At 44.0% G+C, this 72,089-nt stretch overlaps 2 long non-coding RNA genes across 2 annotated transcripts; both read right to left on the bottom strand.

Moving 5' to 3' along the window:
- Positions 1 to 20,571: 20,571 nt before the first annotated feature.
- LOC109439963 (patr class I histocompatibility antigen, A-126 alpha chain) lies at positions 20,572 to 24,199 on the bottom strand. Its single transcript, XR_012496567.1, has 8 exons — positions 23,951 to 24,199; positions 23,392 to 23,680; positions 22,900 to 23,174; positions 22,031 to 22,306; positions 21,800 to 21,913; positions 21,333 to 21,365; positions 21,145 to 21,192; positions 20,572 to 20,988 (listed from the first exon to the last, which is right to left on the bottom strand). It is a non-coding gene; the product is annotated as a patr class I histocompatibility antigen, A-126 alpha chain (long non-coding RNA).
- Positions 24,200 to 33,508: 9,309 nt separating this feature from the next.
- Positions 33,509 to 48,929, bottom strand: LOC141571639 (uncharacterized). The gene is made up of 2 exons (XR_012496568.1): positions 48,703 to 48,929; positions 33,509 to 34,137 (listed from the first exon to the last, which is right to left on the bottom strand). It is a non-coding gene; the product is annotated as an uncharacterized LOC141571639 (long non-coding RNA).
- Between the last annotated feature and the right edge of the window lie 23,160 nt (positions 48,930 to 72,089).

Here is a 72,089-nt window from a genome sequence, read left to right as displayed (position 1 = left end):
AGCCCAGAGGAGACATGACGGTGATTGGATTATGGCGGTGACAGTGGAGATGGGAAAAACATGACTGATTCAAGGGACATGTGGGAGGAAGAGTAGATGAAACTGAGTAGTTTGGGATGTAAAGGATGAGAGAGAGGGAGGTTCATGGGGAAATGGTGGAGATGGATACTGATATCATTTACTGAAATGAACACTGAAGTAGCAGCAGATTGAAGTGATTGGAGAAGTGTAAGCTCAGTTTGTGACATGCTGAGTTTGAGCAGCCTGAAAAGTTCCCAGAGGGAGGCAGAATATGTGAATATGCAGGTTTAAATCTCTACATAGACTGGACTGGATTGGGAGCCATCATTGTGATGGCAACTGAACATGGCGATGAGTGACAATATCTGAGGAGAAAGGAGAAAGTGAGAGGAGTGTCTTGCTTTGTGTACAGAGGAAGACTAACATTTAAGAATAAGCAGAAGGAAGCCAGTAAGGGATTTCGAGAAGGAGTTGCCAGAGACATGGAAGGAAAATAAGGTGAGTTTGCTGTCAGAAGCCAAAAGAAGATCCTTGAAGAGACACAGAGGGGTCCAATTAAGTAATAAATGGAAAGTTCCAGAGAGGGCAGGAGCAAGGGGCTCTGGAACACAGACAATGGTAGAAGGAGAAAGATAGTCAGTGTAACAGAGGAAGAGGTTTTGTATGTGGAAATGGGATTTGTGCATCTCAAAGCAGAAGGTTTAAAATAGTTGTTGCAAATAATAGGAGAGGAAGTCACCAGAGATGTGTAGTAGGAGTTCCTAGCGTTGCTGAGGCCCAGTTGAAACTGGTGACTATGAATACTGGTACAAAGATATCTTGTAGGACCCTTGGTATATATTACCCTTGGAGGTTCGGAAAAAATGTTATATAGAGAAAATTCATTATGGGCAGGAGCCTTTTGGTGGAGAGTTTTGCTATGTCAATGTTTTGTTTGTGATCCCTAATTCTATTGGCATCAATTTGGGGACATTCTATTTTTTGGAACAAGACATCTTTTTGTACCTGGTAACAAAATATATTAGCCCAGAGTCAAGAATAAAATTTTTTTTATACCTCCCCAAAAGACTAACACAAGAAAAAAAGAAATACCTTGCAGGGTAACTTTTCCTTCAGCTTTATTCTGTCCCCCAGTTTCAGGCACAAAGAAGACAAGTAGCAAGGTTGGGAGTTTTCTCTGGGTCCACACCTTCAGCAGGTCTGGTCTAGGGACTGAGATTCTTTTTTATTTTATTTCATTTATTTTATTATTATTTTTATTTTTAGCTACAACATCAGGTAGACCTAAGAAGCAGGGTTTTGAAGTGGAAGTGGTAAGAAAATCAGGAACACAGCAGCTCCACCTCCTAAAAACATTTCCCCAGAGAAAATGAGTTTTTTCTTGACTTCTTAATATTAAATGGAGTTTACTGACAATGATTTACTAGGTTCTTGAATGATTTGGTTTAATCCCACAGCCTCAGTTAAAAAACAACCTTGTGTTGTTATATTGTTTTCGTCTAAAAGAAAACTGATTGTTAAAATACATTTTCCAAAAGAATTAATTTTTGTAAGAAAGCATCCCAGTTGTAGACAGGCAATGTACCCAGATCCAAAGAAGAATTGGAGGACAATTCATGGCTGTGGTTGGCAGAATTGTGGCCCCTGTATTAGTTTGCTGAGACGGCCGTGACAGAGCACAACAGACTGGGTGGCTTCAACTACAGAAATTTATTTTCTCACAATTCTGACGGCTAGAAGTGCTAGGTCAAGGGGTTGGCAGGGTTGGTTTCCCCTGAGCCCTCTCTTCTTAGTTGTAGATGACGCTCTTTTCCCTGTCGTCACATGGTCTTCCCTCTCTCCACGTGTGTCTATGTCCCAATCTCCTCTGCTAATAAGGAGACCAGGCATATTGGGTTAGGCCCACACTAATGATCTAATTTTAATTTAATTACCTCTTTAAAGGCCCTATCTCCAAAAGTAGCCAGAAGGAACTGGGGTTTAGGACTTCAACATAAATTTGGAGGAACACAAAGGGTCCCTTTGACCTTGCCCCTTGAATCACATCTATGAATATGGCAAAGGAACTCTGTAATTAAGGTAAGATGTAATTAGGGTAAGAGATCTAAAGATAAAGAGATTATCCTGGATTACCCAAGTGTACCCAATCTAATCCCATGAGCTGGTAAAAGGAGAACTTTCTCCAGCCAGAGGCAGAAGAAGTCAGGGAGGTCCTAAGCATGAGAAGGTTTGTTGAACCCTGCCGGCTCTGAGAGCCCACAGGCAAGGACAGAGGGGGCCTCCAGGAGGACAGGGTGGCCCTCAGCTGACATCCAGCAAGGAAATGGGAACCTCAGTCCTACAGCTGCGAGGAACCGAGTTCAGGCAACAACCTAAAAGAACTTGGAAGCAGATTCTTCCCCAGAGCCTCCCACCAAGAACCCACCCAGCCAATGACACCTTGATTTCTGCCGTGTGAACCCTGAAGCAGAGAAACCATTTGAGTCTTGAGGCAGCCAAGACTTCTGACCTACAGAACTGTGAGATAGTAAGTTTGTGTTGTCTTAAGCTACTAAATTTGTGGTGATTTATTACAGTTAGCAATAGAAAACAAATGAACAACAAACTGAAGAGTCAGCAACTTAAGGAAAAGTACGTGCTAGAAATTAAATCTACAGGTGACTTTAACTTATAATGAGCCAAATAATAAAATAAATCGAATAAAGTTACAGTACAATTGAAGGTACCTTGGGAAATGAACCAGGATTTCTTTAAAGTCCCGTTGAAGAATCAGAAAATTAGCAGAACGACCTCCTGAGTTGGAGCTCAATTCTGAATGGTTGTCAGTAACTGTGAATGATTCCTCTCCTGACAAGTAAAAATCAATGTCTGGGAGTCTGAATGCATAAATAATTCAAATACACATCTCCTCTCTCACCTTCAACAAGAAAATAAATTGTACAATTACAGCTACACTCAAAAGAATGTTGTGAAACTCTCACACAATGTCTGGCACAAAGTAAGATTTTAGTAAATGTTTATTATTATCATTATTATTACCTCATTTCATTTGATTGGCATATTCCTGAGAAGTAAATATTTTAATTTGCAAAAGTAAAGGATAATTTTCTATTGACTTAGCATATAACTTAAGAGAGATTTTTCGGACTGAATCCGAATTGTTTTAAGATTTGCGCCTAAGAAGCCGCAAGCCCAAGGAACACGCCAGCTGGCTGAGTGCGGGATGTAGTTTGATTGAGACTTACTGACCGGGGAGAGTCTCCGGTGGTGGCAGGAGTGGCAGCGATAGGCCCCAAAGTGGAGGAGAAGCGAGGTTATATAGGTCCCGCAAAACAAAGAGCGTTCCGTGGGAGAAACGATCTGGCGGGCCCTGCAGGCCTGCTCTCGTGCACACTGCGTCCCAAGAAGCCGGGAGACCTTGACGGCTAGGCAGCGTACAGAACTGGGGGTCTGCTAAGCAGCGTTCCCATGGAGCCAGGAGACCCTGACTGCCTTGCCTGGTAGCTTGTCTGCCTGTGGGCCAGGTCCTTACAGAGATAATCCTATAGGGGGGGGAAAGCCAATACTAAGATTTAAAAAGTCACAAATAAAAATACAGGAAAATATTAATAATAATATTTTAATTATTATTCATAAAATGTTATTAATATTGTGATTAATATTTTCATGTTACATAGAATGTCACATATACTCTATCAAATGAGGTAAAGAGACTTCTGAAGCAAGAGTCTCAAACTCCAAGGCCTTCCGGGGCCAGGCAAGTAAAATAAATGCATGAGGTGAAGGGGTGTAAAGATAATAGGGAGTGATGGAAAATTAACAACAGGACAGTATCCACCTTGCCTGAAAGCATTTTAATTCAACTGCCTTTAAAAGACTGCTGTTCAAACAAAACATGTTTGAGGACCATCGTGCAATTTTTTGCTCCCTGCATTTCCTAGTCCTTTCTACTTTCCCAGGTTAAAGACCATCACCTTCTCTTAGAGCGATCAAGAGTACATACTTAGAAGTTTTACTGTGTAGGAGGGAAGAAGACAGGGAGGGAGGGAAGGGAAGAAAGGAGAAAGCCCAGGAGAGAGGAAGGAAAAGGAGAGAAGAGCATAAGGGCCCTCAGAGTTACAGAGAACAGATGACTAAGATGAGAGGCAAAGGGGGAAGAATTGTCTGTATTTGTCAGGGGCCTGCTCTAACAGAGACCCTACTCTAGTCAAGACCATCTGTTAGGAACTGTGGGATGGATGGAGTCTCTGGGCTCACCGAGCTCACAAATCTCTGAGGAAGATAAGGCACAAGAGGATTGAGTGTTGAAATTGGTTTTGGAGCCAGACAGGTATAGGTTAAAATCCGGATTTTGCCACTGACCAGATGTACAGCCTTAGGCAAAATTAATTACCTTCTCTAACTCTAAGGTCCCCATTGGTAGCCATTGGGATGATTCTTATAAATACAGAGTATTTAAATAGCAATTTAAAACAATACAAAAGATGTCACAATACATGATTTATTATCAAGTTAATTGTAAACACAATAGTGACCCTGAGATTAAAGGGAGACATCTCTTTCAGGGAGATAAACATAGATGGAGAGAACCTGCTGGTTTCTTCAAAAGGGCAAAGTCAAGGGAGGAGCTAGATCCCCGTGGATTGCTAGTCCTCACTGGGTTTAGCACCAAAAAGTGAAGTTTAGATATATTATGGCACAGGCTAAGTTATTGTAACAAAGAAACCCCCAAACAGTGGCTTATTTATGACAGGGGTTTATTTCTCTCTCAAGAACAGTGATCCATGGCTAATAGGGTGTTCACCATATTCGACAAGGGCTTCCAAGTCTGGGTCAAAGATCAGTTCTGATCATGGCCAAGAATCAGGAAGGAGGAAAAGGAGAAGGTGAGACATTCCTCAACCTTTTATGAATAAGACTGGAAAGTAGCACATGTAACTTACACTCACATGCCATTGGTCACATAGCCACACAAATTGGTAATCACAAAATAGTCACAGGGATATGAAATACAGTATGGGGAATATAATCAATAATCTTGTAAAGATCATGTAGGGTGCCAGATGGGCACTGGACTTATCAGGCGGATCACTTCATGGGCTGTGTAGATGCCTGACCACTGTGCTATACACCTGAAGCTGAAGTAGAATAATATTGAATGTCAACTATAATTAAATATATATATATATATATATATATATATATATACATTCACAGGATGTAAAGTACAGCATAGGGAATATAGTCAATGGTATTGTAACAGCGATATACGGTCAGAGGGGTAGTAGATTGGGGGAATATCGCTTTATGAGGGGTATAAATGTCTAATTATTACATTGTTTTGTAAACCTGAAACTAAAAAAAAAGAAAAAAAAAGGTGTGTCCTCATCCACCTTATTCCCTGGATCTGGCACCGTGTGACTTCTGGCTCTTCCTCAAAGTCAAAATGACCATAAAAGGAAAACATTTTAAATCGATTCAGGACATCGAGACAGCCATGACAGCGTAACTAAAGACACTCACAAAACAGGACTTCCAGAACTGCTTCAGAAAGTGGCAAGAACGATAGGATAAGTGTGTTTGAAGCAAGGGAGAGTATTTTGAGGGACTTAGTGGCAGTGTGTTTTTTACTGTAATACTTTTTTTAATTAAAAAGAAAAGCTTCAAGGGCGGCTGGGAAATGTAGTCATTAACCCAGTGGCCGTGTGTTTAGCTACAACAAACAGGAAGAAGAGGAAAATGGATGTTGGGAGACACTGAACAATCTTTGCCATAGAGAGACCAATGGGAACCCCAAAAATTTAATGAGCATTTTAAGGAATAGAAAGAGGAAGTCTCCCATCTGTTTCAGGCAGCTGAGAGTCAGTAAACATAGCAGGGTCAATTACACCACGGACATTTGTTGTGAGACTAGTATTTATTTATCTTATAACTGACAGTTTGGTTTGTCTTTTTCCATCCTTGTTTCTCCTTAGGGAACTCAGATATACCTAATTGGATTACTCATAATCCCATGTCATAAAAAACAGACATCATTAATACAATGCATGGCCCACTTTTATTAAGTAATTTATTTGTTGGTTTAAATAATTTTTTATTAAAACCAACATTGATGTACATCATACACCCCATATTTGTGAATAAATGCATGAAAGAATGCTAAATGAATATTTTATGTGGAAAAACACACTGCAAGAAAGTCAACCAAAATGAATAGTGATTTTTTATTACTTAGTCACTAGAGATTAAATGATGAGCAAGAAAATCTATTTGCATAATGGAAAATATATTTAATACTAGTTATCCAATTTGTAGCATGCCACATAGGTAAACTAGGGCTAAGCACCCTTTATATTTAAACAGATAATCTATTCAGATACATAGCAGCAGATACTGGCATGGCAGCCAGCCTTCTTCTTCTTTCTTTTTTTTAATAGAATTTATTGTGGAAGGGGAACAGGACTTTATTGGGGAACAGTGTGTACTTCCAGGACTTTTTTCCAAGTCAAATTGTTGTCCTTTCAATCTTAGTTGTGGAGGATGCCATTCAGCTTCAAGTTGTCCTTTCAGTCTTAGTTTTGGAGGGCGCAGCTCAGCTCCAGGTCCAGTTGCCATTGCTAGTTGCAGGGGGCACAGCCCACCATCCCTGGGGGGAGTCGAACCCGCAACCTTGTGGTTGAGAGGACGTACTCCAACCAACTGAGCCATCCGGGAGCTCAGCGGCAGCTCAGCTCAAGGTGCCATGTTCAATCTTAGTTGCAGGGGGCGGAGCCCAACATCCCTTGCGGGAGTCGAGGAATCTAACTGGCAGCCAGCCTTCTTGCTGCACCTTCCCTTCAGAGTGTTTTAGTTCTCATTTTTGGGGTGATATTCATACGACCATCAAAGTTCCCATGGAACTTTGCTTTCTGGCTGTAAGATAATCTATTTATCATTTATATTTCATCCTTATTGCTAAATCTTTCAACCTTATCACCTTAGTTTTGGTGGTAAATTCCTAATTATTTAGGCTTATTAACTTAGATTTGATTCTCCACAGTGTTTTTTCCAGTTTTATTGAGAAATAATTGACATAGATCACTGTATAAATTTAAGGTGTACAGCAGGATGGTTTGAGTCACTTATATTGCAAAATGATTACTACAGTAGTTTCAGCTAACATCCATCTTCTTACCGTGTTTCACCGAAAATAAGACCTAACTGAAAAATAAGCTGCAGCATGATTTTTCAGGATGACATCCCCTGAACATAAGTCCTAATACATCTTTTGGAGCAAAAATTAATATAAAACCCGGTCTTATTTTCAGGGAAACACTGTATATAGATACAATAAAAAGAAAAGAAAGAAAAAAGAAACGAGGCAAAAATTTTTCTCCTTGTGATGAGAACTCTTAGGATTTATTCTCTTAACAACTTTCCTATATATCATACAGCATTGTCAGCTATAGTCATTATGTTGTACATTACATCCCTTGTACTTACTTATCTTACAACTGGAAATTTGTACCTTTTGACCACTTTCATCCAATTCCCTCTCCCCTCACCCTTCACCTCTGGTAACCACAAGTCTGATCTCTTTTTCGATGAGTCTGGTTGGTTTCTCTTTTCTTTTCTTTCTTTTGTCTTTTTCTTCCTTTTTCCTTTCTTTTTTAAAGATTCCACATATAAGTGAGATCACACAGTATTTGTCTTTGTCTATCTGACTTATTTCACTTAGCATAATGCCTTCAAAGTCATAATGCCTGTTGGTATGTCTTTTTTGGAGAAATGTCTATTCAAGTCCTTTGCCCATTTTTTAAATTGGTTATTTGTTTTTTGCTATTGAGTTGTATGATTTCTTTACGTATTTTAAATATTAACTCCTTATCAGATTTATGTTTTGTGAACATATATTTCCATTCCAAACCTTGTCTTTTCACTTTGTTAATGGTTTCTTTTGTTTGCAGAAACTTCTTAGTTTGATGTAGTCCCACTTGTTTATTTTTTACTTTGTTGCTTGTGCTTTAGGTGTCATATCCAAAAAGTCATTACCAAGACCTATGTCAAGGAGCTTTATTCCTATGCTTTTTTTTCTAGGAGTTTCATGATTTGAGGTCTTACATTTAAGTCTTTAATCTATTTTGAGTTGATCTTTGTGAGTGGTGTAAAGGGTTCAGTTTTATTCTTTTGTGTTTGAATATCCAATTATCCAGCACCATTTATTGAAGTGACTGTCTTTTCTATTCTTGGGTCCCTTGTCAAATATTAGTTAGCCATACATGTTGGGTTTATTTCCGGGCTCTTGATTCTTTTCCTTTGGTCTATTTGTCTGTTTTTATGTCAGTACTGTTTTGATAAATATAAGCTTTATAATATAGCCTGAAATCAGATGTGTAATGCCTCTACTTTGTTCTTCCTTCTCAGGATTTCTTTGGGTATTTGGATTTTTTTGTGGTTCCATATAAATTTTAGGGGTGTTTTTTTCTACTACTATAAAAAATGCCAGTGGAATTTTGATAGGGATTGCACAATGGAAAATATATTTAATAGTAGCTATCCAATTTGTAGCATGCCTAGTAGGTAAACCAGGTCAATAGATAGCTTTTGGTAGTATTAACATTTTAACAATATTAATTCTTCCAATCTATGAACACGGGATTTCCATGGCCCACACTTATTTACCAATTTATTCCTGTTTATCTTTCTAGGAGTTTCATGATTTGAGGTCTTACATTTAAGTCTTTAATCCATTTTGAGTTGATCTTTGTGAGTGGTGTAAGGGGTTCAGTTTTATTCTTTTGCATTTGAATATCCAATTATCCAGCACCATTTATTGAAGTGACTGTCTTTTCTATTCTTGGGTTCCTTGTCAAATATTAGTTGGCCATACATGTCGGGTTTATTTCTGGGCTCTTGATTCATTTCCATTGGTCTATGTGTCTGTTTTTATGTTAGTATTGTTTTGATAAATATAAGCTTTATAATATAGTCTGAAATCAGGATGTGTAATGTCTCCGCTTTGTTCTTCTTTCTCAGGATTTCTTTGGGTATTTGGATTTTTTTGTGGTTCCATATAAATTTTAGGGGTGTTTTTTCTACTACTATAATAAATGCCATTGGAATTTTGACAGGGATTGCACAATGGAAAATATATTTAACAGTAGCTATCCAATTTGTAGCATGCCTAGTAGGTAAACCAGGTCAATAGATGGCTTTTGGTAGTATTAACATTTTAACAATATTAATTCTTCCATTCTATGAACACGGGATTTCCATGGCCCACACTTATTTACCAATTTATTTGGGGTTTTTTCCATATTATATTGAGCACATCTAACTGCCCTCATTCAACCCAAGGAATAGAAAGATTAACTATAATTCACATTTCTCTATATGCCCCTTCCCTATCCCATATCCTGCACTTCAAAGGTAGCCACTATCCCATTTTATTTTTATCATTTACTTATTTTTAAATAAAATGTAATCCACATATACATATAGGCCAAACAATATATTAAATTTTAGTTGTTTTGAATTTTACAAAAATTTTAATACACAACATTCTTTCAATTTTTACAAATAATTTATCTGAGTGTAGGGTCCTAGGTTGGCATTTATTTTCTTTTAGCACGTTGTATCGATATTGTTATCAATTGCTTTGCACAGGCTTAATTTCAAGGCTTGATATGCAAGACACACCAGCACAAGCCAGAGTGAGGAATTAAAGAGTTCTGTTACAAAGCGAAAGTAAAGAGAGTACAAGGAAAAGCAGGGGAATATATTATCATACCACCAGGGCCCAGTCAATTAGAGTCGCAGAAGCAGCACCGGCTCGTCATCAGCACGGGCAGAGTGTCTTGCAGCAGCAGAGGCAGCTCGGGGAACAACCGTACCTGCCCTGTTTTGGGGGATTTTAAGGACTTTACTAACAACTGTGGCAAGGAGCCAATAAGCATACGTGTCAGCAACACAAGGAACTGGTCCCGGATCTTAGTGGAGCCAGGGCCAGTCTTTGGTACAAGATTAGATGTGCCAGAGCTTGGCCTAGTTATGAAGGCCAGGCTCCCCATCCTGTACTTTTCTTGGTCCTTGGGAGGGTAGACAACTCCCACAAGGCCAAGCGCGTATCCAAGTCACTGTGAAAGTTTACACCCCTAAATGTTCCCAGGCAGACTTTCATATATTCTATCCCTTACAATTTGGCCCTAGGGCTGTGTGGGGACATAAGCATAGTTCACATATAGATTTTGAAGTATGAATGCAGTGTACACTTTCTGTATGCGATAGTACATCCAACAGTTACATATACATAAGAACAATAAAATGTTTACGATGACTAATAGGGGAGTGAATATTGCATTGAAATACTTATATGCAGTGGTGCTGGTGAATAGGAAATCATACCAATGGTGATTGGAGTCTTGGGTTATAACATGTGAGAGGCCCTTTAATTGATTACTGACACTGGTAGTCATAATCCATGTTCAGCGAGGGACTGGGCATTATGATCTAGGTGAGTTTGCAAGAGCTGAGAGTTCTGTAATATCCGAGCCAAGGACAAGTGTATATAGGTAGTAGGAGGCTGTAGCCGCCGGGGGATCCAAGTAAGGGATACATCATCCTCTAGATCGGGAGTTAAGTAGAATACATCACCGTTCCAATGGAGCAACTCGAGGTGCTGCAGACATCCCGAGAAAGGGGAGGGTAATCCCATAGCGGCTAGTTCAGTAGCATTAGAGCTAGCGAGGCATATATGCTGTGGTTCTATTTCATATAGGACAGAGAAATTGGTTATGGGAAAAATCGTTAGAGTACATAGATTGACAGAGTGAGAAAGCAAACAGGGTTTCATTATTTGAAATAAACCATTACATGCAAAGCCTTTATCTGTAGGCATCCAGTCTGTAAGCTTATAAGTATTATTATTATTAGGACCTATATGTATCTGAATGCATATGGGTGCTTTCAATGTGTGGTTGTAAAAAATAATTACCCTTGACAATGGGTGGAACACGAAAAGAGCATAGCAAGTTAGTTATTATGGGTATACAACAGGTTACAGTGTCGCTACACCATCTAGAGGTGCATGTGACATTGGATTTGGTGTTTGCTACCCAAATATACTTTGGAATGGGGAACATAGATCTCCACGTGTGGGAGTCTCCTTGTGTTAATATACGCTGTGCTCTTTCCTTTTGGATTAAGATATATAATATTTGTAAGGAACATTTAGTCCAATCAAATAACTTACTGATGTTAAGTTCCACCATATAAGTATCTGTATTAGTGGTATTAAAAATTTGTAGTATTTGGTTTTGGTACTTCAGGGTATTGGAATGGGGTGTAATAGTAGTGGGTAACCATTGTGCGTTTAGGGTGACTGCCTCAGCTGTATCTGAGCCGGTCTGCCGAAGGCGGCTAGCCAAGGCTTTTAGGTCAATGGAGTTGGCTATACCAAATCCAGAACTGAGGCCACCCAGCAGGGTGTCATACCAGGCTCGGCGGTGACAGTTACAATCAGGTAACTCAGGAAATGATATGTTTACATGGGCAGTAATAGTCATATTAATGGGAGGGGGTCCTGAGAACACAAAGCGATATGGATTATTGTCACCTATCCATCCGGTGAGATTTGTGGCAGCTACAGTCTCATTGAAGATAACACACCGTTTGCTGGCTTTACAGGTGTAATTGTCTTGTTTGCATGGTACGGTTTTGTTTTGCCATGTCCAAATGAACCGAATAGGGCTTGTCTCATTGGAGAGTTGTACAGGAATACCAGGGGTCCAAGCTTCAACCGGGAAACAGGTCCAAATTAGGCCGCCAGAAATCAGGAACTAATTTCGTAAAAACAATTGGTTAGTAGGATACATTTCAGGTTGATCTTGCCCAGGGAACATGACAACTACTACATTGTTGTCTCCTTGGGCTATGACCTCTCCGGCCCTTGGAGAGACTGTGGTGTGTCTTCTGACCCAAACTTTAGTGCCTTCAACATAATGTGTTGAGCCAAAACCACCACACTGTGTGGTGATTTTGGGAGGAGTGTCTAATTTCTCCCAAAAGTCAGTCGAGGCACATGGGATGATTAATATTTGGGCAATGCTTGTGCCAGGAAGAAAATGTAAAGTTTCCTTAGAAGCATTATGTAGTAGGATTTTTATTTCCCCCACATAATCTGTATCAATGACTCCAGCCTTAATCTGTATCCCGTTTTGTGCCAGACCTAGATCTGGGAGCTATTTGGCCATAATAGCCTTTGGGAATCTGGATTCCAATTCCAGTGGGGACAGTCTGACTGGTATTAGGATCTAATCATATCTCTTCAACGTTATGGAGATCGTGTCCAGCAGAGGCAGTAGTGCCTGTGTATGGAGCCTGAGCATTTGGGTGGACTGCCCACCACCGCAGTGTTGGGAAGGTGTTGACTTTACGGATATGCAAATTTTGAGTCACCATTCGAGATAAAGGAGTACCTCCTGTACTGAGAGCGTGATTATTGAGTTGTTGTAGGGCTGTAAAAAAATGATCTTTCCACTTGTAATATAAATGGAGTCCAGCATAGCAGCCCATTTTGCATAATTTTTCATTTAACAGCCCTTTCATGCGCTCTATTAGACCAGCTGCTTGTGGATAATAAGGTATATGATAGATCCACTCAATGTTGTTTTTCTCACAATAGTTAGTAATCTCTTTCCCTTTAAAATGGGACCCATTGTCACTTTGAATTTGTAGAGGTGTTCCATAATATAAGGTAAGAATATCAAGAGTCATAATTGTATTAAGCTGCATGGCACGCTTGTATGCACAGGCGATCAGAACTCCCGAATAAGTGTCTACACAGGTGCAAATATAACGACACCCTTTGGAGAGGAGCAAGGGCCCAATATCATCAATTTGCCAAATTTGAGCTGGAGCCTGCCTCCGCAATAATTTTCCATTGACTATTTTTGGTAAAGGGCGTCTTTCATCTGATTGACAGGTAGTACATTGTTTTTTAGTGCTCTTTAAATCTGACAGAGGAATACTCATTTCTCTGTCCTGTGCCCACCTGTGTATAGCAGCGGGACCAGCATGTCTTTTTTGTTGGATCCATCGGGCAAGTGCCAGTGTTTTGTCACTTAAAGGGGTGGAACACTCTACTTCAGCAATTGCTGTGAGGCGATCCACATCAGCGTTAGACTCACGTTCCACCGAGGTTTTCTTAGTATGTGTATCTACATGAAACACAGAAAGGTTAGTGATCTTTGCAATTTCCCAAAATTTTTTTTACATGTCAGCACCCCATAGATCTTTATCATAGATCTTTCATTGATTTTTTTTCCCACCAGGGCATCCATGTGCCCAAACCTTTGGCTAAAGCCCAAGAGTCAGTAAAAATGTGACACTGTCCATCCTTTTCAAAGTTCATGGCCTGATAAGCGGCCTGCAATTCAACAAATTGGCTGTTTTTACCTTCTCCACTAGTTTCTAACACCATTTTGGTGACAGGGTTATAGGCTACAGCCTTCCAATACCAAGTATTGCCGATATATTTGGCAGAGCCATCAGTAACCAGGCATGTCTCTTTTGTTCAGCAGAAAGGGAATTATATCCATGATTATATACTACGGGAGATTCAGTTCTTTCGATGGCCATCGGTTGGAAATCATCATTGATCATTGAGGCCTCAATAACTAACTCATGTAGAGATAATATTCCAGATGGGTCTGTTTTGGGTCTATTTTGTATATACAATTGCCATTTGATGATACTTGCGTCTTGGGCATGCCCAATCTTATGGGATACCAGGTCACACATAATCCATTGCATAACAGGAATTCAGGGCCGTAAGGCCACTTCGTGTCCTACCATTAATTGTTCAGTTTCAGTTAATGCCCAGTAGGCTGCAAGTAGCTGTTGTTCAAAGGGAGTATCACTGTCCATCCTCTGGTAATTTTCAGGCCTAAAATCCCAGAGGGACTCGCCTGGCATCCTGCTTTTGCCATAAGCTCCAGTTAACATACCCGGCATCTACAGTAACCATCAATTCCAAGGGTCCCTCTCTTATTGGCCAGAAATCTAAGGCTGCCTGGATTGCAGCCTTTGCTGCTTCAAATGCCTTATCCTGCTCAGTTCCCCAGTCAAATTCATATTTCTTCCTAGTAACTCTGTATAGAGGTTGTAAAATCTGACCTAAATGAGGAATATGATTTCTCCAATATCCAAACAGGCCTATACATTTTTGAGCCTCTTATTTATTTTGGGGTGTTGCAAACTCTAAAATTGTCTGCCGGGCTAGTAGAAGGATGGCCCTATGCCCAAAATTCTAATGTATTCCTAAAAACTTAGCTTCCTGGGCTGGCCCTTGGATTTTGCCGGGGTTGATTTCCCAAGCTTTCTTTTTTAAATGATCTAAAATCTGCTCTAAACAATACCTCACAGAATCGTCAGTGGAAGCTTTGATCAGGATATCATCTATATAATGAGTGATCAAGACCGAGGGGTGGAGAATTGCACATTCATTCAAATGTTTGGCAACTAACCGGTGGCAAATTGTGGGGCTGTGTTTGTAGCCCTGGGGCAATCTAGTAAAACTATACTAGTGTCCCTGCTAAGTAGAGGTAAACTGCTCCCATTGGGATGGATCAATGGGGATAGTAAAGAAGGCATTAGCCAAATCAATAACAGCATACCAAGTACCAGGATGAGACCGAATATGTTCAATTAAAGTAATAGTATCCGGCACGGCAGCAGTCAGTGGGGGAGTGACCTTGTTCAGCTCCCTATAATCTACTGTCATTCTCCAAGACCCATCTGACTTCTTTACTGGCCAGATTGGATTGTTCCACGCTGAAGTAGTAGGAATCATTACACCAGCATTAACATAGTCTTTAATAGTTTGTGTTATTTCATTATGCCCACCAGGGATACGATATTGTTTGCACGTAATAGTCTTTGTGGGCTCAGGGAGATGAATGGGGTCAATGAGCAATTTGCCTACCATAACAGAATGTATTTGCAGAGCTCTGATTGCAAAATGATAAGTCCCATCTTGTAGTTTAAGGGACATTTCCCTTAAAATATCAATGTCAATTACATACTCGGGGATGGGGACTACTACTACCGAATATTCTCGGCGAGGCAAATTACCTATGCTCATTATCACCTTAATTTGTTTGCCTGGAATTTCATGGCCACCAAGACCTGAGATAGTAATTGGGGTTCCTTTAAATTTGGCTGGGTTCCCATAAATCAAAGAGGCCTCCATTCCAGTATCCACAAGTGCATTAGCCGCTGTGGTGGACCCATTTTTCCAATGTAGTGTTATTTGTACATGAGGGTGGTAGCCCCGTCGGTGTATTGCCTTAATTTGTGGGATACCTGAAGCTTGGCCTCCATCTTATTCAAATTTGCAAAGGTCCTCAAAAGGATAAAGCCCAGCGGGTGGAGCAGAGGGCGAAGGAGCCAAATGTGTGGTAGGTCCTGTTTCAGTTTTTTGTACTTCCGCTGGATTGGCTCGCTTTACTTTGTCCCTATATAACTGCCACATGTCTTTGGTGGGAAAGCCATCCAATTTGTCTGGGCTCATCCCGGCCTTTAATAAGGCTTGAAACATTTCTTTTTGGGAGATCCGATTGTTGTTAATGGATCCATGGGAATTATTGGACTTTTCCTTATTGTCCGCAGCATCCTGCTTTTTGTTATTCCATTCTCCCATATCTCCTACCTCTGACATTTTCTCCAAGACTTGCTCGACTGGCTGCCCAGTCTCTGCTAATAGCAGAGTCATCATTAAATGTTTGTAAGCAGGAAGGGCAGTTAGCACAATTAGATTGCGATGGGAGGCAGTCATGGGGCCAGCCAGGTATTGATCAACCACCCCTGATATATAGCATAATTGCCATTTTCATTGCTTCCCCTTCAAACGGTGCATGCCACCCCTTAGAGTATACCAGGGCCACATTTCTGCCAGCCAAGCAGCATCAGTGGCTTATTGTGTCGTACACCCATGGGCTGCTAACGTTAATACGGTAGTCATTGCACCTCCTGGGTGTTGATGATCACCCCGTCTGAACAAAGGCATTGGTAGAAATGGTGATGAAGCGGGAGCATCTACATCATCTATATTAATGCCGCCTGCCCCAGTATCAGCGATTCTGATCATCCAGTCAAGCAATTTCTCTCCCGATTTTGGGGAAAATTTAGATGAGATGTCATTAATTTCTTGTTGGGAGAAGTCTTCATTAATTAATAAAAATTCCTTTTGTCCATTGAAGATCTGCTCCTGCCTACGCCGTAGAGGCTTAGCCTGCAAAGCAGGGTGCTGTTTTTCCTCATCATATTTCCTTGCTTCCTCTTCCAAATCTCCCCATTCTACATCATCATCAGTATCATCCCAAATATCTCCGTCCCATTTATCAGGGTCCCAATCAGCGTTGGCCTTGGGATCACCGCATGCACCTTACGGGGATTCACTCTACCTTTGCTTTTCTTGTATTTGTATTGAGCACACCATACAGCGGCTTTCTCAGCTACTGTTTGATAGCCACGGGCCTGATCACCTAGAATATAATTTTGCCATTGTAGCATTGCCATCCTGCTTTGCAAATCAGTATTTTCTTTTTCCAGACTACATTTTTCTTCAATTAAGGTATTAACACGTTGACACATGCAGCGATAAGCAGTAAGCAGAATCCACCCTCTCCTTGCCACGGCAACTGATTCTCCCCCTTTTTCTACAGGGACCGTCCTCAATAGCTTGAGCAACCAAGGGGGGTCAGCAGTTTGTAATTTGCTGTCCCAGTTTTCACTTAAACCAGTCCCTATTGCCCATTCCTTCGCCAACGAAGCAAATTGAGGATCTTCCCATCCGGGAATATCACAAGTCACGCAAAGAAGCTCACTTTTCTTTTTAAACAGGGGCATTGTTTCGGTGGTCGTGTGTATCCTGCCGACTATGCCAATTTTTATCGATATTGTTATCGATTGCTGTGCACAGGTGTAATTTCAAGGCTCGATAGGCAAGACACACCACCACAAACCAGAGTGAGGAATTAAAGAGATTTATTACTAAGCGAAAGTAAAGAAAGTACAAGGAAAAGTAGGGGAATATAATATCATACCACCAGGGCCCAGTCAATTAGAGTCGCAGAAGCAGCCCTGGCTAGTCATCAGCACGGGCAAAATGTCTTGCAGCAGCAAAGGCAGCTGGGGGAAGAACCGTGCCTGCCCCTGTTTTTTGGGGAATTTTAAGGACTTTACTAACAACTGTGGCAAGGAGCCAATAAGCATACGTGTCAGCAACACAAGGAACTGGTCCTGGATCTGGGTGGAGCCAGGGCCAGTCCTTGGTAGGAGATTAGATGTGCTGGAGCCTGCGAAGGCCAGGCTCCCCATCCTGTACTTTTCTTGGTCCTTGAGAGGGTAGCCAATCCTCCCAAGGCCAAGCATGTATCCAAGTCACTGTGAAAGTTTACACCCCGAAATGCTCCCAGGCAGACCTTCATATATTCTATCCCTTACACATGTTTATAATTCCATTGGATTTTGGTTTCATTTAGAAGCCTATATGTTGTTCTTCTGAATAAAAAGACCCTCAACTGCATTTTGAGAATCTATTTTAGTATTTGATGTTCAACAGAATGAGTACCATATGTCTAGGAGTAGATTTCCTCTTATTCATCCTACTAGCAATCAGTCAGGATTCTTGAATCTGCGTAGACATTTTTCTTCAGTTGTGCAAATCCTTAGCTATGATCTCTTCAAATATGCTACCCAACTCTCTTTCCTCCCTCCTTTTTCCTCTCTTACTCTCTCTGAATCAAAACATCTTATTATATCATTTATGTCTCTTAATTTCTCATCCATATTTTTATTATTTTTATTTCTCTGTGCTACATTCTGGATAATTTCTTCTAATTTATCCTCTGGTTAAGTGATTATCTCTTCATCTGTGTCCAATCTGTTACCCAATGCCTACTGTATTTTTAATTTCAGACATTGAGTTTTCTATTTCTGGAAATTCTATTTGGCTCTCTTTGAAACATACTAGGTTATTTTCTATGGTTTCCTGTTCCTACATAGTTATCAATATTATCTTTTATATTTGTTTAAATGTACTAATCAAAGGAAAGTATGACACATGCTGCAATGTAGATGAACCTGAGGACGTTATGCTAGGGGAAACAAACCAGTCTCAAAAAGACAAATACTGTATTATTCCACTTTACTACTCTGAATATATCCTACCCAGATCTATCATATATCATATCCAGAGTAGTAAAATTCATAGAATCAGAAAGTAGAATGGTGGTTGCCAGAGGCTGGAGGGAAGGGGAAATAGGGAATTGTTGTTTAATGGGTATAGAAATTCAGTTTTGCAAGAAGAAAAGGTTCTGGAGATTGGCTGCATGACAATGTGAATGTAATTAACTCTGTTGAACTGTACACTTAAAAATGGTTAAGATGGGAAATTTTATGCTATGTGTATTTTACCACAATTAAAAATAAAATTAAAGAGTAATGCAAAAATGTAGCAATCATAATTGTTTCATAATCTGGTATTCTTGCAGTTCTGTTTCTGTTGTCTGTTATTTCTTTTGGTTCTCACTCACAGTGTCTTCTTCCTTGTTTGCTTTGTTATTTTTTACTGTTTACTAGTCACTGTCTCAGTCCAACTGTCCAACTGCCAGTCCGATGACCTCACTTGTATTTCTAACAGACATCTCAGCTCCAGCATCTTTAAAATGAGTATCTGTGAGGCCCTCCTCCCCTCAGATATGTTGCTTCCAGAGCCTTGCCCTTCTCTGCTAACAGCAACTCCATCTTTCTACTTGTATCCTCTGAGATTTGGGGATACTTGACTCTCATGCCCAACTCACCCATTAGGAAATGCTGTAATGTCCACCTTCAGGACGTACCCAGAACCCCACTCCCACTATTCCCTCCGTTCACCCCAGTGGCAGCAGGTCCAGCCCAGAACCCTGCGGATTCTTCCAGCTTCCGTCCCCCAAGTCTGTTCTCAGCACCGCAGCCCCAGCCATCCTCTGAAAGGGGGTCACACCATGTCCCCTTCTGCTCCTAACTGTCCTGTACCTCCCCCCTCACTCAGCGCACAGCTCACTGCCCTCTACCATCCTCCCAGCCACGTGGTCTGGCCGCACCTATCTCTTCTCCATCACTCTCTGCTGCAGCCACACCGGCCTCCCTGCTCTTCCCAGAAACCAGACAACTCCTGCCCCAGGGCATTCCCACTGCAGGTTCCCTGCCTGGAAAGAACGCACCCAGACATCCTCGTGGGGTATTCCTCATGTCCTTCAAGACTTCCCTCAAGGTCACCTTCCCAGCGAGGCCCCCTGAGCACCCCAATCAACACAGCCGTCTTCCCTGGCCCCACACCCCACATTCTGGATCCCCTTCCCCACTACATTTTCCCCAGAACACTTATCTCCTTCTAACATAAACACCTTCCTAGTTTACTGTGCTTATAGGATATAGTCTGTCTCTTCCCACTGGAACAGACGCTCCTCAAGTTCAGCCATTTCTCTGACGTTAGTTCAGTGATGTTTCTCAGAGGCAGAAACTGTCACACATCTGGCACACGGCCAATATCAGTGAATGGTCAATGACAGCGCCTCCCTGTTCTAAGGACAGCATCTTTATTAATGTAGCCTCGGGTCAAATGCTGTTTTGTGGCAGCTACAGCACCAAGTCCCCTCACACTGGCATCAGGGCCACCTCCACTTTTCTCACAGGTGCTGCTCTGCCCCTCCCCCCTTCTTTCTCCCACACCTGCCCTCCTGCTCCCCACAGCAGTTATATTTCCCTCTTCAGGAAACAGTGAGCCCCCACTTATGGGTCCTATTCTCCAACCAAATATAAATATAAAGTAGACTCTGCTTCATCAACCCCTGAGTTTGGACTGGAGCCAGCACTAGAGCTCAGGGCAGGGAGAGAGGGCGGCGAGCAGAGCAGAATTCCAGCAGGAACTTATCTAAGATGGGAAATTACGGGATCCCTCCTCTGCTCATTCCAGAATCTGGTTCCTCTGATAGTTTGTGAAAAGATGGAAAGAACCATCAGGCCCTGGAAGGAGGCGAGAGTTGGACAAGTCTGAAAATGCAGCTCTCAATCCACAGACTCCTGTGTGCAGGGTCCCCCTGGCGTTGTGGGGACAATGACTGGTAAAACACCTCCTACTGCTGACAGACAGGGGACACCCAGAGGAGCACGAGACCAGGACTCATAACAAGAACACAGTCACATTCCTCTATAGAAACAACAATGAACACCCAGAAGATGGGGGCCAAGGGCCGGGCCAGGCCTGAGCCTTGGTGACCCGGCCACACAAAGCCATCACTGACAAGACCAGACCTGGGTGATGCTCGGTTCCTGTGACCACAGGTCCTGGTGGGACAAGGTTCTACTGAAGGGACAAGGACAAAGGGACAGAGAGGTGACCCCGCCGAGGAGCGACCATGTAAGAGCCCACGATGCACTGAGCCCCGGCTGGGCTCAGGCCGCGTCCACGCTCGGTCCTCAAAGCCTCTCCTGTCTCCACCCGCAACAGACTCAGCACAGCAAACACAAAGATTCTGGAAGTTTCTCAGTGCTTCCATTTATTTCCTCTCCAACTTACGGATTTTTCTCCTTCAATTAACCCATCAACCGTTCATAGCAAGAATTGAAAAAACAAATTCATATCCAGATTCTTATTTCAACAGGAAGTAAGAAGTTGCTGCTCAGAGTAACATGAAGTAAAGGTGGGGATGGAAACAGCCTCTGCTGGAACAGGACAGTGGGTCAGGGAAGAGACTCAGGTCAGTGTGCAGAGGGGGCATGGAGGGCAGGGGGCGGGCAGTCTCCAAGCTCCTCACATGATGCAAGAGGAACGCAGACACATTCAGATGCCCTTTGCAGAAAGAGAGATCAGAGCTTCCTGAAGTCACAAAGTGGGGACAGGAACAATCTCGCATCACTCAGTCCCTACCAGGCAGCTGTCTCACGCTGTGAAAGAAAATAATCATAACAAATTCAGGTTAGTGGCTGTAAGTGGTAACATTCTCAACAGTCCACCGCGGCTCAAACTGTCCCTGAGAATTCCCAGTACCCAGTCCTGTCCCCTCTGTCCCCTCCCCTCACTTCAGGCCCCCCAGGTCTCACCTTTAGAAGCTGTGAGGGACACATCAGAGCCCTGGGCACTGTCACCACCTGGGGGAGAACAAAACAGGATGTGGTCAGAGCCCACAGCAGATGTGGCTAAAGGAGGAATTACGGGGGTGGGTGAGCTCCCCCCCAAAGGCTTCCATCTATTCCAAGGGTCTCAGGGATCACCCCCCCTCCACACTCACCTGCAGTCTGAGTGTAGCTCCCTCCTTTTCTATCTGCAAGAAGAAAACATCACATGAGAAGCCAGGAAGGAGGCAGGACCATGAGGTCATAAAGGAACCCCTGGTCCTGGACCCCAGAGAAGTTTCCAGAACTGTGACTGCAGACCTACTGTAGGATCAGGAAACCTGAGGAAAGTACATGTGTGGGGACTGAACCAACCGCCCTCCTGGAGGTCTGTCCTCAGCGGGACCTTCCGCTCTGACTTGTGACTATTGAGAATCAGGTCCCCATCACCAGAATCATCAAGGTGTTAAATCCGTCTCTCATTTTCACATGTGCATTAATAAACTGTTAGCAAATAGGGCCCTAGACTGGGAAAGCACACGTGTGTGGATAGTCTTCCCACTAACGAGGCAGGACACACGTCCACCTGGGGCCTGAAACCCCCCAGTGGGACAAGATACTTCAGTCCCCGCCCCTTGCGTACCTGAGCCCTTCCTCCTCCACAGCACAGCTCCAGTGACCACAGCTCCAAGCAGGACCAGCCCAGCAATGATGCCCACCACCATGCCAGCGGGGATGGCGGCCTGAGGAGGAGGCTCTGGAAGGGAAGGGAAGGAGAGGGTCCTGACCCCCAGGCCTCAGCCCCGACATGACGTCCTCCAGAGGCCCCTGCTTTCCCTGAGAAGAGGCTCTATGCCCACGGCCCCCTCCGTACCCCATCTCAGGGTCAGGGGCTCAGGCAGCCCCTCGTGCTGCACATGGCACGTGTATCTCTGCTCCTCTCCAGAAGGCACCCCCACAGCTGCCCACTTCTGGAAGGTCCCGTCCCCCGCGGGCCTGGTCTCCACGAGCTCCGTGTCCTGGGTCAGGTCCTGCCCATCACGCTGCCAGGTCAGGGTGATCTCCGCAGGGTAGAAGCCCAGCGCCCAGCACTTCAAGGTGACATCACGGTCAGAGGTGCGGTGGTGGGTCACGTGTGCCTTTGGAGGGTCTGAGGGGAAGGGTCAGAAAATTCAGGACCTTTGCATCCCTCAGGGGACAGGCCAGCAGTGGTCACGTGACCATCCTGAGAATGGTCAGGATAACTGGGGTGGGGGAAGGAAGCACAAAACCCACACACCACACTGGACACAGGCATCTGGGATAATGTCTAGTGTTTAGAAAGTTCTAGAATCAGGGTGAGACAGCCCAGGGCAGAGACAGGTCTCTGATGGAGAGAAAAGGGATTCCTGGTCCTGAGCTGGGTGGAGGCCACATGACTCAGAAAAGCTGGGGTCACAGCTCAGTCACACTGTGTGCGGGGCAGCGAACAAGGCCTGAGAGAGAAAGTCCCCCCGGGTTCCCAGAGCAGCTGCCAGAGTCACAGGGAACCGCTGATCAGTTATTTCTGAGATGGTCCCCCCTCCATCCCCTGAGAGACTGCACCCCTAACTGTCCCTGAGAGAAGGGGGGCCCTTGGGGTCGCTCTCTGGTACCGGATCTGAAAACCCAGGCGGACTCCATCTCCCGGGGTCGGGGAGGGGGTGTCCGGGTGTTGATCCCATTTCCTCCTCTCCTCGTAGGAGGCTTCGCTGCCCCTCTCACCTGCGCGCTGCAGCGTCTCCTTCCCCCTCTCCAGGTATTTGCCGAGCGACTCCCTGCACCTGCCCGCAAAGTAGCCCCTCCAATGCTCCGCGTAATGGGCCGCCTCCCACTTGCGCCGGGTGATCAGAGCCGCGGTATCCGCCGCGGTCCAGGAGCGCAGGTCCTCGTTCAGGGCGATGTAGTCGGCGCCGTCGTAGGCGAGCTGCTCGTACCCGCGGAGGAGGCGCCCGTCCGACCCCACGTCGCAGCCGTACAACCTCTGGTAAGTGTGAGACCTTGACCCCGACCCGCCGTCAGCTCCGACCTTTAACCCCTCCCGCCCCGCAGTGGTGGCGCCTGAAGTGACAATGAAAGCGGATCAAAGTCTCCGCGGGCTCTTCTCGGATGGACGGGCCGGGCGGGTCCCCAGCCTCGGGGTGAAGCTCGGACCGGAGACTCGGGGAGACCCCGGCCCGTCCGTGGGGGTCGTGACAGGGACCCGGGCCGCGTCGCTCACCGGCCTCGCTCTGGTTGTAGTAGCCGCGGATGATGTTCAGGCACATTCGGTGATTCTGTGCGTCTGTCTTGGCTCTCTGCGTGTTCCGGTCCCAGTGCCCAGGCTCCTCCTGCTCCACCCACGGCCCCTCCATCCACGCCGCCCGCGGCTCCTCTCTCGGACTCGCCGCGTCGCTGTCGAACCGCACGAACTGCGTGTCGTCCACGTAGCCGACGGAGATGAACCGGGGCTCCCCGCTGCCGGGCCGGGACCAGGTGGTGTCGAAATACGTCATAGAGTGGGAGCCTGGGGACGGGGAGGGGCTGAGACCCAGGCGACCCTCCTCCCGGCGCGGGTCCCGGGTCCGCGGGCGATGGGCCGAGAGGGGCGGGGGCCCGGGAGACAGAAAAGGGGGGGACGGAGAGTGGAGGCGGCGGGAGACCCGAGTGGGCGGGGCACGGGGCGGGGTCAGGGCGGGGCGGTGGGGACACATCCTCCCCGGGGTCTTGCGTCCCCACCGGGCGGTCCCCTCGCTTTCCCCCCAGCGGAGACCGTCCCCCCCGACCCCGCACTCACCCGCCCGGGTCCCCGTCAGGCCCAGGGGCCCCAAGAGCAGCAGGAGGAGGGTTCCGGGGCCCATGATGCGCTTTTTTGGGATCTTGGGACAATCTGCGTGCGGGCGGGTCCGTGGAGACTTTATAACCGGAAAGCGGTAACACTGATTGGCTTCTCTAGAAACCGGACACGCAATAGGAGTGAGAATTGGGGCCGCGTCACGAGTTTCTAGACAGGAGGCCCCGACACGAGTTGTGAGAAGTGAAACCGCGGGGAGGTGGGGACTCCCCAACACTGAGCTTCCCCGCCCTGACTCCGCCCTCAGGGGACCTGGGACTCTGCCCTGATCCCTCCTCCTGCACTGAGTGCTCTGTGTCACACTGTCACCCTGAGTCCTGACCCAGGGGTTGTCTGAGGAACCAGGGCTCAGCCCCTTTTCCTCCTCTTCTCTTCCCTGAATCCCTCTCCCTGAAATGGACTCCCTGCCTCCCACCTTTTACTTCTCCCCCCGGACTATTCTGGAAGAAGACACCCCCAGGGAACCTGATGCCACAGAGTGAGCTCGACCTGGGAATAGAGGAAGGACAGGGCTTTTCTCTTTCACCCTGGAGAAGTTGTGCCTGAAAACACCAGCTAGAGATTCTCACAGAGACCAGTCTCCTTGTTGTTTATTAACCACAGTGGGGAACAAGCTTGGAAACCCCTGATCACCAGGAAGCTAATCTGTAAAATCGTGATTTGTCCCCCTTGGTGCAGAAATGTGTGTAAACAGCGCTGCAGCCAGACTCTCAAAGCTCCTAAGTCTCACTTTCCCAGACGGTACACCTGTGACTCCGGATGTTTCTACTGTAAAATGATCTTCATTCCACAGCCCTGAGTTTGTTTCTTGAGTCCCCGCCTACTCAGTCCAAAGAAGGACTGGAAGCAGTTTGGTACTGTATGTTTCAAGGAGGAGCATGGACAACCTCAAAGCTGCAAGTGTTCAAAGCAGTTAAAATGCTAGTTTTTAGGCAGCTGCACAGAACACACCTCTAGGTCCTAGATAATTTACAAAAGATCTATAAAACAACTTATTTCAACCTGAGAGTTCCACTGCTTTAGAATTCTTTACCACTGCTTCTTTCCCTCCCCCTGCTTCTCCAGCCCTTCTCTGTCTCTCTCACCCCTCAGGCCCTTTTCCCCCCTTAGTCCCCACCACCCTCTCACTCCTGATTGTGGCACTAGTGCCACCCCCTCACCTGCCAGCCGAGGACTATTCTCCCACAAGGATCAGTCATCCTGCTAACGTCAGTGAGGCTGTGTCATTTCTTCACTAAAAACATTCCAGTGGCTCCGAATCACTCTGGGAAGTTTCTAGAATGTAAGGCACATGAGCACAGAAGCTTTGGGCTGTTTAGGTCAAGGTTGAATCCCAAGCATATGAAGCCATTCCTGATAGATAGTGGGCATTAAATTATTTGTTGAATGAATGAATGATTGTATTAAAATTTATATCACGTAAAATCATAACTTGAAAAATACAAAAAAAAGGAAATATTTCATTTCAAACTAGTGGGTATATCAGTTCATAAATTCATTCCAGTGGGAAAAATGCTGTGTGCTTATTTGTTGCACACTTGAGCCTGTGTATTAGTTTTCTATTGCTGTGTAACAAATCATCACAACTTAGTGGCTCAAAACAATACCCACTTATTTGCTCACAGTTCCTTAGAAATCCAGGCCCAGTATGGATGGGATCTCTGGTCAGGGTGTCACAAAGCTGTGAGCTCATCCTGAGCTCAGGATCTTCCTCCAAGCTTAAAGAGAGCTGTGAGCAGAATTCAGTTTTTTCCAGTTGTAGGTCTAAGGTCCCTGTTTCCTTGACAAGTGTCAGCGAGGGGGGTGCTGCCCCAGCCCCCAGTGTCCACCAGCAGTCTTTGCCATGTGGCCCTCCATTTTCAAAGCTGCCGGTAGAGAAAAGGCCTCACACTGAATCCCTCTTACTTGGAATGTTTCCTCAGGAGAAACCCCAGTCAGTACTCACCTGATTAGGACATTCCCCATGGATAGTCCCCGTGTCTTAAGGTCAGCTGATTTGAGACCTTAGTTACATCTGTAGAATCCCTTCCCAGCACCTATATTAATGTTTCATTGCATAACTGGGAGAAGGTGAATAACCAGGGTTGTTATTAGGGACCATCACAGAATCAGCCTAGGATGGCCTGCTCTTCCCTTTGTGTTTATTTGGGTCACAGTTGGAAATGAAGTTCAAGTAAATAGATTGTTGTGAGTGGTAATAAAATGCAAACCAAATGACATGTCTAATATAATTAGAGCAAATAAAAATGCAATAATTCATTCTCTCTTTGGACACTGTATTAGTCATGTATGGCAGCGTAAAAAATTACCCAAAATGTAGCAGCTCAAAACAATAAATGTGTATTTTATCCCTGTTTCTCAGGGTTAGGAATGTAGAAGAGGTTTACCTGAGCACTTCTGGTTCAGGGCCTCTCTCAAGGTTGCAGTCAAGTTGTCAGCCAGGGCTGCATCATCTGAAGGCTTGACTGGGGCTGGAGGACTCGCATGAAACACGGCTCAGTCATAGGGCTGTTGGAAGGGGCCTCATTTCCTTCCTGGATGGTCCCAGGAGGCCTCAGTTCCTAGCCGTGGGGACTTTTCCATAAGGTGGCTAATGACTAGGTAGCTTCTTCCCTAAGAGCAAGTGATAGGAGAGAAAGACCAAGACGGAAGCTGCAGTTTTATGTCCTAGACTCAGAATCACACACCATTACATCAGCCTGATGAGAAGTGAGTCATTATGTCCAGCCCACACTCAAGAGAGAAGGAATTACTCCACCTCGGGAAGGGAGGAGTGTCAAAGATTTTACATACATATAAAATTTACAATTAAAATCCTGAATATTGTTTCAGGATTTTATAAAGCATAATCATTTATCTGATCATTTTCTTTAATGCTTTAAATTTCACTTTACAATGTAATGATTAAAAGTTTGAGACAGAGAAAGGAGATACAACAGTATTTGTAAGTTTTTATTGCAGATGCCTTTAATAACAATGTTCCCTACAATAAGTTGCAACAAAGTTGAGAACATATAGTAGCTGATCATACAGTTTAAAGACTGAGCGCCATAACATTAATGTCTTTACAATAACTATCTTTGCTTTTTTCAGAATTTTCAAATTTGTTTCATTAAAAATGTCAGAAATATTTGCTACAATGCCAATTTTCTTACTGAACAGCATCTTCAGAAATATTTGCCTAATGAAATCGCTTTTCAAAATGTTAGAAAAATGTGAATCTCATGCCTCAGTCTATACAGCTTGGTGTCCTGACAACAATTTTGTTGTGATACAGTGGGCAGCGATGGTTAATGCCAATCTAGGAACAAAGTGTTCCAAAACTGGCTGTCCGGTTGGCATCCTAGAATAAAGGTCAATCTTTCACTGTGTTTTTGAATGAGATTTGGTAGAAGTGATTTGGACACCAATGTGATTCTAAAAAGCACTGTTGATATGTGACGCTGAAGTTTGTTTTGTTTTTAATTTTTATTCTGGAATATTGGGGAACAGCGTGCTTCTCCAGGGCCCATCAGCTCCAAGTCGTTGTCCTTCAATCTAGTTGTGGAGGGCGCAGCTCAGCTCCAAGTCCAGTCGCTGTTTTCTATCTTAGTTGCAGGGGGCGCAGCCCACCATCCCATGGTAAAGAGCTCGAGCTCTAACCAGCTGAGCCATCCGGCCACCCCTGAAGTTTTCTCAGAGCAGCTCTGTTGTATCCATTCACACTCTTTATTCTATCAATGGTTTCCCCTTTATAGCGTTTTCTAGTTTAACATACATTGATCAAACTATGTATGATCAATACATAGTTTTCTGGAAACTATAATACATAAATTCTGGAAATTACACAATTTCCATTTTGTAAAAGTAATTAATTCAGTTGTATATGAAGTTAAATATAACACACCAAATCCTTCGCAGATAGAATCACCTTGCAGGTCACACTGAACATTGTGTCCCAGAAAATCTATTGAGATGCCAGTGATCACATGACCCATTTCTAGCCAAAGCTATTTCCTGTGACACCGGCCGTCTGTCTGACATGGCTCATAACAATTGGCTGTGGCTTTGTTCCAAGGTGGGTACTTTTTTCTAAGGATCATTGCAATAAACTTTGGTATTTCTTTTTCTATTTCCTTATTAAAAAATTAATCAGGAATGGCTCACAAGTCACAGTTGGAGAAATGTCAGTTTAGAAATTATGATCAAGTAAATACCTGGGCACACACCACTGGTGTCAGAAACGGAACCTATGAAAAAGCCACCATGGCTGCGTGCCCCATCCTGTCCTTCAGATGGAACCTCTATCTTGAGTCTTGTGTTTACTATTCCCTTGAGATTCTCTGAAGATTTTACAATAAGTGTATAAATCCCCAAATCAAATATTACTTACTTTTGCCCATTTTTGAACTTCCTGTCCAGTGAACTCGTACTGCATGGACTCTTCTGAGACTCAGCATTACGTAGTTAGTTACCCCCGCTGTGTGAGGGTGTCCTTCATTTGTTTTCACTGCTGAAGTCTTACATTTCATGATGACACTACACTATCTCTGTTTCCCTGCTGATGCATAAGGGGTTATCTCAGTTGCTGTAACGTGAGTGTGCTTGTCTCCTGGGCACAAGCAAGAAATTCCCTGGAGAGGACGGTCAGGAGGGAAGGCTGGGCTACTGGGGTGTGTGTTTTAACCACAGTAAACAACATGATAAGCATTTGATTTCTGAAGTGTTTGTGCCAATTTAAACTTTCACCAGGAATGTGTAAGGCTTCATGTTGCTGATGTGTCTGCTCTGAAAATAAACCAAACTCAGCTTAAGGAGAGGAATTAAGAGTTGGAAATCAGTTCCTTGGTTGCAGAATCACCCAGGCATTTTCTTTTCTGACTTACTAATTACTTCCTTTACTTTTATTCTATATATTTTTCATTATACTCACCAGAGACACAGATCAAGACACTGGTTATAAGGATCTTCAGTGAACAAGATGAACACAAACAGGCCCACACCATAACAAAGAACCAGTCAGAAATTGAGGATACAATAACTGAAATGAAGAATGTGCCCGCAGACTAGATGGAGCAGAGGATCAGATCAGTGATTTGGAAGACAAGGTAGCTGAAAATGCCCATCGGAACAGCAAAAAGAATAAAAAGTAATGAGGACAGTGTAAGAGACTCTGGGACAACATCAAGCACCAACATTTTCATCAGAGGGGACGAGACTGAGAAGAGAGGGAACAAAGGGTTGAGAACCTATTTGAAGAAATAATGACTAAAAACTTTCCTCGCTGGCAAAGAAATAGACACACAAGCCCAGGAAGTGCAGAGAGTCCAAACAAGATGAACCCAAACAGGCCCACACCAAACACATTATAATTAAAATGGCAAAGGTTAAAGACAGAGAGAGAATCCTAAAACAGCAAGAGAAAGGCACCTACTGGTAGTAACTTACCAGGAGCTCAACAACTTGATTTCTCAACAGAACTTCCAGGCCAAAAGGGATTGGCAGGAAATATTCAAAGTGATGAAAAGCCTGGATCTACAACCAAGACTTCTCTACCCAGCAAAGCTATTATTTAAAATTGAAGGACAGATAAAAAGCTTTCCAGAGAAGAAAAAGCTAAAAAAGTTCACCGTCACCAAACCAGTATTACAAGGAATGTTAGAGGGACTTCTTTAACACGCACACACACACAAATCACAAATATGAATAATTAAATGACAATAACTACACATCTATCAACAATTACTTTCAATGGAAATGGGTTAAATGCTCCAATCAAAAACATACAGTGGCTGAATGGGTAAAAAAAACGAAATCCTTACATATGCTGCCTATTCATAGTAACTATGTATAGTGCCAGGTGGGTACTAGACTCATCAGGGGGATCACTTCTTAAATTATAAATGTCTAACCACCATGCTTAAAATATAAAATAATTTCACCATGCCTGAAATATAACATATAATGTAATATAAAATAATTTTGAATATCAGCTGTAATTGAAAATGTTAAAAAGGGGGGACGTAAAGAAGAACAAAAGTATCAAATTTCCAGGTTTACAACAAGTAAGTCCTGGGGATGTAATGTACAGCATGGGGAATATAGTCACTAATATTGTGACAGCGTGGTACCGTGTCAGATGGTTGCTCGACTTGTCACAGTGGTCACTTCGTTCGGTGTATAAATGCTGAACAACTACGCTGTGCACCTGAGACTGATACAATGTTGTATGTCAGCTGTATTTTTTAATAAAAATCATACAAAATAAGTAAATTAAAAAAAATAAAGCCAAACGATTTCAGGTGTCAGCCACATGTACAGAAACCTTCACAGCAACACCTAGACCAGTGTTTGATCAAATAACTGGGTGCTGCAGCCCAGACAAGTTGACACAAGACTCATCAAAGATAAGGTATGAAAATGAAGTCACTGTTCAGAGAGGGAGACATTCAAAAGGAGGAAACGATTAAATTTTAATTACTCCATAAGCTCTAAGGGAACAGTTTCTCTGCTCTGTGTTTGGCAATATGTGGGGGTAAAAGAAATAGAAAGCAAAGTTTATATCCTTAAAATTTTCATAAGCAACAATATCACTTCTTAGGTGGCCCTGCGTCCACCCCGTTATGTCCATCAGGAGGAGCATGAAGTCTGGTGGTTTCACATTTAGAGACGTTAACATTGATTAGGGGTCAGGTGGTGACCACCTGCTATCCAACCACCATAAAGTTCCCCCATCAATTTTTCATCTAATTGTCAGAGTATCCATTGATCATTGCCCATATTCATTATTTCATTAGGGCTACAAAGGATATTTTTTCTATCATTCCTTCTGAATTAATTAGTTGGAATTCTGTTACAAAGAAAAGTGTTTTCCTATCAACAATTCAGATCCCCTCAAATAAATTTCTGACAAAGAAATAGGATAATGATTTGAATTTATTTATTATTTATTTATAAAAACAAGTTTGTGCCAAACATGATCAAAGATTTATTTTTCTAAATAAAGTATAAAACACACATATCATTAGTGAACATTTTAGTGAATTTCCACAAAATTACCATACCCTGATACAGCTACACAGGTCAAGAAACAGAACAGAAAACCAGACCCTCTCACACACCCACAATCATTGACTCAGTGGACCTGAGAAATTAAACAGTTATTTTGCCACCAAAGATGAGTTTACTCAGGAATAGCAGAGAACTGCAATTTGGGATATATGAGCTATGGCAAAACCGGAGGCAAGTGTTAAGAACAAAGGAAAGGAACATTTACAGAGAAAAGGGGACGTTGAGAGGAGCTGTTATAAACAAAAAATCCCCTGGAGGAAACTGGGAGTTCAGACTGTAGTGGCTTTTCATTGGCTGGGTTGTGACAGTCTCTCATTGGCTGGGCCATTGCCAGGGGAGGAGAAAATCTTCCCCCTTCCTGGTGGGGTAGTAGATGATAAGCCATTTTCCAACTGTAGATGTCAAGCAGTTTCTTCCTGTTGGGGGCACCTTACAGTGCTGGGTGTGAGAGCTCCCCCTACAGGCCCTCCAGACTCCAATCTTGGTTGAGGTCTCTAATTTTTACATCTTCTCTCCACCCCAAAGGTAACCAATAGTTTTAGTTCTAGCAACCTAGATTATTTTTTCCTATTTAAGTGTATGTAGACAGAATCATACTCTATCTGTTCTTTTGTATAACAATATTGTTTGTGAGGTTCATCCATGTAATTGTGAGTGGCTGTATTTCATTCACTTTTGTTACTGTGTAGCATTCCATTGCATGAACATATCTCAGTTTATCCACTTTTCTGTTGGTGAATTTTTGGGTTGAGTCCAGCTTTTGACTGTTATAAATAAAACTGCTTTGAACAATATACGGTGCATATACCAGGATTATATTTTCTTGTTGTTAGTAAACCCTAAAAGTGGAATCCACAAGTATACAGAAGGTGAATCTTTTCTTTGGTAGATAAGGACAAACCATTTTTCAAATCTATTGGACCAATTTACTCTTTCAACAGCAGGACGCAGTTGTTTTATGTCCTTGCCAACACATGACGTTGTCAGACTTTTTTTCGTTTAAAACACTATGGTCAGTGCACTAGTGGCTTCTAATTGTGAAAACAAAATGGCTCAAAAGTCACCTAGTCTCTATGCTCGATATGGGAACAAAAGAATGTCATGGTGGATCAGCTCGTGAAGCTGTGTGCTGCTTATAGACTTGCTCTGAAGTGACCAGACTGATTGAAACTTAGAGACAAACTGAGGACTGAAGTTTTAACAACAAATGGAGTAAAGACTACTAGTTACTTTTCACGCACTGTACCACAGAAAGAGAGTTGCTTTGCTTCATGTTGAAGAAAGTCAAGCCCAGGGTGGTGATAAGGAGCTGACAGAAATGACTGAGGATGTTACAATACATAGTGTTCCACGTACTGTGAACAAGTGGTATCTGAATGCACCAGACAGAGCAAGTTCCCATGGTGACATTTCTTCTGTGAAAGCCTGGGGGAAGAGGTGGGACTCAGGCAGAAGGCCTAGGATGGAAATAATAAAACAACAACAACCAAGATAATCTCCAGGTGTGGGTGTGAGAATCTCCTACTCTCACTGAGCACAGTCGCTGGGTAGGGAAGTCCAGCTCAGCAGACGGCTTGGTGCTGGACTTCCTCTCAGTTCTCACACACCTGTGCCAGGTGTTTACGGCTGCTCTACCAAGGGACAGAGGACACAGCATCATGTCTACTTTTCAATAAGTTCTGAGGTTGTAGGAAAGTCAATCAATCAGGGTTAGTCAACATGTACATTTACAACACCCACACCAGTGGGCAGCCACCCTATTCACCCCAGATTCCAAGGCATCCCGAGCGGCCAGACCACGGGGTCCCCAACCCTCCTTCTCCTCCTCTCTGGGCCCTATGACTGACTGAGCCCAGGGCTGGTGAGCATGGAGACTGAGAAGACTGACAATGGAGACAGAGGACAAAGGGGGGACCGCCTGGTGGGTGCTTGGGCAAAGAGAGTGAGCCATCCCACCTCCCCCTGGATCCCCTGGTCACCTGCCCTTTCCCACACCTTTCCACACCTTTCTGTCCTCCCCCCCCCCCCCACTGGCTCTCATTCCCTTCCCCTACTTGCCTTGTACTGTTGTAAAGGATAAACTCATAGTTCTCCTCCTGTGTTGGGAAAACCCAGTGCTTCCCTGTCATTCTTTCCTGTGTCTCATTTACTTCTACAGACACTTCACTTCTGACATATCTGGTCACCAAATGTGTGGAGGTTTCCCTACAATAAGCAATTCTCTGTTTCACCAGCTGGATGGTCTACAATTTAACTCAATTCTAACACTGTCTGCCTGGTGTCAGATCCCAGGGGTTAAGGGCTCGTCCCACAGACGCCCTCCCTTCAGATGCCAGTCCAAAGCCCACGTTATCACTTCTGACAAACCAACTGTAGATCAGAGGTTCTAATGGCCCGTTCCTCGGGTTTAATGAATGTTCTAGAGCAGCTCACAGAACTCAGGGAAACGTCTGCATATATTTACTTCTTTATTAAAGGTTATGATAAAGGATACAGATGAACAGCCAGATGAAGAAATACACAGGGCGAGGTCTGGGAGGGTCCTGAGCACAGGAGCTTCTGTCCATGGAGTTCACCCTCCCGGAGAGGACGGGATCAAAGACAAATGTTAGAACAAGAGGTGATCCTAGTGTTCCTGTCACTTACGGTTCCTATTACAAGGGTTTCAGGAGCTCTGTGCCAGGAACCAGGGACCTCTAGAGGCCAACATCTATTTTCTATTATCTCAGACCCATCCACAAAAATAAATTGCCCTCCCTCGGAGAAGAGCTCACTCTGTGATGTAGGGAGAGCAAAAAGGATTGCCGGGGCCTGAGGCAGCCAGATGTCCTTGGTGGTTCACTCAGACTGTCCCAGGATCAAGTCTCCAAGGCAGAACGGGCCCACGACTGCCCTGTAGGTAACGCGGAGCCTGGGGACACAGCTGCACAGCCACGTTTGGGCTTGAGCACATGCAGCCCAAGGAGGCGGGTCTAAGCAGAGCCCCGCCCTCAGGGGTGCCTGTCTCCCACGTCGTCTCCCAGGCTTTCATTTTCCTCCTTCTGCCTCCTTCAGCTTGTTCTGCTTGTTCTGCCTGGAGACTGATGATAGAGGCGCATTTTTGTTAGAATTAGATCTTAGGGTTCTGGAAAAGCCCATCAAAGTTAGTAGAGGTTTGTGTTTACAGCAGTGGGTGGGGATTCAGAGTTCTCCGCACACAGTGACATGGGGAGAGAAGCCGGTTCAGTGGCTCCTAACCTTCCTCCTGCTGCTGTGGGGATCCCCGACCCTGATGGAGACCCCTCCCCTCCGTTCACCTCACTCTGTTCCCCTCCACCCACCCCAGCCCTGTCCTGGCTTCTCCATCTCTCCTCCTCTCACCTTTCCCCTCCACACAAACCAATAACGGCCCCAGGGGAGCAGCTCCCTGGCACAGGTGCAGGAGGGAGCTGGGAGCAGCTGAGCCCAGCTCAGGACAGAGCCAGGAGGGGGCGGCAGTGGGACATCACCTCCCTCCTTCCCCTGAGGGCCTTTTCAGCCCAGGCTCTCACTCCCTGATGTGGTTAGATGCCCCCTTGATCCCCCAGAGTCAGGAAGCCCAGCTTGGGACACACGTGGGTGGGTCCTGTGCTTCAACAGCGACAGAGAGAGTCAAAGTGTGATGCCGCGGGCTACGTGGCTGGAGAAGATGGGACCCAACTATTGGGAGCAGAAGGATTTCATGAAAACCATAGCAGAACATTCCCGTGGCGCTGGAGGTACAAGCAGAGCTTGGACCATCGAGGCAAGGCCTGTGAGTGACGTCAGGCTCCTCTCACCTGTGAGGAGGGGAGGGTCTTCACCAGTTGTGTGGGGACACAGTGACCCCTCACAGCCTGGACCAACGTGTGGCGTGTTGCTTTGGGCTTCATTTTCAATCTGGGTTTTGATAAAGATGAACTGGAACTTGAAGCAACGTAATCAGTGGGGAGGGTCTGTGGGAGGAGCGAGGGCTCCTGGAAGGTCTTATGCTTGAAGTGATCCCGAGACCCCTAAGGAAGAACGCTATTCTGTAATAAAGCTCCAGGTTCTAACTTCCCCTCATTAACTGTCCTTCTCTCCCATCAGTACCCTCCACCTTGGCACGCAGGCAGAGTGTGCACGTGGCTGCCATCTGCACACGCTGGGTTGCAACCCTGTTTTTTCCCCTAAATGAATCCTTCTTTGGTGACACAACACCTCGTGGTTATTATTTCTCAGCTGACAGTTTTGACTGACTCTTGGTCCAGAGTCCCAGCCTTGCAGAGGTTGCCCTGCTGCGTGATGGCCCCAACGGGAGCTTCCTCAGGGGACAGTCTCCCAGGATGGTGAGGGTTTCCTCTCTGTGAACAGGGACCCACAGCCTGGAAAGTGACAGGCAGGTTGGCTACGCAGACCAAGCACAACTGGGGAAAGATTTGTCTTGCAAAGACCTTGAGCCACTTCTTGACTGAAGGGCATGTGCACCTGCTACTCAACACCCCGAGGTCTGGAATGAGACACTGCAGCCACCCCTTCATGATCGCCCTCAGGGAGGGAGAGAATCCTCTGAGGCCTCACTCAGGGGAGGGCAGGGAAAGGACTGAACCCTGAATCCTCCTCTGGCACTCGTGGTCCTGGCAGGTGACCGTGGTGTGTGTGGGATTTCAGACACATTCCTGGTGTGTAACTTGCCCAGAGTCACCCTAGTTCTGTTCATGTCCTTTTAAAGGATCCTGTGGCTTTGGGAGGGTCAGAGGGAGGCCACTGGGACAGGAGGAAAAGTCAGTGACAACAAAGGAGCAGCACTTCCTGTAACGGACTTTGGTCCTGAGATGTTCTGTGGGAGCAAGTGTACAGGGGAGACTTTCCTGTCCTTCCCCTCTGTCCCCAGCACCCCCCCTTGGGCCTGTGGCCCCCACCCCTGAGCTGTCACTCACCCTGACGTTGCTCCCCCTCCATTAAGATCAAATGCTCTCCTTCCCTCCCCTTCAGAACTGGAGCTCCCAGCACTGTGCTCCCTCTCAGCCTAGAAAGTAGTTTGTCCCCCGACTGCTGGTTAAGGAGGAGGTGATTCAGGAAACACAGGCTACCACTTAGAACCGAGAAATTCTGATAAAATATAGTTCACGTCCTTGAAACCCTCCACATGCAAACACAGTGAGGGGATCCAGCCAAGGTCTAGGGCAGGACCACTGCCTGGGGAGCTGAGGTCAGAGGGCCCAGAGCTCCGGAGTCACTTTCGCTCTGAGGGCATTTGCCAAACCTGAGTTCAGCAAGAACTCTGTCTGAGCTTTTGGCTCCCCCTTGAGGGACTGAGCAGAAAAGGAGGTGAAAGCTGGCGCCCAACGAGGGTGGTACCCAGATACACTAACCCCCACATTAAGCAGTGACTCTGAAATGCTGCTTCCTAGAAACGTGAGTGAATCTGAAATAAACAGTCCGCTCAGGACCTTACAGTCACTTATGGTTTCTCCATCTCTGGGTGATAAGGGATGACTCGGCCCTCAGACTGCGGTTCAGCATCATGGCAAACATCTCCCTGGCACCAAAAAACAACTAGGACAACCGTCCTGAATAAGATAGCACCACTTTAGGCTGCAAATAATTCCTACACACAACATTTTTATTATTTTTATTTTTAAAAAAAAAAGTTCTGGCCAGTTTTATTAAAGAAAAATCTGCATGAGTTACTTTTCCCCACTCTGTCCTGGCTTCTGCTAATGACATCAGAACGCCCTGGATCAGTGGTAGCCAGTGCACATGCTCTGTAGAGTTCTCCACATGCTGTGCCCAGTTCAATATTGTTGCCTCTGTGGTGATGGCCACCCGTCCTGGCCAACATGGCTCTGTTTCTTATTTCCTCACGGTTGGAAAGTGTTGGCGAGGATTACCAGTTTTGCTTTGCCTTGTCTGATCATTTTCAGAGTCTGCTTGTATCCCAATGTGTACTTTCCACTTCTCATAACAAGTTGGAGCCTAGAGTTGATCAACTCCAGCAACTTTTTCGTCTTCTTTGCAGCCCCCATATTCCTGCCTTAGGTGTGGGTCGGTCCCCAACCAAGAGCAGCCGCCAAGACAGCAGGGGAGTTGGAGAGGTCTACACGTAGTATTTTTAAAAACGGCCCAGCATACTAGCAAAGCCAACCAAGACGACATGAGCCAGAATACGCGGTAACAAGTTTCAGTTGAGGCGGACTGCAAAAACTTTGGAATCTGTAAATATGAGGCACATGCAGTAAAACAAGTGTGCTTTCCAGTTCAAATACAGATACAAAAGAATTTCAGCGGGGAACTGGAAATTATAAAAGGTGACATAGCAGATTTTAAAAGGGACATGTATTAGTTTGCTAGGGCTGCTGTAACAAAGGACAACAAGCTAGATGGCTTGAAACAGCAGGAATTTATTGGATCACGGTTCTGGAGGCCTGAAATGAAGGTGTTGGAAGGCCACGCCCCCTCAGAGATTCTGGCTACAATCCTTCCTGCCTCCTCCTAGCTTCTGGTGGCTGCTGGCAGTGGTTGGCATTCCTTGGTTTGCAGCTGACCTCTGCCAGTCCAATCTCTGCCTCCATCTTCATATGCTATTTTCCCTGTTTTGTCACACAAACTTCCCTCTGTGCAAGTCTGTCTCTGTGTCCAAATTTCCTGTTTTTGTAAGGACACCACTCATATTGGGGTCACCACCCTAATGAACCCATCTTAACTGGTTAAAGCTGCAAAGGTCCAATTTCCAAATAAGGTCACACTCTGAGATACAGGGGGTTGTTTGCAACATACCTTTTGGGGGGAACACAACTCAGCATAGAACAGAACCCAGTAGAAATTTTAAAATTGAAAAAACGGATAACTAAAATTGAGACCAAATGCATAGGTTTAAAAGCAGAGAAGACATCTTTAGAGATAAAAAGAGGGAATGAAATAATGGAAGCTGGGTCATCCTAGAATCCAGTTTGAAATAGAATCTCCTCTTCCCACCCTCAGGCTGTGGCTATGGCTGACTTTCTTCATTATCTTCCCTCAAACCCAGCGAGTCTGTCCATTCTCTAGTTGAATGTGTCTGTTGAAGGGACTGTGATAGGAGACACTTATCTCCCAAATCCCTTCTGACTCTTCTGACCCTCTCAAGTATCACCGTCAGCATATGTGACCTGTCACACAAGGCCTGATGGGAAGCGGCCCCGGCATTTTACCCGGCAGAGATCCCTCTGAACTGTTGCAAGTTGAAGAGCCCCAGACCCGGGACACAGAGCTTGTGGCCACCAGGTCTGCAGCAGACAGGACTCTCCACAGGTGGGCAGCTCTTGTGGAGGGGAGCAGAGACACACGTGCCACGTGCAGCATAAGAGCTGCCCAGGCCCCTCATCCTGAGATGAGGTAGGAAGGGAGGCAAGGGCTGGAAGCCCCTTCTCAGAACCACTGTAGCAGGTGCTGTTCTGGGTGCCTGTGGCCGGGTCAGGCTCTTGCCATTCTCTTCTCTGACCCACGTCCCAGCACATCCTAATCACTGCGGGGACCGTGGCTGGCCTGAAGCTCCTGCTGCTCTAACCCTTGAAAGTGGGATGTGCGAGAAGATACTAGGAATGGAGGGGTGGATACAGGGTTCCCGTCTGTCAGGTCTCATCCCACATGGTTCATTGGGCATAGTATCTGTCCTTGTTACTGCTGGGGCCAGTGATGGTGACCGAAGCAGGTGACAAATTCTGGGAGGGAGCCAGGATGACAAATAACGTGGGGGAGAGGTCACAGGTTGGTCTGGTGGCCATTTGTCACCCAGAGGAGAGGTTAAAGGTGGGAGACATGACTCCTGGGAACTAGAAGCTCGGCATCCGGGACACTGAGAAACTATGGGGAGGGGGCAGAGGCGGGAGGCTGGGGACTTGGCGAATCAGTGTGTCCAGTTCCCAGGAGCCCCGGATCCAGAGTGACCTGTGTCACAAGGGAGCACCAGCCCCTGTGGTCACCTCAGGGCTTCACAGGCTTGGTCTCAGCCCACATTTCCTTTGCTTCTCCATTTGGTTCTAGGCAGCAAGGTTGCAAATTTCCCTGAAAGTCCATCTTAGGGACCAGGGCTTCTGGAAATCAGATCCTCTTGTCATCAGGGTCACCCTTACAAAAATGTGTCCTTTTCACATTTCTTATAAAATGTCAACAAACAAGGTCCTCAGGAAAAATGAATGTGTAGGCAGGCAGGTGTGTGTAGATGGTCCCTAAGAGATGTGTGACTGGGCGGGGAAATGGAGAAACTGCTCAGACACAGATGGAAGATCAGGGGCTGTTTTCCAGCCTGGGATGCTGGGTGTCCACACAGCCAGGGTTTATATTAATCAGGGGAAGATCTGCTCCTGAAGAACGGACCTCCAGGAAGGTGACTGTCTGTGCCAGCATTTTCCCTTCCCCTAATTGTTTCCTGATCCTATTCTTTGTCTTAAGGTAAACCTACTAAACCATCAACAAAATGAAAAGACAACCTGCTGAATGGGAGATATTCAGAAATAATACATCAGATAGGGAGTAGTATTCAAAATATATATGAAACTCACATGAATTAACATTAAAAAAAATCAAACAATCCAATTTAAAAATGGGCAGAGGACCTGAACAGACATTACACCAAAGAGGACATACAGATGGCCAATAGACATATGAAAAGATGCTCAATGTCACTAATGATTAGAGAAATGCAAATAAAAACCACAATGAGGTATCACCTCACACCTGTCAGAATGGCCATTATCAATAAACGAAGATGTGGAGAACAGGGAACCCTGGTGCTCTCTCTGTTGGTGAGGCTATAATTGGTGCAGCCACTATGGAAAACAGAATGGAGATTCCTCAAACTAAAACAAGAGCTGCTGTATGATCCAGCAAGTCCAATTTTGGGTATTTATCCAAAGAAAACAAAAACACTAAATTGAAAAGTTATATGCACTCCTATGTTCACTGTAGCATTATTAGTATTAGCTAAGACATGGAAACAACCTACATGTCCATCAGTAGATGAATGAATAAAGAAGATGTGTGTGAGTGTGTGTGTGTGTGTGTGTGTGTGTGTGTGTATACCGTGTTTCCCTGAAAATAAGACCTAGCCGGACCATCAGCTCTAATGCGTCTTTTGGAGCAAAAATTAATATGAGACCTGGTCTTATTTTACTATAATATAAGATCGGGTCTCATATTAATTTTTGCTCCAAAGGATGCATTAGAACTGATTGATCAGCTAGGTCTTATTTTCGGGGAAACACAGTATATAATAAAATCTTGCCATTTGTGTCAACATGGATGGACCTAGAGGACATTATGCTAAGTGAAATAAGTCACACGAATATAAATACTGTATGATTTTACCTATGTATGTAATTTAACAAAACAACAGAAATAGATCCATAGATATAAAGAGCAAGCTGATGGTTGCCAGAGAGGAAGTGGGAGGGGGATGGAAATAAAGAAAAAAATAAGGACAAAAGAATCATAATAATAAAACAGCACGACTAAAGTTTGATGAAATGGAGGGAAGAGAAACTAGTGGTGGGATTTGTTTCCATCCCAAGTGAATCTCAGTTGGTTGCAAAATGACTGATGATTTCCCTGCACAGACCAGAATCCGGCCTCTTACACAGCAGTGAGCACAGCCTGTGCAGGGCCTGTTAGCCATGTTGTCACTTCAGGCACCTGACCCGTGCCCAGTGCTCACAGCGTCCTCGACACGGCCATGTTACACGCAACGTCACTTTAATCCTTAGTCTGCGTAGGTGACGGCCCTCGGGTACTCAAGATTACATCCTTTTCCAGACTCACAGTTTGTAAGTCACAACCTGAATGGACTTTAAAGCTTGTATCTGACCACCTTCTCCATTGCTCCCCACCCTGGAATGAAAGTGTGCTCACCACCTACAACAGCGACACATCCTGTGAGGTGTACTGTTCCTCGGAGAAGAGGCTTCGAGTAATGGTCTACACCTGATAATACCCAGCGTTAATTCTGACCACGCATGCTTGAAACGACAGCATCAAAATGAATAAAATACATAAGAGTACATTTAACTAAGGATGCAAAACAATGAAGCTGAACTCACTGGCTCTGCCTAGAGCACGATGATACCCAGCTGTCCTGACGCTTCAATGCACCACTAGGGCCTCCCTGGGATGCTGTGTCCTTGTACGTGGACGGAGGGGTCCAATGTCAAATTGTAAGTACGTACAGGACAGAGCAGGAGGAAGCTGATCTCAATAACCTTTAGGAAAAAGGAGCAGAGCCGAAAGCTGTACCCCCACATGAGTCTGCCTTTAGCACCCCCTCTCCTGGGTCTTCTGCTCAGCTCTTCTTTACGGCCCGTCTCTAATCAGGCTCTTGTCCAGTGCCCAGGACCCTCGTGTTCTCAGGGCTTCCTGAGGTCCTGTCCTCAAGGTCCCGACAAGACAAGAAGTTGAGTCGGGGGGACCTAGGACTGAGCTACAGGGAGGTTGTGATGTTTTGAACGTGGGGTGTGAGACGGGCTGTGAGGACACTCAGCGTGTTTAAGTGATTAGCGGTTGACCCGAGTCTGTTACCACTTACTTCTATAGCTGCAGAGCTGCGTGTGTGGACCAGTGAGACACGAGCTGTTCGTCCTCCCACTTGGTCTGTCTGTGGACCCCTGATTCTCTTAGTCCAGCTGCTCCGCTGAGGGGTCTGTCCTCCCCGTGTAGCACGTAGGACACAGGGAGAAGGGTCCACTCTCCTGCTCGCTCAGGCCTATGGTTCCTGCCCTGGACCAACTTTCTTTTTCCAGGGATGACGGGAAATGTCTTTCTTCCCACCCTTGCCTCCTCGTGGGGGGAGTGGTCCTTCTTTTTCCTTGTTACTTACTTTCTCTGAATGGGAATCACACTGTTTGATTATTTTTTCTGTTACTTTTCTCCAGGATGGGGACGGGTAGTTTAATAAAAGGAGTGGAATATTGTCATAATTTTTCAAAAAAAATAAACGTGAAACCTGAACATCTTTTATAAAGCATATGCTTGCTGTGCTGGGGCAAGTGGCAGATAGGAGACAGGAAAATGGCAGGTGGGAGGTAAATGATACAAACCTTCTCTGTGCTCAGTAAATAAATACTCTGCTCTGAGTTGATCACTTCTTGTGTCTTTTGTCTACCTTCTCCCTTTGTATCGTAATTCATACTTGTTTTCTGCAGGCTGTCGTACCACCAGGTTGTAGGATTTCAGACATCCCTGAGCCAAGTCCCCAAAACCACGGAGCCCCAGGGCTGGCACGTCATGGTTACACCGTGACAGGTGTTCATCTGGCCCTTAGCCTCAGTCTCTTTGTTTATGTTATGTTTGTTTTTAAATTCACTTTATATAGGCTATGTCATGGTGTTTTGGAAGAGAACTATCGTCTCCTCCAGCTGCCACCTGTCTCTGATGATGGGATCTTGTTTTCTTTGCTGAGAACCAAGATGACCCAGAGCAACTTCTGCCCAGGGCTCTGTCTGGATTCCAGCTAATGAGTCCAGTTCTTCTTGGAGCACCTCAAGCATTCTCACTGTTTAGTTAATGACTCAGCCTTTTTCTGTGATGGGCAATGGCGGATTCCTAGTCTATAGGAGTTGTCCTTTTCCTGTCCGCCAATACAGGAGTGTTACAAGGAGAACTAATGGGTTTAAGTAGCCCCTGAGTAAGAAACTTAGAAATTACAGGCTGAAGCCCAGCCCTTGCCTCAGGCCTTAGAGGGTACTGCTTCTGGGGGAGAAACTGTGAGGGATCCCTAAGACTAATGAGGACTGGGGTTCTCAGCCCGGCCAGGAATCCCAGTGTCTCAGACACGGGGTCACTTTGACTCTTCCATGTAGGGGTGAGAGTATTCAGATGGTCTTCAGTTTGCGTAACTAACATTTGGAGGGGCGGTCTTAGGACAGGATTTTCTCCTATAACTAAACTATTTTCATTCCTAACAATTGGAGAAGGTCCTTCCCAAGGAGAGGAGTTGGGCATTCAGGGACTACAAGAAAGGAATGAATGAATAATACCCGTCCCGATATGGGAGAGCCCCCTCACTATAGAAGGTTTAAGCCCCTTCACTACAGAAGTTTTAAGTCCCCTCAGTATAGAAATGTTAAGCGTCCCTTTCCCTAGTTTCTTAGCTCCTTAGCCCCTGGTCTTAATCACTCTTCTAATCAGTTTCTAAATCCTAAACTAAGGATTGCTCCTAGCCTAAATCACAGAATGCGTCTCACCCCTGCCTAATAACTACTGAAAAGCCTGTGAACTATAATCATTGTAGCCCAACATTCCCCAAGCCATTCCAGACCTAACTCTTGGATAAATAAACGCCATCCCAGAGACCGAATGGGTATTAACACTCCTCCAGGCCAGTCCAGACCTAACCCTGGGCTTTGAGTCCCATCCCTGGAGCCAGCGCTTTTGATTTATTAATTAATATCTGTCTCTCCTCATCTAGGGGCCATTGGGATACAAATTATATCCCAGGGAGGCTTCTAGTACACCCCAACCAAGGAAGAAGAGACCCCCCTTTTTAATACTTAAGAACAGATAGGGTGCGAGTTCTGTGACTCCCCATTAGGTAGGGACAGCACTACCCCCCTTCTCAGCTTGAAGCAGATACAGAAGAAGAGACCTCCCGTCCCTCAACTCCCCACACAGATTCATGGGGATCACGTCTCTCAGGGAAAACAAGGCAGGGAGTTAGGTAATGGGGTCTCTGCATTCCTGCACAACCAACACAATCTACGGGGAGCACCGCCTGGAGACCTAGCGCACAGCAGGCCCAGGGCAGGTGCTGAGAAGGGCCTGCTCTCCGTACAGCCTTACATCAGAGCAAGGACAGCTGTCACATGCGCGGCCCATTTCCCTGCAGAGTCCCTTTTGCTTCCCTCCTCCTTCCAGGCCCCTTGGGCAGGTACAGCCCTCCTCAGGCTCACAGCTGGAGGAGAGAAACCCCCACACACACCCACACACCCCGCAGTTCACAACTGCATGTGGAGGCCCCGCTGGTTCCGAATTAGGATCTCATGTCCAAGGCCAGTGTCAGCCTATCTGACCACCACTACAGCTTCCCTTTAGCCAGGAGGGTTTCCCACCGTCACCGCTCACACCCCAACACTCTCAGTGCTGCACAACCTCTTGCACAGCCACCACCTCACATCTGATGAGCTCTGTGACTTGTCAGCCCTGAATCCTACGGGTTACACTGTTTTCTTCAAGTCTCCCAGCTGCCAATATCAAGATCCTCACTGGATACCAAGATTCAAGTACAATTTTACACTTCAGTCTTCCCCTGTGAGAAAGGAAGCTTTTGTCCGTTTCGATTTGGGCAATTTTCACATGGTCAACAATCTGTCCTGGTGGGTAGATTTTAGTGTTGCTGCATTTTCCTCCACCACTTACCCACTTACTTTCCTCCCTACCCTTCAATGGTGGCCTCACGACAGACTGAACCATGTGCCCTTCTCCTACCATGGGCTCCCCTGTAGTCTTTTTCTCTAACTTTTAAAATGTGATATAACTTGCACACAGTAACTACACAAATCTTAAGTGTACAGCTGGATGGCTTTACATGTACCAGGGGTGTCAAAAAAATGCAGACAAGTGGAAACTTTGGTCAACATTGCTCAAGCAGTAGTTCATGGTCATCAGAAGTGTCTGGACGCTGATGGGAACCACTCTGGGCACCTCTTGTAAATGCAGGCGTCAAACGTGACTTGTATTCATCTTTTGTTATCGGTATATAGTGAGTATTACAATTTTAATAGTTTTCCTTTCTTACAATGTACATACATTTTTTGGCACCCTCTGTATACAGAAAACCACCCGGATCAAGGTGGTTTCACCATCAAGGTGAAGAACACGTCCTGCCCCAGAAGGCTCACGCTCCTCCCCAGTCAACACTCCCCACCAACCACTGACCTCAATCAACATCAACGAGTTTTGCCTGTTCTTGAACTTCACATAAATGCTTTCCTATCATCTTATTTCAAAACCTTCATCTTTTTACAAATTATTATTTGAGATATAATTGACAAGCATTGTGACAGTTTAAGCTGTACAATGTGCTGGCTTGATACATTTATCTATTGCAATTTATTACCACCAAAGGGTTAGCTAACACCTCCATCACGTCACATAATTATAATTTCTTTGTTCTGGTGAGAACAATTAAGACCTAGTCTCCTAGCAACTGTGAAGTTTATAATGTAGCGCTGTTGGCTATAATCCCTACGCTGTGCGTTAGATCTCCAGGACTGACTTACCTATTAGCTGCAAGTTTCTGAAGCCTGATTCTTAACCACGTGGTACATATCGCCTCCTAGCTTCCTAGGCATCTATACAAGGACCATGTGATGTATTAAGTACCCAGGGCTCTTATGCATGCATATAACTGAGAGAACTTAAAAAGATGTTTTATTCCACCAAGTTACCATGTGACCCAGCCATTCCACTCCTACATATACTCAGAAGAATTGAAAACATACATCCACACAAAAACTTCACATGAATTTCATAGCATTATTCACAATAGCCAAAAAGTGGAAACAATGTAAATGGCCATCAACTAACAAATGGATAAACAAAATGATGCACAGCCATATAATATTATTTAGCCATAATAAGGAATAAAATACTGATACGAATGAGCCTTGAAAACATTATACTGAATAAAAGAATCCAGAAAAGGCCTCATATCACAGTATTCCATTTATAAGAAATGTTCAGAAGGTAAATCTATAGAAAAAGGAAGATCAGTGGTTGCCAGGGGCTGAGGAGGGTGGGGAGGGGTGGACGGTGACTACTAATTAATATGAGGTTTCTTTTTGGGGTGATAAAAATGTACTGAAATTAGTGGTGATGGTTGTACAAAACCATCACACTCTAGATGAATACACTAAAAACCACTGAATAATGGGTGAATTTTTACGGTATGTGAATTATATCTCAATAAAGCTGTTGTTTTTTAAAAAAAAGTTTAATTCATTGTGAACTTAGGCTATTTTACTAAATAAAATTCCTACTTGTTTGTCATTAAGGTCGCTGGATCATGATCAAAGAAACTGAAAGTAATCTGACATTGCTTTGAATTTTCACCTTTCAGTTTGCAAAGAAAAGTAAACTAGTGTCACTTTTAGGTTGCAATGGGCCTAAAGACAGTTGTCCATGTCATTTCTCCACCAGGAGAAAGTGTTTCTTCACTAAAATGGAAAGAGTACAAATGCAAACCTTCTATTCTTGAGAAAATGCCCTAACGTTTTCCTTAAATCAAAGCACTTACTATCTAAAAGTAGTTCTCCCCATAACCAGGGGATCCTGGAGGCTTCCCTGCTAAAAGCACGTAACTAAACAATATTTTCCCTCAACAAGCAAGGTATAAAAACTACTGTCATCATGGCAACACTTTAATGTCTCAAGATAAACAATGAACATAAACACCTAGCACCAGGGTAAGGATCTGAGTAAAAGTTTATTTATTTGCTCTAAGAATAAGAGTACTAATTACTAGTATATATTGAGCAACCATAATGTACTAAATAAACACTGTCCTTGGTTCTTTACAAATAGGATGTTAAATGAAGTCCTCACAGAAACCTTGAGAAAAGTATTTTTATCCTCATTTCATAGATCAGGAAATTGAGGCCTAGAGAAATTGAGCAAACCATCTGTCCTTAATCACACAGGTAAAAGGATCCAAATAATAACCCAAGTCTTTCTGAACTGAAATGGTCCCTCCTCTATCCCTCTATATTCCTCTTCAAAACGAAAAAGGAAGCCAGAAATGTGAGAAAACTGAAAAGACTCCTCTTCCTATCTTGCAAAAGTTGTGCCTTGAAAAAAGGTGACTGTTCCTATTGTCCAAATAGGAAACACAGAAAACAAAAGATTGTTAATAACAACCAGCACTCAGTAGGCACAAAAGACCATGCATGTCCCACATCTCATCTACTGCCTCCTGATTTAACAGTTCTCCCATTGATTCTGATTATAACCCTAGGATGTCAACATTTAATGACCTCACTACAGAAAACCCCAGAGAACAACAGTTGGTGAGACTGGAGAGCTCACTAGACCAGGAAGGAAAAGGAATCAGTTGGCAGGAAGTGGTGCTTATCTAAAAACATAAAAGTCTTTAGCACTGACATTAACACTGTAATTCCACAGCACTTTCATCTGAAGCTATCTCTGCATTCCCTTGCAGTATTTTAATCCTGTGTCAGCTGATTCCCACCGTTCTCCATATGTCTAATAGGATCCTAAATAAGTCTGCTATATAGCGACCACTGACCCTCATTTCTCTCTTGCTATTAAAAAAAAAAAAAAAAAAAAAAGAGGTCACGGGCTGGCCCGGTGGCTCAGGGGGTTAGAGCTCCCTGCTCCTAACTCCGAAGGCTGCTGGTTTGATTCCCACATGGGCCAGTGGGCTCTCAACCACAAGGTTGCCAGTTCAATTCCTCGAGTCCCACAAGGGATGGTGGGCTGTGCCCCCTGCAACTAGCAACGGCAACTGGACCTGGAGCTGAGCTGTGCCCTCCACAACTAAGACTGAAAGGACAACAACTTGACTTGAAAAAAAAAGTCCTGGAAGTGCACACTGTTCCCCAATAAAGTCCTGTTCCCCTTCCCCAATAAAAAAAAATCTAAAAAAAAAAAAAGGTCACAAGTTCAAAGGATTATCCCAGAAGGAAAAGACCCCAATCAATGAGGAAAGGTAGCAAGTGGGGCAATCCACATGAATTTCATCACCAAGTAGACTGTGGCTGTCAGAAATCTTAAATTCACGACTGAAACATACAGTCCTCCTTATACTTCTCAGGACTCTGCCCTGAGAATTTGCTACAGTTTCAAATAAATTTAAACTGTAAACCAACAGCAGATCAATGGACTTACAATTGCTAAGGGTCTCAACATACACCAAAAAGGAAAAAAAAAAAAGTAGTTTAGAAGGTCTGCTCTCCATCCAATCAACTGAAGAATGAAAATTTAGTGCATTTCCACAAAAAGAACAATACAACGCAGGAGGGTAAGGGGCCACTTGGGGTTCAATAAATCCTTAGAAAAGGCTAAAGAAATAACCTCAATTCTTGGGTGACCCTGTAATAATTCCTAATGGGAAAAGGCCAACTGAAGATCAAGTAAGGTCGGGCCTGAGACTTTTCCTCATTTCTCCTGTCTCCCTGCAGACGGTCCCAAGCTCCCAGCAGAACCTTGTTGGAATCCAGGGAAAAGGTTCCTACGTGCCGAGCTGGAGGAGCAGGGGAAGGGGCCATCCCTGTCCAAACAACCACCCGTGCGTGGGGGAGACCCCCCAAGAGAGTTCTGTTTAAAGTGAGAAGCAGTTCCAGGGCCGGGCCTCCTAACCCAGGACGGACACAGGCTGCTCATCCCACTCCAGGGTCTCTTACGCCCGGACTCCGGCCACCGCCCGGCTGAGGGCAGCACCCCCAGAGCCCTCCCCCCCAGACCCCGGGCTGCTCCCACAACCAGCCGTCCCCACAGCTTGCTGCCTGCGCCTCAGCCTGACAGCTGCCCTGCCGCCACCAGGCCGCCCCGGCTCCCCCAGCCCAGGTTGCCCAAACCAGCCTGCCGGGGTCGGCGGGGCCCCAGGCCCGCGAGATTCAGGGCTTCAGATCTGGAAGGGTTTGGTCCAATCCCCTCTTCCTCCTCTCAGCTTCTGGGCTCACCTCCCCGGCAGCTTGGCGCCCCTCTTCCAAAACTGCTCGCTGTTCTCGGCAGCCATTGCTCTGGCCCGGGGAAGGTCTTGTAGTCGGGCCGGGGGGTACTCGGCGAGATGCCCCCAGGACCCCACAATCGGAGGGCCAACCCAGGCCGCTTCCCCCGCTGCCGGTCACCGGCCCATAGGTGCTGGGACCGCCATCCTGGATATGGGCACCGCCCCACCCAGCGCCGCTGCCATTGGTGGACTGCCAGGCGTGGTCGGACGAACCAATCAGGAGCCGGAATCCTGCAAGCCGCTGAAGCCGAGCGGTGACGTCAGGGGCCGGGCACACAGGTGGACCGAGAAGGCGGAGCTCGGACCGGCAGGGAGGCGGGGCTGAAAGTTCCTTAACCTGGCGAGGGGAAGAAGCAGGTAAAGGACTTATGGGAAGAGGAAAGGGTAGTTTTCTTTGGGGGAAATGATGTTCTTGAGTCTAATATTTTTGGGGAAGAGAGATCATATGTATTTATTTATATACACAAATATTGACCTAAAAATAAGGGCCCATGTGTTGTTTGCAGCCCGTTTTAAAATCTCCCACCCAGCTCAATGACACTGGTTATTATCCTCCGTTTCCCTTTTCGTTTTGACCCCAATTTTTTTTTCTTTTTTCTTTTTTTAAATCTGTGAAGGAAGATCAATCCGGGTCCGATAGCGTGTGGTTGCTAACTGTTCAACACGTGAGTAACGGTTGGTTCATAAGAATCTTCGTCTCCTCTGTTCATTGAACACTATTGAAGGACTTGTGCTGTGGGTGAAGTTCAAATGATCTAATCCCTGTTTCAACCAATAACTGTCACTTTCTGACCAGAACCCAGATGCTGACAAAGTATTCATCCAATTCAGACCAGCAAGTAACGTTTCTTGCGAGGCCATAATATATCTCCATGGCATGAATCACAAAGATTAAGAATATAACCCCAAACAGACTTAATTTCTCTTATTAATCTATTATCAGTTTTTCATCCTTGACTTTATTTTCAGTCTAGTTTTAAATCCGGAATGAGATTTAATATTAACATTTTGAATCCTTTGAATACTCTTGTCGGTGGTTTTCGCTCTTTTTGAGTTTCTGTGGTTGTGCACCAGTGATGAGGGGCGTGGGCAGAGAGCACACACCAGTCAGAATAGTTTCTATCCCAGCAAAGGACTGTTGAGGTGGCTTGTTTATTGCTACCACTTGTCTTTCCACATATTGGAGAATACTTAAAGGACACCCTGTCTAAAGGACATTTTTCATATGCCTTCCAGTGGCCTCTTTCTACATAGACATTACCCCCATTTTCAAGCTTCTTTTGCCCCCTAATTTCACAATCATAGGATTGAATAAAAAAGAGCTGTTTTTACTTTCTCTGGACCTTTCGTGCTTTTATAGACTTTCATCTTATCTTGTTTCACATAGTGAGCATTTAATCCATCAAACAAAAAGCCTCTCTTATCCATTTATTCTTATCTTTTAAACATTTTAGCTGCCTTTCTTTGGCTGTTTTTCTTTTCTTTTTTTTTTTTTCTTTTTTTCTCTTTAGGATGCAGTGACCAGCACTGCACACTGAGCTCCAAGAGAGGTTTCCTGAGGTTTTGTTGAAGCTGATGTTTTTTCTTTATTCTGGACAGCCAGAACTTTTGCTGGCATTTTGGACTTTACAAAAGCTGATGTCTTGAAGAAATGATCTACAGTGACTTCTAGATCCCTTTCTTCAGTGCATACTGGCAGTTCAGAGTTCATTATCTTAAAGGTGTCATCTGAATTATCTCTCCCTATAGGAGCTGTCTTACCCTTGTCCTTGTGTTGACACGCAGCAGCCTACCTGTCTGTCCCCTGGTGCCTACCCATAAAGAAAGAAGAGTCTGTGAGACTAATCCTTTCAGGGACATTGCTTCATCTTTGTGCCATATCCTTGTTTGGCCCCAAAGGATGGCTGGCTAGCCAATGATGGGTAAGATTCCTCAAGAGAGGAACGACCTAAGACAGGCACAGTCATGTGGGGACCATCAGGAGAACTCACAGGGTTGATAGAGGTGGGCATAGACCCCCACCTTCCCCCGTCTAAGGAGAGCTTCTGCCTCTGTGGCTGTATTCCTTCCCACAACCTGCTTGGGAAGTGATTCAGTGATGTGATAACATCAGTTCTCCATCTATTCTTAACAATGAGTTTCAGCATAAAGGTTTTTCAGCATAAAGGTACATACCACTATTATTAAGATGTATTGGGACTTTTGATTCTGGCTGTTTGCAGACAAGGGTGATTCGCTTGAATCAGTTTTCTGGTATGATGTATGAGACTCACAGACCGTGGAAAAAACAATGGTGCTTCCTTGTGTAAACATCAATAAAACCCACAAGGTGGCCCAATTCGGGGCTCTCAGTCCTTTGCGGCTGTGAGACCTTTGGCCCTTGGTTCATAATTTTCTTGATTTCTGTTTCTTTCTTAACACTTCGCCGCCCCTTCTCGTTCTCTCACTGCCTGTATTGCACTGGATATGATATCCATGTGGCAAGTCACCTGTCACTTCCCAGCCTATTCACAGAGCTTCAGAAATGTTCCAGAAGAGCTCCCTATTAGCTTGCTATTTCACATGTGGAAAGCAGAGTATAGTTTGTATACTTAGAAATGTCTCAAATATTCCTTTTTTCTTAATTGTGTATTAAATGTTAAATAACACTGATTTCAGGGGATACTGTTAACATTGTTCAACCCAAAGAAGCCCTGTTATCCCTATTCTTGCTTTTCCACATCTAAGCCAGTTTCCCATCCAAGACTTTAAAAATTCACTCCAGTTGTCTGGTGATAACTTATTAAATAGTCTTTATCAGGGAAGCTGAGATGGCTGGGACCTTTCTCACCACCACCACCACCACCGTGACCACCCAAATCTAAACCAACCAACATCCTTGCAGCCTCCTATTAAGCCTCCCTGCTTCTACTCCTGCCCTCTTAGAGTGTATTCCCTCCACAGCAGCCGGAGAGAGCCTTTTAAAATGTCAGTCAGACATCACTCCTCTGCTCAATACCTTGAAATGGCTCCATCACACTTGACATAAAACCTAAGCTCCTTAAAGACCCTGCATGATTTGGTCCCACTCTCTTCCTTGCTTAATCTGCTGCAACCATACTTATTAGCATTTTTGCTGTTCCTTGAACAATCCAAGCATGTTTCTGTCTCAAGTCCTTTGCATTAGCAATTTCCTCTGTTTGGAATTCATTTTTCCCAAGTATCTAGATGACTTGCTCCTTCATTTCATTCAGGTACATTCCCACATGTCTTCAATTTAGGGAGACCTTCCCTGACCATCATCTTATTTAAGATTTATTTAGCGGGCTCCACCACTGTAGTTTTCTTTAAAGTACTATCACTGCCTACTATGTTATTTACTTATTTTGTTGTCCATCTCCATCCCCCAGAATGTAAACTCCACAAAGGCAGGGATTTGTCTGTTTTGTTCTCTGCTATAACCCCAGCACCTAGAATAGTGTTTGGCACGTGGTAGGTGCTTGACTGAGAGATTGAAGAGTCTAAACTATTGTTGTCTCTTGATTTTATGTTGTTCATACACATTTTTTGTTGGAAAAGATGATAGAAAACATTTTCTAAATCTCGTTAGGATGTGTCCACTTTACCAAAGATTCCATATGTTTGCCTGTGCTCTTGGTTGAAGAACAGTCTTCCTTTCTTGGGAAAGGTTGTCCTCTTCGAACCCTTTTGCAGGTTCAAGGAATGAACCAATACCTACAATGATATGGGAAGGAAGCTGCCCACCTGTCCAAGAGACCAACTGGATCAACCCTGTCCATCAAAGGGGTGATAACTGTGGCAGCCAGATTAATTACTCTTACACCACATTTTGCCCCATTAGAGGTAAATATCATTGCTTTGAGGTTCCCAAGGGATCCTTAGAGCACTTTGATGGAGGCTATAATGGCAGACACTCGCTGGTCCACTAGACCAGTGCTTCTCATGCTTTAATGTACGTGTGAACCACCTGGAGATCATGTGAAAGCCTAGATGCTGATTCAGTAGGTCTGAGGTGGTGCCTACGGTGATGCATTTCTCACCAGCTCCCAGGTGACACTGAAGCTGCTAATCCGAGGGCCTCACCTTGTAGATCTTCTGTTACTAGGACAGTGTGGCCTGCGATCCTTGAATTTATCTCAAGGGTTTGATTATCTTGAATCTTTAAGTAGAGGACTCTCAATGTGGTCTGCCTGCAAGTTTTTACTGTTCATTCCTTAACTTGATAGTCATTCAAAGGAGAGTAAAACAACATAGGTTAGGTCAAGTAGAGTTAAGGGAATGAGCTATGCGTGGGTTGAATGTGGACTCAAAAGAGGTGGGTGTATGCCAAGAAGGTTCTATGGAAGAGATAAGGCGTGAGACATGAGAGAGAGAGCGAGAGAGAGAGAGAGCGAGAGAGAGAGAGAGAGAGAGGAGGAAAGGAAAAGGAAGAGAAAAGAAGAGAAGACAGGAAGAACAGTAGAGAGGAAATTCCAGAGCAGTATTTCCATGGGGAAGATAGAAATTGAGGAAAAAAAGTCTTTGGACTTCATTACCAACAGATCACGGGCAGACTTTAACCTCAGCCAGGGAGTGGAGTGGACCCTGTCATGAGAGGAAGGGTTAAAAAATTAGAGCGAGAAGCAGCCCTCACAATGCGCTATCGAATGTTGGGCCACCAAAAGGATGGTAAGGTCAAGCTGGGACTAAGAGCAAGAGAACTTTTTTGGTACCTAAACTACCACTAGAAGGAGCCAAATGAGATAGATCACTTGTATGATAGAAGGCAAAGGGACAAGCAGAAAGACTGGAGAAGCAAAAGGTTGTTGGAGTTGAGAGAGGAAGGGGAGAGTTGTTAGAGTCGGGGGAGGGAAGATTAAGAATTTCTTTCCTAAGAATGGATTTTCAGAAAATAAGTCAAGGGGGGGCGAAGCTCTGCGTACAAAGATGTTCCCTGCCTTGTAACCAATAATAAATAGGGGGAAATGAAAAGAACATAAAGGTTTAAACATGAGGAGGAAGTTACACAAATTATGCTGTATGGTTTGTAAACCTAAACCACGCTATGCCATTAAAATGTGCAAACTTGAATGCTACATAGCACAACAAAAAAGCTTATGAACTGATGTACAAGGGTGGGGGAGCAGAATGCACAATGTCTTTGCCTGATTTCAATAAAAATATATGGATTTTATCAAAGACTACAAGAAAACAGGGAAATACTAAGCAAATTTTTCAGGTGGTAGAATTATACATCTTTTTATTTCTGGAATTTTTGTTTAATGCTACCATTTTTTAAATTATTATGAAACATATGTCACATAATAAACCAGGGGCTGGCAAACTTTTTCTATAAAGGGACAGATTGTAAATATTTTTGACTTGGCAAGCCATACAATGTCTGTTACACTACTCAACTCTGCTGTTGTTCCATGAAAGCAACCATAGACAATATGAAAATAAACTAGTGTGGCTGTGTTCCAACAAAACTGTATTGGTAGACATGAAAATCTGATTTCATATAATGTTCACATGTCATGACATATTATTATTATTTCAATTTTTTTTCAACAATTGAGAAATGTAAAACCCATCCTTAGCTCCCAGGCCATCCAAAAACAGATTTGGCTCGTGGGTGGTAGTTTGACAACCCCTAAAGAATAAAGAATAAATAACATATAAGAACAAGGTTAAGAAACAAGAAAACCTTATGACACAGTGCCCTTTTTCCCCTCCTTTTTCTTCTTCCTCCCTCTCTCCAGTGAAAGCCATAATCCTCAGTTATATGTTCAGCATTTGTATGCATGTTGTAGACTTTTACTACATACGTGCATATCCATGAACAACATGTTTTGAAACTTCATAAATAGCATCACACAGTACATATGCTTCAGCAACTGGCTTGTTTTCATCCAGCATTCTGTTGCTACATAGAGCTCTAGTTCATCCATCTTAACTACGATGCAGTGTTCCACCACGTGAATATTCCTTAAAAATTGTCATGTTTAGTTATTTTTATTTCAAACAGTGCGCAGTTAACATTCTTTTACACATTACCATGCGCAAAATTTTCTCTAATGCAGCCTTTTTCAAAATACAGTTTGTCAACTATTGAAGAATTGAAATAGATTTCAAGGTAGGTACCTTTAAAGAAATAGAATAGACAGGAATAGAAGATGTCAGAGCATGTTACATGTAACATGGATAGGCATTGTTCTGCAAAATTTTTTAAAAGATTTTTATTAAAGATATAGTTACATACAATATTATATTAGCTTCAGGTGTATACAATAGTTATTCAACATCTATATACCTAAAGAAGTGATCACTGTGATAAGTCCAGCAACCATCTGAATCCAAATCATGTTATCACAATATTATTGACTATATTCCCTATGCTGTACATTACATTCCCATGACTTATGTGTTTTATACCTGGAAATTTGGACCACTTATTGCCCTTCACCTTTCGCCCCTCTTTAATTTTTCAGTTACAGCTGACATTCAATATTATTTTATATTAATTTCAGGTGTACAGCATATGGTTATACATTTACATAATTTAATAAGTGATCCCCTTGACGAGTCTAGTACCCACTGGACACTATGCATAGTTATTACCATAGTATTAACTGTATTCCTCATGCTTTTCTTTACGGCCTCATGATTATTTTGTAACTACCAATTTGTACTTCTTAACCCTTTCACCTTTTTCACCCTGTCCCCCAACCCCCTCCCATCTATCACCCTGAGAAATCTAGGACCCATCTTACACCATACATAATTACTACATATTAAACTATAATCTTTATGCTATACCCTACATCCCCATGACTACTTTGTAACAACCATTTGTACTTCTTAATCCTTTCCCCTTTTTCTCCCCTCACCCCAACCCCCCCCCCCCGCCCAATCTGGCAACCATCAAAATGTTCTCTGTATCTATGAGTATGTTTCTGTTTTGTTTGTTTATTTTGTTCCTTAGATTCCACATATAACTGAAATCACATTGGTTCTCTCTTTCACTGTCTGACATACTCCACGCAGCACAACACACTCCAGGTCCATCCTTGCTGCCACAGATGGCAAGAAGCCATTCCCTTCCATGGCTGAGCAATATCCACTGTATATATGTACCATTCTTCTAATGACAAACACCCAGGTTGCCTCAACATCTTGGCCACCCCTCACAGTAGCATTTTGGGTTTCTTCAGATAAATACCCAGAAGTGGGATTACTGGGTACTTCTTTGTCTCCTATTATAGCCATGGTTTTAAATTCTGTTTTTTCTGGTATAAGTATTGCTACCCCAGCTTATTTTGTTTGTTTTTTTCATTTCTATGAAATATGTTTTTCCATCCCTTTACTTTCCGTCTATATGTGTCTTTCAATCTGAAGTGAGTCTCTTGTAGGCAGTATGTGTAAGGGTCTTGTATTCTTGTCTATTCAGGCCTCCTATGTTTTTTGAGTGGAGCATTTAATCCATTTACATTGAAAGTAATTGTTGATAGAGATGTACTATTGCCATTTTATTATTCATAATTTTGACCTTTTTTTTTAATCTTAAAGAAGTCCCTGTAACATTCCTTGTAATACTGATTTTTGTGGTGATGAACAATTTTAGCTTTTTCTTGCCTGGAAAATGCTTTATCTCTCCTACGATTCTAAATGATAGCTGTGTTGGGTAGAGTAATCTTGGTTGTATGTCCTTGCTTTTCATCACATTGAATATTTTGTGCCAATCCCTCCTGGCCTGCAAAGTTTCTGTTGAGAAATCAGCTGACAATCTTATGGGGGCTCCCTTGTAGGTAACTAACTGCTCTTCACTTGCTGCTTTTAGGATTCTTTGTCTTTAACCTTTGCCATTTTAATTATGTGTCTTGGTGTGGGCCTGCTTCACTACATCTTGTTTGGGACTCTTTGCACTTCATGGGGTTGTATGTCTATGTCCTTTGCCAGGTTAGGGAAGTTTTCAGTCATTATTTCATCAAATAGGTTCCCAGTCCCTTGCTTTTTCTCCTTCTGGTACCCCTATGATGTGAATGTTGTTATACTTGATGTTGTCCCAGAGAACTCTTAAACTATCCTCTTTTTTTATTATTATTTGTCTTTTTTTTTTTCTTTTTGCTGTCCCTACTGGGTACATTCTGCTACCTTGTCTTCCAAATCACTGATTTGATCCTCTGCTTCATCTAGACTGCTGGTGATTTATCCTAGTGCATTCTTCATTTTTGTTATTGTATTCTTCACTTCTGACTGCTTTTTTCCCATGGTTTCTATGTCCTTTTATATGCTTGCTATCTTTTTGTTGAAGTTTTCACTACGTTCCTTGAGCATCTTTATAACCATTGTTTGAACTCTGTCTTTGGTAGGTTGCTTGTCTCCATTTTGTTTAGTTCTTTCTCCGGAGTTTTCTCCTGTTCTTTTATTTGGGATGTATTTCTTTGTTTCCTCATTTTGGCTGCCTCTCTATGTTTGTTTCTATGCATTAGGTAGAGCTGCTATGTCTCCCAGTCTTGGCACTTGGCCATCTGTAGTAGGAGTCCAGTGGGCCTCGTGGCCCAGTCTCTCTGGTCACCTGCTCCAGGAGTGTCTCTGTGTGGGTTGTGTGTGCCTTCCTGTTATAGTTGAGCCTTGGTTACTGTTGGCACATCAGTGGGTGGGATTGACCCTCTGGCTGACGGACTGTGAGGTTTGGCTACATTCACAGCTTATAGGCTACTGTGCAGGGGGCTTACCCCACAGAACAGGATTTTCCCCAGTGAGATCTGTTGCCTGTTGAGACTGCCCTTTGTGTGTGCCATTGTGGGGCTAATTGGGTGATGCTCTGCTGTGGTCTGAAGCCGACCTCCAAGTATGTTGGTTCTGGGGCCTTTTCAGAGGGGCTCAGGTGCAGGCCCAGGTCAGCCACTGCCTGTGACCGACAGGGGAGTACCTGATAGGAGCTACAAACTGATCTGCCATTGACTGCTGCCTGTGCTGTACCTGGAGGCGCATGGGAGAGGCCATGTTGCAAAACAAGAACAGCTGCCACCAGTACCAGGTCTGGGGTAGCTCCATATGAAGCCCGGACACACCAAGGCCTGCTGCCATCTGCTGGCTCCCATAAGGTTCACCACTGATACAGCTTCCTACAGTACACAAGCTGGGTGAGGCAGGGTCTCATTGAGTCAGCAGCAGAGCAGAGGGGCTCTCCAGGTTAATCAATTTCATATTTGCCCTGTGGGGACAGGATCATCAGAGGAAGTGGTCCCTGCCTGCTGGCTGCATGGGAAGAGGGCCCCACACAGGAAAAATGGTGACTGTCTCTCCAGTCCTCACCCCAAGTTGCACAACTCACTCTCTCCCCATATGTCTGTGACGTCCTCAGAGTCATCATCCCTCTGCTGGAGCCCAGGGTGAGTGTCTGTGTGGGCCCTTTAAAAGGATGTCTGGCTTTCCCAAAGCCTTCCATCCCACTGGGAGTGTTGGAATCCCTACTCTTTTTCACAGCCAGAAGTTGAGTGGGCTGCTCTACCCAGCACTAGTATTCTGGGCTGGGGAGCCTGGTGTGGGGGGCTGTGGTCCCTCTTTCCTTGTGGGGAACTTCTGTGGTCAAGATATCTCTCCTGATTTTCAACCACCACACGTGGGTGTGGGACCAGCCTGTTTCACATCTTCGTCCCTCCTACCAGTCTCAGCGTGGTTCTTTATATACTTAGTTATAAAACTTTAGTTCAGCCAGACTTCAGATGATTCTCCAGGTTGATTGTTCTATAATTTAGTTATACTTTTGATGTGTTCATGAGATGAAATAAGCACAGCATTTATGTACTCTGCCATATTGGATGTCCTTTTCTGCAAAATTTTTGTTTCAACTTTATACACAGTTATACATCCATGTGTATATGTGTTTGTGTGTAGATGTGTGTACTTGGTTGTAATGTAAAGTGTATTTCTTAATAACAAGTTTTTGTTGGAAAGTTTGAAAACCACTGCTTTAAGACACCTAAGAATACCTAGGAAAGGCATTGCTAGGTGCTCTCCCAAATGGTTTTCCCCACTTATATTCAGCAGGGAGTAAGAGGTGTTTTTGCTCCACATTCTCACCTATAGTAGGTTTTTCTCATGGGATGTTCAATATTATGATAGACATATAAAAAATGTATAAGACTAATATGTACAATTTGATGAATAATAAATAGCATTTGCACTCATATTCCCACTCCCCACACTTTTCAATAGGACGTCACTCGTACCTTAGAAGCCTCCGAGTGTTCCTTCCTCTGGGCTCTCCCTTCTCCTCCGCTCAGGTGTAATCACTGTGCAGAGCTTTGCATTGATCATCCTCTTGTTTTTCTCTGTACTTTTCCTCCTGTGTTTGTAACTGTAAATTATATGTTGTTTATATGAATGGTAGTGTATTGTGTCTATTGTTCTGTTACTTGCTTCTTCTAGACGACAGTTGGTGCTGAGATTTACCCATGTTGATGAGTGTAGCTGAAGTTCACTCGTTTTCACTGCTGTGTAATAGTCCACTTTATAAATAGCTCAGCTTTTCTGTGTTACTACGTGTGGGCATTTGGTTGTTTTATACTTCGTGCTATTGTGAGCTCTGCTGCTATGAACATTCTTATCTATGTCTCCTGGATAAGTGGACAAGTGGAAAGTTTTCTCTAGGATATTGACGTAGGAGTGGAATCGCTGGTCTAGAGTATATGCATATATTCAACTTTGCAAAATAGTACCTGAGTGTTTTTCAAAGTGCTTTTACTACTTTACTCTTCCACCCACATGGGATGAGAGTTCCATTTTCATTTCCTATAATGTGGTTTCAACAGTGAATAAAAACTGTGTGGGAAGGAGATGGTTCAAAGCCAGATCCTCTATGAAGAATAAATTTGGGTTGAACATGAGGTATAAAAGTAGAAATTTTAATATCTGTTCAGTCACATGTAAGTCATTCCTTTTTCCTTCCTTCTTTCCTTCCTTCCTTTTATAAATTTGTACATGATGCCAATGTACAGCATTGAAGTAGATACGTGGTAGTTTGAATGGTGAACCTCCCAAAAAAGATACGTCCACATCCAAATCCGCAAAACCTGTGACTGTTACCTCATTTGAAAAAGAGTCTTTGCAGATATAATTAAGTTAGGAATTTTGAGATGAGATCATCATGTTTACTCATGTAGGCCATAAATCCAATGGCAAGTGTTATAAGAAAAAAGGCAGACAGAAGAGGAGGAGGCATTTTGAACACAAAGGCACAGATTTGGGTGATGAAGCTACAGGTCAAGGAAAGCATGAAGCCACCCAGAACCCAGAAGAGGCAAGGAAAGAGTCTCCCCAAAAGCCTTCAAAGGGAGTGTGGCCCTGCCAACACTTTGATTTTGGTCTTCCAGCCTCCGGACCTGTGAAAGAACAAATTTCTGTTCTTTTATGCCACCAAATTTGTAATAATTTGTTGCAGTATTTCTCTTATAAATAAAAGAGTATTTCTCTTTGTATTTCTCTTATAATACAGGATATAAAGAAAAAGTTGGTCTTCTTGACCCATAGACACCCATTTTTCCTTCCCAGCAGCAACCACTGTTGCCGTTCCTTGTGTGTCCTTCTTCCAGAGATATTCTTACAGAGCCCCTCAATAATTGGCAGGAACATTCAAGATCATTTTACAAACGAAGAGTCTGAAGGTCAAAGAGGACGAATCTTGGCCAGGGACCCCCAAGCTAGTCAATGACAAAGGTGAACAGAACCCAAGATTCCCGTCTCTTGGTTTTGTTCTCCTTTGATGTAAAGAAGTGTCTAGGAGCTGGTTTTGACATTAGGGTAGGGAGACAGAAGAGGAGGGTACGAGGTGAATGAAAGAAGGGGAGTCCCATGGAGATAATAAAGGGGCATAAAAACTATTATGACTTCACCTCAGACGGGCCGCACGCAGCTCAGAGCAGCTCTACCATGTTATTGACAGACCATAGGAAGAAAGCCCATCCAACTAGCTTTTGTTGAGTCGCTATTATATTTCAGGTGACAAACTATAGTAAGAGCTGTCAACATGAAGCCCTAATAATATCTAGTAACAGAGTGAGGCTAGTAAGTAAAGCAGTATGATAAGTGATTAAAAAAACAAACAAACGAAAAACCCAGAGGTATGTGGGTTTTTTGTGTCCTAAGGAAGCATGGATTGAGCCATGGTCCTTTTTATTTAGGAAAACTGAGAAAAGTCTTGAATTTAATTCAGTAGGAGTTTACCGGGCACACAAGGAGGGGGAAACATCGTAGGCAGAAGGGTGAACCATTTATGGAACAATGGGAACCTACAAGATAAGCTGTATTGCAAAGCCACATGGAGACACTGTCAGTGCCTGGCCTGTATCCCTTGGCAGCTCCGTGTGCTCTCTGTACCCGGGGAACAGCCCTCAGACAGTGAGTGTCAGGAGATGGTGTGTAAATCCCCCAGCGCCTTCACCCCTCAGGTGGGATAATTCTGAGGTGTGTGTTTTCCAGTTTCTTTACAGGATTAAGCTCCTGTTGTCCACTGTGGTATTTGACTTAATAGCTCACCCTTCCCTCCCTGTATCACTTTCCACCTCTTCCTCACTGGTGTTTCCATCATCTCCCAAATAAACTACTTGCACTCAAATCCTTGTCTCAGGATCAGCCTCTGGGAGAATCCAAACTCAAATAAACCATGAGCAGCTCTACATGTGCAAGGAATGAGGTACAGTGACAGGAGATCCTGGAGCAGGGGCCTGTTATGGTGGGCTTTTAATGCCCTAAAAGGACTGTGTCACCTTTCCCACTAGGCAATGGAACATTCATTGAAAGTTTAGTATGGGCGTGCCATGACCAGATCTGCATTGTAAACAGCCCGCTGTGGTCACATAGTCAATCATTAAATGGTTTCCCCTACACTTAGAATGAAATCCTAGCTCCTAACTGTGGCCTAAAAGGTATTGCATTACCTGGCATATGCCGCCTCTTCATCCTCTGAAAACTGTCTGTTTGATTTGGCAATTGTTAGGTTATTGTTGACCCAAATGGCTCAGCAGGGTCAGAAGCCAGGTGAAGAGCTGTGGTAGCCTGGATTATTCTTCTCGCTTCTTCACTCCCTCTTGCCACATGACCTTGCAGTGCGTGAAAGTGGATGGAGTATGTTTCCCTGCTAGACTTCTTCTGGCCAATGGAAGGTGAGCAGAAGTGCAGTGCCTCAGAAGGCACCACACGTTTCCCCTCATTCTCTTGCACTCCTGCCATTCAGCACGAGAAGAACATACCCCAGGAGCTGCTGGGCCAGAGGACAGGAGCCACGTGGAGCAGATGAAAACCCAAATTGAAGCCTGGAACCAAACCCAGCCATCCTGCAGCCTGAAGCCTGAGTGAGAAAAGTAGATGCTTGTGTTTATAAACCCCTGGCCTGTGCATCAGTGTGACAAGAACTCATTACTGCAGCCGTGGAATGGAACAGAAGTAGGAAAGTGAACGAGGAGTATTTAAGAGCTTAGCTCCTGCTCCACGTTGTTTTTAGTTTTTGAGCTTCCTAGGATATGAGCCACTTTCCCGTGTGAGGACAACTGTCCACTCTGTGATACTTTGCGGGGAGCGGAGCCCACCTCCCAGGATTCGAGCTAAAAATGCGGGCTCCTCACTTCCCACTCTTCCTTGTGGACTAAATCATCTGCTAATAAATTCTGCCCCCGCTATACTTTGAATCAGGTGGAGCTTGTGATGCAAAGAGACAGAAAAGAATCCATGCTTTTGGTGGCAGTGCCATTGTGGCAGCAGCACCCAGTTGGGGGAACAGCCACAGCAGCAGCAGCACCCAGGGCTGTGCTAGAAGGGCTCTCAGTGTAGCTGTGGCACCAAATGCTCATCAGCGGCAGGAGCAGGGCCTTCACTGGTCCAGCTCTGTGGTGTGATGCTGGCTGCTGCCCTGTGAGCAAACCCTCTGAATATGCTGTGGTAGAGTGACTGCATTAATGGCATCAATTCACCTCTCCCTGCATCCGTGTTGTCTTGTCAGACCTTTCCATTCTGACTCTGGACTCCCCCTGTGACTTGCTTTGGTCAACGGATATTAGCAAACGTTTCATAAGCAGAGGCTTGAAAAGCACTTGTGTGATGGGCTCACTCTTTGTCTTAGCCCATTTGGGCCGCTCTAATAAAATACCACAGACTGGGTGGCTTATAAACAATAGGAATTCATTTCTCACGGTTCTAGAGGCTTGAAATCCAACCTCCAGACGCCAGCATGGTCAGGTTCTGGGAAAAGCTCTTCTGTGTTGCAGATTTCTCACTGTGTCCTCACATGGTGGAAGGAGGAAGGGATCTCTCTGGGACCTCTTTTGTAAGGGCACTCGTTTCATTCATTCCACCCTCATGACCGAGTCACTTCCCAAAGGCCCCACCTTCTAATATAACCTTGGGCATTAGGTTTCCAACATATGAATTTTGGGGAAACACAAATATTCAATCCATAGCACTCTTACTGTTGACCTCTGTCATTGCCATTAGAACATGCCTTGGCTGGCCCATTGGATGATGAGACATGTGGCACTAAGCTGAGTCTCCCCGTTACCCCAGCTGAGGCCGTCCTAGTCAGCCAACAGCCAGTTGAGCTTCAGACGTATGAATGAGCTCAGCCAAAACCAACAGAGCTCTCTAGCCAACCAACAGTTGACCCCAGATACTTAAGCAAGTCCGGCTGAGATCAGCCCCACCCCAGATAAGCTGAACCCCACAGACTTGTGAACTAAATACTGTTTATGTTATACACCACTGCAGATTTGTAATTCTTTATATGGCATTATTATGGCAGTAGATAGCTGATGGTTCTCTAGCCCTTTCCACAAACCGATGAGCTGCCTTTTCTGCTAAATCAGCCAAAAATTGATATCTGTTGCTGCTCTGACTAACAGAGAAAGAGTGAATGTAAATTAGAGAGAAACACGGGGTCAAGGGAGAGGTTGTTTGAGGTTGGAGAGACAACATGCGTATAGGCGGCGTATTGGAGGAAGTTGTATTTATTAATACTAGGACATAAGTGTGGCTGCAAAATCACAGTGCTTTAAACATGATAGAAGTGTAGTTTTTCTCATGTAAAAGTCTAAGCTAGTGTGGCCACTCTGCTGTGTGAACTTTTCAGGGGCCTCGGCTCCTTGTCTCTAAGCTCTGTCGTATCCTCGCCTAGTTGGTCCAGTATGGCTCCCACCACGTCCACATCTCAGCCACTGGGATGAGGGAGAGGGAAGATAGGACTTGCTCCTTAACGTTTGGTCTTTGTATTTATTTCTTCCCTTTTCAACCCATTCTTAGAAATTGGCCACATGGCCACACTCAGCTGCAAGAGAGGCTGGGAAAGGCAAACGTTCTGGCCAACCATGTGTATACCTAAAAATTCTGCTTCTATGGAAGAAAGGGCAAAGAGATAGTAGTGGTTCCTACCACATGAATGGAGAGTAAAGGATAGTTAATGGAACAAGATCTCTATGGTAGACTTGAGTAGCCATTTCCTTCCTTCTTCCTTGTTAAGAGAACTCATCTTTTTAGAGAGGTGAGGCAACTGTTCCCAGTCTGGGCATAAATCATGGTTTATCTAAATCAGTTTGGCAATCCTACTCAGCTTTGGCAGGAACTTTGCTTCCCCAGCCTCCCCTGAAGCTCTGAGTAGCCATGTGACCCAGTTCTGACCAATAAGCCATGAGGGGCAGGCTGCTGGGGGCTTCTGGGAAGTGGCTTCCTTCCTATGAGGGAGACAAACACAGAGGAGAACTTACTGGCATACTCCTCTTTGGAATACTGGTGTGAGGTACTATAGCTGTCAGCCTACGACCACAAGAGAAAGGGAATTACAGGTGTCAACGTTGAGTCCTGACGCCTTTTTGAGGATTCAAATGACCATAAGAGATGAGTGGGTGTCAGCTAGTGGAGAAGGGGAGAAAAAGTGTTTGAGCAAGTGAGAACATTGTATACAGGAGAAGGAATGCTCAGAGACACCCCTGGAAATTTGGATTGGAGTCAGATCATGAGGCCTTTGTATGCAGCGGTGTGATTTACTGTCAGAATTACCTCATTCAGAGTTGTGGCTGGTTCCCCTGCTTGTTGGCTGATTCACCACCAAAGCATGACATGCATTTTCTCTTTGTATGTTTAAAAGGAATGCCCTTGTCTCCCCCATTAGGTAGTTACAAGACTTTTGTTTTGGACTATGTAGGCTCTTAAAAGCAGGGATCTAGATTCTGTGGGTGTGTGGGGGACGTTCACTTGGAAAGTTGAGGGAGAAGCGAATGGATCCCAACACCTACAGCAAGTGGGATTTCCTTATTTTGAGGGAATAGAGAGGTGTCTGGTTCTGCCCACCTTGGAGCCCTAGTTTGACTTCCTTCCAGACCCTGGAGAGACAGGATGTCTAATGGGTGAGCTGCATGGACACAGTAACTGAGCTCTAAGCCACAGCCTTTGGGGTGATGAGCAGTGTGACAACCGCAGCTCGGACACACACCAGCCTGAAGCCCAGAGCCCTTCCCTGAGATTCCAAGATTGGGTGAACTTGGGAATTCTATTTGATTGAGGTAGAATTTCTCCTTAAATACTTGAGAAAGAATGCTGAGTCAGATTTTATATTATTTTAAAAATAAAATAATAAAGCCTCTTCTTGCATTAGCGTGTTCAATTATGGTATGTATTCTAACTGTGTTATACAAAGCCAAGGAAAAGGATGTGAGAAGAGGTCATAAATTATCTCAGTAGCTTTCTTTTAAGCTGATCGACGTGTTAACATGAAAATGTAGAAGATATGTCTCTAAGAACTCATATATATATATTCTCTCTCTCTCTCTCTCTCTCTCTCTCTCTATATATATATATATATATATATATACACACACACACACACACACACACACACACACACACAAAGTATCCATTTTAAATTTTTAAAAAACTAATTAAATTGGCCTGATACTGCTACCGTATTTCCCTGGAAATATGACCTAACTGGAAAATAAGCCATAGTATGATTTTTCAGGATGCTCGTAATATAAGTCCTACCCCAAAAATAAGCCCCAGTTAAGATCGTCAGTCAGACGCAATTACCTCTTCCATTGCAACACATGACAGCCATATTGAATTATAATAATGTTAATATATAATTAAATATAAATAAATAATATTATTGACATTAATACTTAAAATAAATGACAATATAAATTATAATTAAGTATTTGTAAATACTAAAGCAGGCACCTTTGGACGAGAGGTAAATAAATGCCTATGTAAACAGATGAACTCGAGACATATTGCCAAATGACCAATCGGAGTACAGACTCAACGCAGGAATAACTTGCTCACTTGATAACAAATGTCTGTGGTTGTGTCTTATATGAATCTTCATAATTCAATACATTGTATGTTGAAACAGACATACTTAATGCACTTATGTGAAATAAAGAAATGTTTTGTGAATTTTGGTGCCTGCAATTTTTCGTAGTTTTTGTGTGGACCATCATTCTTAACTGTCATCATTTTTGTTGTCTCTCCTGTCTTGTAAGTCTTCAATGAACATCTGATTTAATGGTACATTTAAAGGGAATAGTATTTTTTTTAAGAGTGCAAAAAGAAAGAGCTATTCCGTGTACAAGAAAGGCATCGTGGAGGACTCCTGGGGCAAGAATCTTACGGCTTTCTGCAAAGAGAAGAAGTTGGACGAATGGTCCAAAAATGGCAAGCAGAGTACAATAATCTCAGTCAATAGATGAACGAGGGAAATGCTAAGAACTGCAAGTGTGGATCAGGTCGGCAACCATTATTTCCTGAGCTGGAAGACATCATCTGTGAATGGATTGCTGACAGGTGAGCAAAGGCTTTGGTTGTGCGCAGGGCTGATAGTCAAGCATTTGCCCTTGCAATGGCACCACAGTTAGAAATATCCCCAGAAGAATTCAAAGCATCACAACACTGGCTGGATGGCTTCCTTCAGCGATATGAACTGTCTCAAAGATCAACAAAACTGTTCAAGCTGGAAGATACTGAAGTTATTAAACGTGCACTTGCATTCAAGTCCTTTGTTGATGGCATCGGCTTTTCTAAATACCAACTCTCCAACATGACTGCTGTGGATGAAACTGCAGTGTTTATGGACCAAGGATCTGAAATGACAATAGATCAGAGGGGTGCCTCGTCAATCTGCATTCCCTCCACTGGTTACAAAAGAGCATGTGTTACCTGTATTTTGGCAATTCATCTGAATGGAAAGAAAGCCTCTAATCATCACTAAGAGCAAGAAAGATAAGGTTGAACGTGTTTCAGGCATTTATGTTCTTGAAACCGAAAAAGCCTGGTGCACACAAGCAGTTATAAGGAAGTGGGTCGATTTAATGCTGCCACTTGTTTTGCAAGGTGGCCAAAGAGGTCTGCTAGTCTGGGATTCAGCCAGCACTCACTGCGCTAAAGACATGAAGAACTTCTTGCAGAGAAGAATAGATGAAATAATGATTCCCCGGAGGAATGACTGCCTATCTCCAGAATCTTGATACTGCAATAAACAAGCCATTCAAGGACTATTTGTGCATGGAAATCAATGACTACATTGAAAATAGAATGGAGATAAATCAGCGTGGAAACTTTGTGAAGCCTAGCCTGCAAGAGGTTGTGACTTGGGTGAAGAATTCATGGGATAAAATCACTGACAGCTGTGTTGCCAATGCACTACGAGCAGCCTGCATGGACAAGAAGTGCTCATTTAAGGAGAGCTCTATTGCTGGACATGAGCGATTGGGGCCAGTGGTTCTACAGGAAATGGAGTCGCAAGAAATTCAAGCCGGGATTCGGGGTATGGAGAGTTATGACAATGTTCCAGAAGAAGATGACATGACTGTATTTGAATAAATATAGATTGTTGTACATGAGTAAATGTTGATTGTTGTGCATGTAAAAACAACGTCCCCAGAAAATAAACGCTAATGTATCTTTTGAGCAAAAATTAATATGACTCGGTCTTATTTTCGGGGAAATACAGTAAGCTAGAAGTAAATCCAATCTCTGTTGTCACGGGCTTCTCAGAATGATGCCTCAGAATCCAGACGTAGAGCCTGGTGCCAGAAACGGGGACAACCTCTCACCTGTGGCCGTCATGGGGGTGCTGACAGATGCCTCGTGCATGCCCACCAGCTCCTGCTTCTAGCCCCACGTGAGTTATACTCGTAGGTATTTTTACTGAGGTTGGGAGTGTTAAAGAAAACATTGTTCATGACACTTGTTAAAGACTGTAAGGATGACTTTATTTAAGAGGAACTACTGCAATGGAGGTTTTGTAGTGGGGGAGAGAGATTGGGCCCAACTCCGAATACAGCAAGGACAAGTGGAGATTATAGCTAAGCAGGGGTGGGGTGGGAGGAAGTTTGCTGAAGGCAGGTCAGTAACAAGTGTGGGGATTGTCACTCAATCACTCAACAGGATTCTTGCTACAACTGGGCTAAGAGACCAAGGACAGAGCCCAAGTTTGGGGCTAACTCAAGAAGAGGACTCAGGGGAGCCTGACTCAAGTTTGTTTTGGGGGGAGTTCCTAGTACTTGGGGTCCAGTCCCTCCCCAGTTCAATACCCAGACATCCCTTCTGAGGTCCTGTGCCCTCCCAGGAGGTCTGCCCGTGAGGATACAGGGTCTCAACACTCCACACCAATGAGACAGGAGCCTCTGTTTTTTCTTTATTATATAAGGAACTTACACAAATTTGGAAAAGAATCACTTGCATCCTAATACATGAATGTATTAGGTAAAGGATGTACATAACTTGTAAAAGGGACAATGAAACTGGTCAACAAATACGTTTTAAATATTCAGTTTTAGGAGAAATCAATAAGGTTCAAAAATTAAAGTATGGGTTTTTTTCACTTACTACGTAAGTTAAATGGAAAGAATATATCAAAACAGAAAATAACTTTAAAATAATAATACCAAATGTTGGCAAATATGTGCTAAAGCAGGTGGCTAGCCTTCAAGTTGACCCTCAATGATCCCGCCTCCTGGTATTTCCATCCTGTGGAGCCCACTCCCCACACTCTCCTCCTGGGCTGATGTGTGTGACCATCGCATGCACCTGAAATAATGGATGTCACTCCTGAGATTAGGTTATAAAAGGTACTGCAGCTTCCATTTTGGTCTCTCTCACTCTTTAATCACTTGCTCTGGGGGAAGCCAGTGGCCATGTTATGAGGACACTCAAACAGCCTCTAGAAAGGTCCACGAGGTGAGGAACTGAGGTATCTGGGCAACAGCCAGCAGGACACTGAGACTTCCTGCCAATAAGCACATGGGTGAGCTTGGATGAGGATCTGAGGGTCTCTTCCACCGCCCCTCCCCCGACTCCAACCCCCACAGAGCATTCAGGTGACCACAGCCCCAGCCAACGCTGGACGCCACTGCATGAGACACCCTGATACAGAGCAATCAGCTAAGCCACTCCCAGGAACTAGGACATATGTGTTATCATAAGCTCCTAAAGTTCAAGGTAATTTGTTACAAAGCAATAAATAATACAGTATTGGAGGGGGGAAATAGTCAAATACTTAAAGTATGAAAAAAACAGTTTTCTATTCTACCTCTTCGTAGCCACCCAGACGTGCTCCTCAGAGGCCAGTGCCCAAATGCCAAAATGCCACTGCCACACGGTCTGTTATGAGAAGAACATTAAATCTTTCTTTGTTTAAAGGCTACCATTGTTTGCGTTTCTGTTCTTTGCAGCCAAATGTACTCTTAACTGATACAGGGGCCTTAGGCTGTAAAGCCTTATAATGTGCTCACTGTCATTGTTATTTTCTTCCCCGACCTAACAATGCAAGCGATCCAGCTGAGAGGAGCTGGCAGCACGTGTTCTGCTGGGATCACAAGTCAAATTGAGAAAGGAACTGTAAATATAAAGTTCTTACTGTAATTGAGTTAATCTAAGATTAACTCATCATGATAAGATTAACAGCACCATTTCAGGAACTGAGAGAAAAAGCCTATTAATTAAATTATGCTTGATGCTTTCTCATCACTTTGAACTTCTGTTTTCTACTTATCACACTAATTTTTAAACTTAGTTAGACATGGATTTTTCAATCATGTGTCAATAGTTATAAGAACGTTCAACTTTAGGAGTAACCGATAAACTGCAAAAAGACTCTTTCGCGTTGACATCCTTAGCATATTTGCTTCTGTCTTCCTGCCTGTTGCCTCATAGTAACAAAAGAGCTGCTGAGGCTCTAGGCATCACAGCACATGCAAGTTAAGAAGGGAGATGCAAGGATGGTACCAGCCACATCATCCTCTTTTATCAGGAAAAGCAAGTCTTCCCAGAGCCCCTAACCATTTTCTGCTTATGTGTCATTTGCTGGAACTGTGTCCCATGAACACCCTTGGTACAAGCTAATATCTGGAAAATGAAATATTTTGCCTGTGTCTCGGTTCATTGCCATCCTGAACAAAAGCAGACTTCTGTTAGCAGAGAAGGAGGAAATGGGTACTGGGAAGGAAGCTAATGGTGTCTGCTGCAACACAGCTTAATAAATAGTAGTTTTATATGCATAATAAATGGTAGTTGCCCCTGGGCGTACAGTAAAACTAACGATAGCAAAAACACTATATAGTACAGTGCTACTGTGTTCCAGGCACTGTTCTGAATGTTTTAAATATATTAACTCATTTCATCCTCACAGCCACTTTATGAGGTAAATGCTGTTATTATCCTTGTTTTATTTTATTTCTTATTGTGCCTCATCTGCTCACAACTAGATTTACTGTAATCCTTGGTGCAGGACATATTCCTCATTGCTCCATGCATGGCTCTCTGCTGTTTACTTTGCAAATATTAGTTTCTTTTAACATTGTAATAGTCCCTTGAAGCCTCCACCCAAAATAAAATGAGGATCTTGTCAATAATTTGCCTCTGACTGGATGGTCCACCCAACCCATTTCACTTCCTCCCCGGGCCCAAAGTAATCATCCAGAATCCTAAAGTCATTACTTTACTTGTACAATTTTATAGTTTTATTGCATCTATATATGGTCCTGAAAATATGTGTATGTGTGTATAATATGTATTTATGGTTCTTTTTAACTGTCTTATCATCTTTTGGTACTTTTTTTATTTACTTACTATTACATTGCTAAGATTCATTCATATTGTTGTGTGTTGCTACAGTCATTTTGACAACCATTTAAAATCCAGTGTGTGAATATGTAACAGTCTACTCATCCTCAAACCATTCTTTATTGAAGTACCTGTTACATACTTATTGATTTTTTCTTTTCTGGTTATTAACTAGTCTGTGTCTGTCACGTCCATGTTTGCTAATAGTTTCCTGTGATTCCAGCAGTTTTTCTACATCCTTTGTAATGGCTGCATGAGATCCCGCCTCTTTTGCAAGACTTGCAATCACGCTTTGCAAATGATTTGCCTTGGGTTGTCAGCTGTTTACACTGGGCTACGTGAGAAAGGCTGACTAATAAAGACTTTGATCTGATGGGCTTATTATTTCATTACTCAGCCAAGAGGAATATTGTGAGGAAGGTCAGCTCTTTAAAAGGTAGAACTAATTGCCTTTGAATATCTGGACTAAACAATACTATAAACAGGGCTGAGAATGGAGATGGAGCTGCCATGGCTCACTCTCTTTGGAATTGTTAGTCAGCAGAAGAAGCAGCTCTGACCACACTAACTGTGCCTTGCAAAAAACTGCCAGGCTAGTGAGTAAAGGAGTCTTCCAGGAGAGGGCCTTCAAATTCATGAGCGGTGACAAGTCACCCTGCACGTGCCATGTCCAAATTCCTCATCACGCACAGTGAGTATTCAGCTAACCCCGTGTTGTGTCCAAAGTTCTCACCCACAGAATCCATGTACATAATAAATGGTTGTCTTATGCTTCTATGTTTTGGAGTAGTCATTTGTTATGCAAACTGGTAAAATTAGTAAGAAAATAGTAACTGGTACACCCAATTTATTTTATATTTTTGTTTCTGCTATTATATGCATACAAATTTAAGATTGAAGTTTCCTTTTGATAATTTGACTCCTTTATTGCTAGAAAACATACAGTCTTATCTCTGGTAATATTTCTCCTAAATATACTTATTTTATTTTAATACAGCCAGTCCAGCTTTCTTTGGATTAGTGTTTGCATAGACTATTTTATCCTGTCTTTGTACTTTAATCTATTTGTACCTCCATATTTAATGTGGGTTTGGTAGTTTTTTAAAATTCTACTTGACATCTTTGTCTTTTAAGTGGAGTGTTCAGATCATTTATACCTTAGGTAATTATTGCTACAGTTGAATTTAAATCTACCATCTTGCTATCTTACTATGTGTTTTCTATTTGTCTCATCTGTTCTTTTTCTTTTTA

This window comes from Rhinolophus sinicus, linkage group LG05 (assembly GCF_036562045.2).
Source record: "Rhinolophus sinicus isolate RSC01 linkage group LG05, ASM3656204v1, whole genome shotgun sequence".
Classification (NCBI taxonomy): Eukaryota; Metazoa; Chordata; class Mammalia; order Chiroptera; family Rhinolophidae; genus Rhinolophus; species Rhinolophus sinicus.
This window is presented reverse-complemented; position numbering and strand designations above follow the sequence as displayed.